Source organism: Coregonus clupeaformis, chromosome 29, assembly GCF_020615455.1.
Source record: "Coregonus clupeaformis isolate EN_2021a chromosome 29, ASM2061545v1, whole genome shotgun sequence".
Classification (NCBI taxonomy): Eukaryota; Metazoa; Chordata; class Actinopteri; order Salmoniformes; family Salmonidae; genus Coregonus; species Coregonus clupeaformis.
This window is the reverse complement of record NC_059220.1, coordinates 653,644-725,732: the sequence shown is the minus strand read 5'-3', so window position 1 is coordinate 725,732 and position 72,089 is coordinate 653,644.

Genomic DNA, 72,089 nt, shown 5'->3' with positions numbered 1-72,089 from the left:
TCTGGCTGAGGCAGTATTTACACAGCATGGCTACTCTGGCTGAGGCAGTATTTACACAGCATGGCTACTCTGGCTGAGGCAGTATTTACACAGCATGGCTACTCTGGCTGAGGCAGTATTTACACAGCATGGCTACTCTGGCTGAGGCAGTATTTACACAGCATGGCTACTCTGGCTGAGGCAGTATTTACACAGCATGGCTACTCTGGCTGAGGCAGTATTTACACAGCATGGCTACTCTGGCTGAGGCATTATTTACACAGCATGGCTACTCTGGCTGAGGCAGTATTTACACAGCATGGCTACTCTGGCTGAGGCAGTATTTACACAGCATGGCTACTCTGGCTGAGGCAGTATTTACACAGCATGGCTACTCTGGCTGAGGCAGTATTTACACAGCATGGCTACTCTACCTGAGGCAGTATTTACACAGCATGGCTACTCTGGCTGAGGCAGTATTTACACAGCATGGCTACTCTGGCTGAGGCAGTATTTACACAGCAAGGCTACTCTGGCTGAGGCAGTATTTACACAGCATAGCTACTCTGGCTGAGGCAGTATTTACACAGCATGGCTACTCTACCTGAGGCAGTATTTACACAGCATGGCTACTCTGGCTGAGGCAGTATTTACACAGCATGGCTACTCTGGCTGAGGCAGTATTTACACAGCATGGCTACTCTACCTGAGGCAGTATTTACACAGCATGGCTACTCTACCTGAGGCAGTATTTACACAGCATGGCTACTCTACCTGAGGCAGTATTTACACAGCATGGCTACTCTGGCTGAGGCAGTATTTACACAGCATGGCTACTCTACCTGAGGCAGTATTTACACAGCATGGCTACTCTGGCTGAGGCAGTATTTACACAGCATGGCTACTCTGGCTGAGGCAGTATTTACACAGCATGGCTACTCTACCTGAGGCAGTATTTACACAGCATGGCTACTCTGGCTGAGGCAGTATTTACACAGCATGGCTACTCTACCTGAGGCAGTATTTACACAGCATGGCTACTCTGGCTGAGGCAGTATTTACACAGCATGGCTACTCTACCTGAGGCAGTATTTACACAGCATGGCTACTCTGGCTGAGGCAGTATTTACACAGCATGGCTACTCTGGCTGAGGCAGTATTTACACAGCATGGCTACTCTACCTGAGGCAGTATTTACACAGCATGGCTACTCTGGCTGAGGCAGTATTTACACAGCATGGCTACTCTACCTGAGGCAGTATTTACACAGCATAGCTACTCTGGCTGAGGCAGTATTTACACAGCATAGCTACTCTGGCTGAGGCAGTATTTACACAGCATGGCTACTCTGGCTGAGGCAGTATTTACACAGCATGGCTACTCTACCTGAGGCAGTATTTACACAGCATGGCTACTCTGGCTGAGGCAGTATTTACACAGCATGGCTACTCTGGCTGAGGCAGTATTTACACAGCATGGCTACTCTGGCTGAGGCAGTATTTACACAGCATGGCTACTCTGGCTGAGGCAGTATTTACACAGCATGGCTACTCTGGCTGAGGCAGTATTTACACAGCATAGCTACTCTGGCTGAGGCAGTATTTACACAGCATGGCTACTCTGGCTGAGGCAGTATTTACACAGCATGGCTACTCTGGCTGAGGCAGTATTTACACAGCATGGCTACTCTGGCTGTATCTGTGTGTTTTTACAGTATGTTGCTGTGTCCAGGCACTGGACTGCAGCAGCTTGTTGACTGGGTGTACTGACCCTGATTAAGTCCTCCGTCGTTTAGCGCTATAGCAGATAAACATGTTGTTATGAAACCTGTTGGTTGCCTCAGTATACAGCGTACAGATAAAACTCCATACAATTGATGCTAGACATTGTTATCTCCATACAGCTGACAGACAATGGATACAATAGGATCTTTAACAGACCATAGGACAGCGAGTGTGTCTAAAATGGCACCCTACTCCCTACATAGTGATCTACATTTGACCAGGGCCCATAAGGAATAGGGTTCCATTTGGGACTCATTACTCTCCCTGATGAAAGCTTGCCACAGGACCAGGCCATAGAAACAAGATGTCACCATGAATTGAAATATTAATGTTCCGCCTCATTACTTCTTTGTAAAGGGGCCCAGCACCAGAGAGAGCTTATTTGTTGTTTTAAATCATTAGAAATACATTCTTGTTAGAAAATCATTTTGTTGTTCTGTAACTGACTCCCAGGCAATCTGAGCCACTCCCCCTCCCTCCCTCTCTCCCTCCCAGGCAATCTGAGCCACTCCCCCTCCCTCCCTCTCTCCCTCCCAGGCAATCTGAGCCACTCCCCTCCCTCCCTCTCTCCCTCCCAGGCAATCTGAGCCACTCCCCTCCCTTCCTCTCTCCCTCCCAGGCAATCTGAGCCACTCCCCCTCCCTCCCTCTCTCCCTCCCAGGCAATCTGAGCCACTCCCCCCTCCCTCCCTCTCTCCCTCCCAGGCAATCTGAGCCACTCCCCCTCCCTCCCTCTCTCCCTCCCAGGCAATCTGAGCCACTCCCCCTCCCTCCCTCTCTCCCTCCCAGGCAATCTGAGCCACTCCCCCTCCCTCCCTCCAAATTGGACTGGTCTCTCTGTGTATGCTGATGTCTAATGCAGATTTAGACTCCCAGTACTTTTTAGGGAAATAACATTTACCTAAAATATCAATAGCTGTTGTCTTTTAATCTATTGAGCCGACTCAGAATGTTGAAATGAAATCAGGAAGCATGTAGTTACTTTGGCAACACCTGAACGGTTCAGTCTTATTTACCAAATCAACTTTCCTCAGCTCTGTTCAATGATTCAGATCTTCTTCAATCATTTTGATTTTGGTTTTGGTTCATTTCCTCCTTTGGCCCTTCAGCACATCAAATATGTCAGCTATCTGAGGACAGACAGGAGCTATCTGAGGACAGACAGGAGCTATCTGAGGACAGACAGGAGCTATCTGAGACAAGACAGGAGCAATCTAAGGACAGACAGGAGCTATCTGAGGACAGACAGGAGCTATCCAGACAGGAGTATCTGAGGACAGACAGGAGCAATTTGAGGACAGACAGGAGCTATCTGAGGACAGACAGGAGCTATCTGAGACAAGACAGGAGCAATCTAAGGACAGACAGGAGCTATCTGAGGACAGACAGGAGCTATCCAGACAGGAGTATCTGAGGACAGACAGGAGCCATCTGAGGACAGACAGGAGCTATCTGAGGACAGACAGGAGCTATCGGAGGACAGACAGGAGCTATCTGAGGACAGACAGGAGCTATCCAGACAGGAGCTATCTGAGGACAGACAGGAGCTATCTGAGGACAGACAGGAGCTATCTGAGGACAGACAGGAGCTATCGGAGGACAGACAGGAGCTATCTGAGGACAGACAGGAGCTATCTGAGGACAGACAGGAGCTATCCAGACAGGAGCTATCTGAGGACAGACAGGAGCTATCCAAGCAGGGGCTACCTGAGGACAGACAGGAGCTATCTGAGGACAGACAGGAGCTATCGGAGGACAGACAGGAGCTATCGGAGGACAGACAGGAGCTATCGGAGGACAGACAGGAGCTATCTGAGGACAGACAGGTTAGTGCCTCAACTCCAGCCAAGGATCAAGTCTGTGAACGCGATTCAACTTTGAATAGAAGTCAGTATCAAAACCTGCAGAAAAAGAAAGATAGATAGATAAAACTACACTTCAATTGAGTACAGGCAGAGACAGAATACAGGCAGAGACAGAATACAACAGAGACAGAATACAACAGAGACAGAATACAACAGAGACAGAATACAACAGAGACAGAATACAGGCAGAGACAGAATACAACAGAGACAGAATACAACAGAGACAGAATACAACAGAGACAGAATACAACAGAGACAGAATACAACAGAGACAGAATACAATATGGAATTGTGTTGAATTGTTTAGGGTAGGCCTTGTCTCAGAGTAATGCTCCTCAGAGCCAGATGCTGATGACAGGTTGCCCTATGCTGGCAGCTTGCTTCGAACCCCCCCACTCCCCCAGATGCTGATGACAGGTTGCCCTATGCTGGCAGCTTGCTTCGAACCCCCCACCCCCCACCCCCACCCCCTAGATGCTGATGACAGGTTGCCCTATGCTGGGCAGCTTGCTTCGAACCCCCCACCCCCAGATGCTGATGACAGGTTGCCCTATGCTGGGCAGCTTGCTTCGAACCCCCCCACCCCCAGATGCTGATGACAGGTTGCCCTATGCTGGGCAGCTTGCTTCGAACCCCCCACCCCCCAGATGCTGATGACAGGTTGCCCTATGCTGGGCAGCTTGCTTCGAACCCCCCCACCCCCCAGATGCTGATGACAGGTTGCCCTATGCTGGGCAGCTTGCTTCGAACCCCCCCACCCCCCCAGATGCTGATGACAGGTTGCCCTATGCTGGGCAGCTTGCTTCGAACTCCCCCCCCCCCCCAGATGCTGATGACAGGTTGCCCTATGCTGGGCAGCTTGCTTCAAACCCCCCCACCCCCCCAGAAGCTGATGACAGGTTGCCCTATGCTGGCAGCTTGCTTCGAACCCCCCCACCCCCAGATGCTGATGACAGGTTGCCCTATGCTGGGCAGCTTGCTTCGAACCCCCCCACCCCCAGATGCTGATGACAGGTTGCCCTATGCTGGGCAGCTTGCTTCGAACCCCCCACTCCTCCAGATGCTGATGACAGGTTGCCCTATGCTGGCAGCTTGCTTCGAACCCCCCACCCCCCACCCCCCAGATGCTGATGACAGGTTGCCCTATGCTGGCAGCTTGCTTCGAACCCCCCACCCCCCACCCCCAGATGCTGATGACAGGTTGCCCTATGCTGCCAGCTTGCTTCGAACCCCCCCCACCCCCCACCCCCCCACCCCCAGATGCTGATGACAGGTTGCCCTATGCTGCCAGCTTGCTTCGAACCCCCCACCCCCAGATGCTGATGACAGGTTGCCCTATGCTGGCAGCTTGCTTCGAACCCCCCCACCCCCAGATGCTGATGACAGGTTGCCCTATGCTGGCAGCTTGCTTCGAACCCCCCCCACCCCCAGATGCTGATGACAGGTTGCCCTATGCTGGGCAGCTTGCTTCGAACCCCCCACCCCCCAGATGCTGATGACAGGTTGCCCTATGCTGGCAGCTTGCTTCGAACCCCCCACCCCCCACCCCCAGATGCTGATGACAGGTTGCCCTATGCTGGCAGCTTGCTTCGAACCCCACCAACCCCCCAGATGCTGATGACAGGTTGCCCTATGCTGGCAGCTTGCTTCGAACCCCCACCCCCCCCAACCCCCAGATGCTGATGACAGGTTGCCCTATGCTGGGCAGCTTGCTTCGAACCCCCCACTCCCCCAGATGCTGATGACAGGTTGCCCTATGCTGGGCAGCTTGCTTCGAACCCCCCACCCCCCCAGATGCTGATGACAGGTTGCCCTATGCTGGCAGCTTGCTTCGAACCCCCCACCCCCCCACCCCCCAGATGCTGATGACAGGTTGCCCTATGCTGGCAGCTTGCTTCGAACCCCCCACCCCCCAGATGCTGATGACAGGTTGCCCTATGCTGGCAGCTTGCTTCGAACCCCCCCACCCCCTAGATGCTGATGACAGGTTGCCCTATGCTGGGCAGCTTGCTTCGAACCCCCCACCCCCCCACCCCCTAGATGCTGATGACAGGTTGCCCTATGCTGGGCAGCTTGCTTCAACCCCCCACCCCCACCCCCAGATGCTGATGACAGGTTGCCCTATGCTGGGCAGCTTGCTTCGAACCCCCACCCCCCCCCCCCCCACCCCCTAGATGCTGATGACAGGTTGCCCTATGCTGGGCAGCTTGCTTCGAACCCCCCCACCCCCCCAGATGCTGATGACAGGTTGCCCTATGCTGGGCAGCTTGCTTCGAACCCCCCCACCCCCCCAGATGCTGATGACAGGTTGCCCTATGCTGGGCAGCTTGCTTCGAACCCCCCACCTCCCCAGATGCTGATGACAGGTTGCCCTATGCTGGGCAGCTTGCTTCGAACCCCCCACCCCCAGATGCTGATGACAGGTTGCCCTATGCTGGGCAGCTTGCTTCGAACCCCCCCCCCCCCCAGATGCTGATGACAGGTTGCCCTATGCTGGGCAGCTTGCTTCGAACTCCCCCACCCCCCCAGATGCTGATGACAGGTTGCTCTATGCTGGGCAGCTTATTTCGAACCCCCCCACCCCCCCAGATGCTGATGACAGGTTGCCCTATGCTGGCAGCTTGCTTCGAACCCCCCCACCCCCCCAGATGCTGATGACAGGTTGCCCTATGCTGGGCAGCTTGCTTCGAACCCCCCCCCCCCAGATGCTGATGACAGGTTGCCCTATGCTGGGCAGCTTGCTTCGAACCCCCCCACTCCTCCAGATGCTGATGACAGGTTGCCCTATGCTGGCAGCTTGCTTCGAACCCCCCCACCCCCCAACCCCCCCAGATGCTGATGACAGGTTGCCCTATGCTGGCAGCTTGCTTCGAACCCCCCACCCCCCCACCCCCCAACCCCCCCAGATGCTGGTGACAGGTTGCCCTATGCTGCCAGCTTGCTTCGAACCTCCCCACCCCCCCAGATGCTGATGACAGGTTGCCCTATGCTGGCAGCTTGCTTCGAACCCTCCCACCCCCCAGATGCTGATGACAGGTTGCCCTATGCTGGGCAGCTTGCTTCGAACCCCCCACCCCCAGATGCTGATGACAGGTTGCCCTATGCTGGCAGCTTGCTTCGAACCCCCCCCCCCCCCCAGATGCTGATGACAGGTTGCCCTATGCTGGGCAGCTTGCTTCGAACCCCCACCCCCAGATGCTGATGACAGGTTGCCCTATGCTGGGCAGCTTGCTTCGAACCCCCCCACCCCTCCAGATGCTGATGACAGGTTGCCCTATGCTGGCAGCTTGCTTCGAACCCCCCCACCCCCCAACCCCCCCAGATGCTGATGACAGGTTGCCCTATGCTGGCAGCTTGCTTCGAACCCCCCCCCCCCCCACCCCCCAGATGCTGATGACAGGTTGCCCTATGCTGGCAGCTTGCTTCGAACCGCCCCACCCCACCACCCCCCCAGATGCTGATGACAGGTTGCCCTATGCTGGCAGCTTGCTTCGAACCCCCCCAACCCCCCAGATGCTGATGACAGGTTGCCCTATGCTGGCAGCTTGCTTCGAACCCCCCCACCCCCCAACCCCCCCAGATGCTGATGACAGGTTGCCCTATGCTGGCAGCTTGCTTCGAACCCCCCCAACCCCCAGATGCTGATGACAGGTTGCCCTATGCTGGCAGCTTGCTTCGAACCCCCCACCCCCCCACCCCCAGATGCTGATGACAGGTTGCCCTATGCTGGGCAGCTTGCTTCGAACCCCCCCACCCCCCAGATGCTGATGACCGGTTGCCCTATGCTGGCAGCTTGCTTTGAACCCCCCCACCCCCAGATGCTGATGACAGGTTGCCCTATGCTGGCAGCTTGCTTCGAACCCCCCACCCCCCAGATGCTGATGACAGGTTGCCCTATGCTGGGCAGCTTGCTTCGAACCCCCCCACCCCCCCACCCCCCCAGATGCTGATGACAGGTTGCCCTATGCTGGCAGCTTGCTTCGAACCCCCCACCCCCCCAGATGCTGATGACAGGTTGCCCTATGCTGGCAGCTTGCTTCGAACCCCCCCCCCCCCCCAGATGCTGATGACAGGTTGCCCTATGCTGGCAGCTTGCTTGAACCCCCCCCACCCCCAGATGCTGATGACAGGTTGCCCTATGCTGGGCAGCTTGCTTCGAACCCCCCCACCCCCCCAGATGCTGATGACAGGTTGCCCTATGCTGGCAGCTTGCTTCGAACCCCCCCATCCCCCCAGATGCTGATGACAGGTTGCCCTATGCTGGGCAGCTTGCTTCGAACCCCCCCACCCCCCCAGATGCTGATGACAGGTTGCCCTATGCTGGGCAGCTTGCTTCGAACCCCCCCACCCCTCCAGATGCTGATGACAGGTTGCCCTATGCTGGCAGCTTGCTTCGAACCCCCCACCCCCCCACCCCCAGATGCTGATGACAGGTTGCCCTATGCTGGCAGCTTGCTTCGAACCCCCCCCACCCCCACCCCCAGATGCTGATGACAGGTTGCCCTATGCTGGCAGCTTGCTTCGAACCCCCCACCCCACCACCCCCCAGATGCTGATGACAGGTTGCCCTATGCTGGCAGCTTGCTTCGAACCCCCCCAACCCCCAGATGCTGATGACAGGTTGCCCTATGCTGGCAGCTTGCTTCGAACCCCCCACCCCCCACCCCCCAGATGCTGATGACAGGTTGCCCTATGCTGGCAGCTTGCTTCGAACCCCCCAACCCCCCAGATGCTGATGACAGGTTGCCCTATGCTGGCAGCTTGCTTCGAACCCCCCCCACCCCCCCCCCCCCCCAGATGCTGATGACAGGTTGCCCTATGCTGGGCAGCTTGCTTCGAACCCCCCACCCCCAGATGCTGATGACCGGTTGCCCTATGCTGGCAGCTTGCTTTGAACCCCCCCACCCCCAGATGCTGATGACAGGTTGCCCTATGCTGGCAGCTTGCTTCGAACCCCCCACCCCCCAGATGCTGATGACAGGTTGCCCTATGCTGGGCAGCTTGCTTCGAACCCCCCCCACCCCCCACCCCCAGATGCTGATGACAGGTTGCCCTATGCTGGCAGCTTGCTTCGAACCCCCCCCCCCCCAGATGCTGATGACAGGTTGCCCTATGCTGGCAGCTTGCTTCGAACCCCCCCACCCCCCAGATGCTGATGACAGGTTGCCCTATGCTGGCAGCTTGCTTCGAACCCCCCACCCCCCAGATGCTGATGACAGGTTGCCCTATGCTGGGCAGCTTGCTTCGAACCCCCCACCCCCAGATGCTGATGACAGGTTGCCCTATGCTGGCAGCTTGCTTCGAACCCCCCATCCCCCAGATGCTGATGACAGGTTGCCCTATGCTGGGCAGCTTGCTTCGAACCCCCCACCCCCCAGATGCTGATGACAGGTTGCCCTATGCTGGGCAGCTTGCTTCGAACCCCCCCACCCCTCCAGATGCTGATGACAGGTTGCCCTATGCTGGCAGCTTGCTTCGAACCCCCCCCCCCCCCCCCCCCCAGATGCTGATGACAGGTTGCCCTATGCTGGCAGCTTGCTTCGAACCCCCCCACCCCCCAACCCCCCCAGATGCTGATGACAGGTTGCCCTATGCTGGCAGCTTGCTTCGAACTCCCCCACCCCCCCACCCCACCACCCCCCCAGATGCTGATGACAGGTTGCCCTATGCTGGCAGCTTGCTTCGAACCCCCCACCCCCCAGATGCTGATGACAGGTTGCCCTATGCTGGGCAGCTTGCTTCGAACCCCCCACCCCCCACCCCCAGATGCTGATGACAGGTTGCCCTATGCTGGCAGCTTGCTTCGAACCCCCCACCCCCAGATGCTGATGACAGGTTGCCCTATGCTGGCAGCTTGCTTCGAACCCCCACCCCCCAGATGCTGATGACAGGTTGCCCTATGCTGGCAGCTTGCTTCGAACCCCCCCACCCCCCCAGATGCTGATGACAGGTTGCCCTATGCTGGGCAGCTTGCTTCGAACCCCCCACCCCCAGATGCTGATGACAGGTTGCCCTATGCTGGCAGCTTGCTTCGAACCCCCCATCCCCCCAGATGCTGATGACAGGTTGCCCTATGCTGGGCAGCTTGCTTCGAACCCCCCACCCCCCAGATGCTGATGACAGGTTGCCCTATGCTGGGCAGCTTGCTTCGAACCCCCCCACCCTCCAGATGCTGATGACAGGTTGCCCCTATGCTGGCAGCTTGCTTCGAACCCCCCACCCCCCACCCCCCAGATGCTGATGACAGGTTGCCCTATGCTGGCAGCTTGCTTCGAACCCCCACCCCCCCACCCCCAGATGCTGATGACAGGTTGCCCTATGCTGGCAGCTTGCTTCGAACCCCCCCCCCCCCCCACCCCCCCCCCCCCAGATGCTGATGACAGGTTGCCCTATGCTGGCAGCTTGCTTCGAACCCCCCCCACCCCCAGATGCTGATGACAGGTTGCCCTATGCTGGCAGCTTGCTTTGAACCCCCCCACCCCCAGATGCTGATGACAGGTTGCCCTATGCTGGGCAGCTTGCTTCGAACCCCCCACCCCCCAGATGCTGATGACAGGTTGCCCTATGCTGGCAGCTTGCTTCGAACCCCCCACCCCCAGATGCTGATGACAGGTTGCCCTATGCTGGCAGCTTGCTTCGAACCCCCCACCCCCAGATGCTGATGACAGGTTGCCCTATGCTGGGCAGCTTGCTTCGAACCCCCCACCCCCCCAGATGCTGATGACAGGTTGCCATATGCTGGGCAGCTTGCTTCGAACCCCCCCCACCCCCAGATGCTGATGACAGGTTGCCCTATGCTGGGCAGCTTGCTTCGAACCCCCCACCCCCCAGATGCTGATGACAGGTTGCCCTATGCTGGGCAGCTTGCTTCGAACTCCCCACCCCCCCCAGATGCTGATGACAGGTTGCCCTATGCTGGGCAGCTTGCTTCGAACCCCCCACCCCCAGATGCTGATGACAGGTTGCCCTATGCTGGCAGCTTGCTTCGAACCCCCCACCCCCCAGATGCTGATGACAGGTTGCCCTATGCTGGGCAGCTTGCTTCGAACCCCCCCACCCCCAGATGCTGATGACAGGTTGCCCTATGCTGGGCAGCTTGCTTCGAACCCCCCACTCCTCCAGATGCTGATGACAGGTTGCCCTATGCTGGCAGCTTGCTTCGAACCCCCCCACCCCCCACCCCCCAGATGCTGATGACAGGTTGCCCTATGCTGGCAGCTTGCTTCGAACCCCCCCACCCCCCAGATGCTGATGACAGGTTGCCCTATGCTGGCAGCTTGCTTCGAACCCCCCACCCCCAGATGCTGATGACAGGTTGCCCTATGCTGGCAGCTTGCTTCGAACCCCCCCACCCCCCCAGATGCTGATGACAGGTTGCCCTATGCTGGGCAGCTTGCTCAACCCCCCACCCCCCCAGATGCTGATGACAGGTTGCCCTATGCTGGCAGCTTGCTTCGAACCCCCCCCCCCCCCCACCCCCCAGATGCTGATGACAGGTTGCCCTATGCTGGCAGCTTGCTTCGAACCCCCACCCCCAGATGCTGATCACAGGTTGCCCTATGCTGGGCAGCTTGCTTCGAACCCCCCCACCCCCCAGATGCTGATGACAGGTTGCCCTATGCTGGGCAGCTTGCTTCGAACCCCCACCCCCCAGATGCTGATGACAGGTTGCCCTATGCTGGGCAGCTTGCTTCGAACCCCCCACCCCCAGATGCTGATGACAGGTTGCCCTATGCTGGGCAGCTTGCTTCGAACTCCCCCACCCCCCCAGATGCTGATGACAGGTTGCCCTATGCTGGGCAGCTTGCTTCGAACCCCCCCACCCCCCCAGATGCTGATGACAGGTTGCCCTATGCTGGCAGCTTGCTTCGAACCCCCCCACCCCCCCAGATGATGATGACAGGTTGCCCTATGCTGGGCAGCTTGCTTCGAACCCCCCACCCCCAGATGCTGATGACAGGTTGCCCTATGCTGGGCAGCTTGTTTCGAACCCCCCACTCCTCCAGATGCTGATGACAGGTTGCCCTATGCTGGCAGATTGCTTCGAACCCCCCCCACCCCCAGATGCTGATGACAGGTTGCCCTATGCTGGCAGCTTGCTTCGAACCCCCCCCACCCCCAGATGCTGATGACAGGTTGCCCTATGCTGGGCAGCTTGCTTCGAACCCCCCACCCCCCCACCCCCAGATGCTGATGACAGGTTGCCCTATGCTGGCAGCTTGCTTCGAACCCCCCACCCCCAGATGCTGATGACAGGTTGCCCTATGCTGGCAGCTTGCTTCAACCCCCCACCCCCCAGATGCTGATGACAGGTTGCCCTATGCTGGCAGCTTGCTTCGAACCCCCCAACCCCCAGATGCTGATGACAGGTTGCCCTATGCTGGCAGCTTGCTTCGAACCCCCCACCCCCCCCCCCCCCCAGATGCTGATGACAGGTTGCCCTATGCTGGCAGCTTGCTTCGAACCCCCAACCCCCCCAGATGCTGATGACAGGTTGCCCTATGCTGGCAGCTTGCTTCGAACCCCCCCCCCCCCACCCCCCAGATGCTGATGACAGGTTGCCCTATGCTGGGCAGCTTGCTTCGAACCCCCCACCCCCCAGATGCTGATGACCGGTTGCCCTATGCTGGCAGCTTGCACTCGAACCCCCCCCACCCCCCCAGATGCTGATGACAGGTTGCCCTATGCTGGCAGCTTGCTTCGAACCCCCCACCCCCCCAGATGCTGATGACAGGTTGCCCTATGCTGGCAGCTTGCTTCAACCCCCCCACCCCCCAGATGCTGATGACAGGTTGCCCTATGCTGGCAGCTTGCTTCGAACCCCCCAACCCCCAGATGCTGATGACAGGTTGCCCTATGCTGGCAGCTTGCTTCGAACCCCCCCCACCCCCCCCCCCCAGATGCTGATGACAGGTTGCCCTATGCTGGGCAGCTTGCTTCGAACTCCCCCAACCCCCCCAGATGCTGATGACCGGTTGCCCTATGCTGGGCAGCTTGCTTCGAACCCCCCACCCCCCCAACCCCCAGATGCTGATGACAGGTTGCCCTATGCTGGGCAGCTTGCTTCGAACCCCCCACCCCCAGATGCTGATGACAGGTTGCCCTATGCTGGGCAGCTTGCTTCGAACCCCCCACCCCCCAGATGCTGATGACAGGTTGCCCTATGCTGGGCAGCTTGCTTCGAACCCCCCACCCCCCAGATGCTGATGACAGGTTGCCCTATGCTGGCAGCTTGCTTCGAACCCCCCCACTCCCCACCCCCCCAGATGCTGATGACAGGTTGCCCTATGCTGGCAGCTTGCTTCGAACCCCCCCACCCCCCCACCCCCCCAGATGCTGATGACAGGTTGCCCTATGCTGGGCAGCTTGCTTCGAACCCCCCCACCCCCCCAGATGCTGATGACCGGTTGCCCTATGCTGGCAGCTTGCTTAACCCCCCACCCCCCAGATGCTGATGACAGGTTGCCCTATGCTGGCAGCTTGCTTCGAACCCCCCCCCCCCCCCAGATGCTGATGACAGGTTGCCCTATGCTGGCAGCTTGCTTCGAACCCCCCAACCCCCCAGATGCTGATGACAGGTTGCCCTATGCTGGCAGCTTGCTTCGAACCCCCCCCACCCCCCCACCCCCAGATGCTGATGACAGGTTGCCCTATGCTGGGCAGCTTGCTTCGAACCCCCCCACCCCCCCAGATGCTGATGACCGGTTGCCCTATGCTGGCAGCTTGCTTCGAACCCCCCCCCCCCCCAGATGCTGATGACAGGTTGCCCTATGCTGGCAGCTTGCTTCGAACCCCCCACCCCCAGATGCTGATGACAGGTTGCCCTATGCTGGCAGCTTGCTTCGAACCCCCCACCCCCAGATGCTGATGACAGGTTGCCCTATGCTGGGCAGCTTGCTTCGAATCCCCCCACCCCCCAGATGCTGATGACCGGTTGCCCTATGCTGGCAGCTTGCTTCGAACCCCCCACCCCCCAGATGCTGATGACAGGTTGCCCTATGCTGGCAGCTTGCTTCGAACCCCCCACCCACCCAGATGCTGATGACAGGTTGCCCTATGCTGGCAGCTTGCTTCGAACCCCCCACCCCCCAGATGCTGATGACAGGTTGCCCTATGCTGGCAGCTTGCTTCGAACCCCCCCCACCCACCCAGATGCTGATGACAGGTTGCCCTATGCTGGGCAGCTTGCTTCGAACCCCCCCCCCCCCCAGATGCTGATGACAGGTTGCCCTATGCTGGCAGCTTGCTTCGAACCCCCCCCACCCCCACCCCCAGATGCTGATGACAGGTTGCCCTATGCTGGCAGCTTGCTTCGAACCCCCCCACCCCCCCAGATGCTGATGACAGGTTGCCCTATGCTGGCAGCTTGCTTCGAACCCCCCACCCCCCCCACCCCCAGATGCTGATGACAGGTTGCCCTATGCTGGCAGCTTGCTTCGAACCCCCAACCCCCCAGATGCTGATGACAGGTTGCCCTATGCTGGCAGCTTGCTTCGAACCCCCCACCCCCCCACCCCCCAGATGCTGATGACAGGTTGCCCTATGCTGGGCAGCTTGCTTCGAACCCCCCACCCCCAGATGCTGATGACCGGTTGCCCCTATGCTGGCAGCTTGCTTCGAACCCCCCACCCCCCAGATGCTGATGACAGGTTGCCCTATACTGGGCAGCTTGCTTCGAACCCCCCCACCCCCAGATGCTGATGACAGGTTGCCCTATGCTGGGCAGCTTGCTTCGAACCCCCCACCCCCAGATGCTGATGACCGGTTGCCCTATGCTGGCAGCTTGCTTCGAACCCCCCCCCCCCCCCAGATGCTGATGACAGGTTGCCCTATACTGGGCAGCTTGCTTCGAACCCCCCCACCCCCCCAGATGCTGATGACAGGTTGCCCTATGCTGGGCAGCTTGCTTCGAACCCCCCCCCCCCCACCCCCAGATGCTGATGACAGGTTACCCTATGCTGGGCAGCTTGCTTCGAACCCCCCCACCCCCCCACCCCCCAGATGCTGATGACCGGTTACCCTATGCTGGCAGCTTGCTTCGAACCCCCCCACCCCCCAGATGCTGATGACAGGTTGCCCTATGCTGGCAGCTTGCTTCGAACCCCCCACCCACCCAGATGCTGATGACAGGTTGCCCTATGCTGGGCAGCTTGCTTCGAACCCCCCACCCCCAGATGCTGATGACAGGTTGCCCTATGCTGGCAGCTTGCTTCGAACCCCCCCACCCCCACCCCCAGATGCTGATGACAGGTTGCCCTATGCTGGCAGCTTGCTTCGAACCCCCCCAACCCCCAGATGCTGATGACAGGTTGCCCTATGCTGGCAGCTTGCTTCGAACCCCCCACCCCCCACCCCCCAGATGCTGATGACAGGTTGCCCTATGCTGGCAGCTTGCTTCGAACCCCCCCCACCCCCCCAGATGCTGATGACAGGTTGCCCTATGCTGGCAGCTTGCTTCGAACCCCCCACCCCCCACCCCCAGATGCTGATGACAGGTTGCCCTATGCTGGGCAGCTTGCTTCGAACCCCCCACCCCCAGATGCTGATGACCGGTTGCCCTATGCTGGCAGCTTGCTTCGAACCCCCCCCACCCCCAGATGCTGATGACAGGTTGCCCTATACTGGGCAGCTTGCTTCGAACCCCCCACCCCCCAGATGCTGATGACAGGTTGCCCTATGCTGGGCAGCTTGCTTCGAACCCCCCACCCCCACCCCCCCAGATGCTGATGACAGGTTACCCCTATGCTGGGCAGCTTGCTTCGAACCCCCCACCCCCCCACCCCCCAGATGCTGATGACCGGTTACCCTATGCTGGGCAGCTTGCTTCGACCCCCCACCCCCCAGCCTTACTGATTTCAACTTTCGTAAACTACATTAAATATATTCACGTCACCAAATAACTGATTAAAACACTCTGTTTTACAATGAAGGTCCACAGTAGTAGCCTCACCAGCTCCCTCTAGGGTAGCACCATGGTATAGCCGGAGGACAGCTAGCTTCCGTCCTCCTCTGGGTACATTGACTTCAATACAAAACCTAGGAGGCTCATGGTTCTCACCCCCCTTCCATAGACTTACACAGTAACTATGTCGACTTCCGTAGGACGTCCTCCAACCTATCAGAGCTCTTGGAGTATGAACTATGAACTATGAACATTACCTTGTTTAGGAACCTCATTGGATCCCACCCAGAGCGGGGTCAAATCGACCGTTTTTTTTCTCACAGAGAGGGAAAAAGTTGTTCACTTTTCCAGACAGCTACAGCTAATAATAGGCTAGCTAGTAGCTACAGCTAATAATAGGCTAGCTAGTAGCTACAGCTAATAATAGGCTAGCTAGTAGCTACAGCTAATAATAGGCTAGCTAGTAGCTACAGCTAATAATAGGCTAGCTAGAAGCTACAGCTAATAATAGGCTAGCTAGTAGCTACAGCTAATAATAGGCTAGCTAGAAGCTACAGCTAATAATAGGCTAGCTAGAAGCTACAGCTAATAATAGGCTAGGGGCTACCTGAGGACAGACAGGAGCTATCTGAGGACAGACAGGAGCTATCGGAGGACAGACAGGAGCTATCGGAGGACAGACAGGAGCTATCTGAGGACAGACAGGTCAAGAGCAAAAGAGGACCACCATGTCGAGCGCGATGCCGAGCTCACCGAGCAGCCTGCTGGCCTGACCACCGAGGTTGAGGAGCCTAGGAGCTAATGTAATGCTACAAATCATCTAAATGGTAAGCTACAACCTTCAGAATGATTAACTCATTGGTTTTCCCTCATGGGAGCCGTTTTGGTTGTTGGGCAGACTTCTGAATTTAATGTCTAGTTTACGCCTTTGCTTTTTACTTCAATGCATCTTTTACATTTATCTGTGATTCCTAATGTCATTGCTTGCTTTTGTGGGTCTAATTGCTATTGGTGGATATACAGCTTTGTGTTATTTGACGGATAAAAGGACCATGACCTACTGTTGTGCTCCGAGGTCATCCTTTCATCAAGCCGACTGGCGGTAGACTTCTGTCCATGGTTACGACGTTTTGATGAGCACATCTCGGGCTACGGTAGACTTCTGTCCATGGTCCTGAATTGATGGTTACGACGTTTTGATGAGCACATCTCGGGCTACCAGTCTCTGTGGAGCTTCTCTTCAACAACACGTGATTTCTTGTGGCAAAATGATAGTTGTTGTGTACATGGTTGCATTTCAGATAGGCCTCCATTTTTTGTACATGTTGTATGTCACAGTAGAATAGGACCAATACCGTGTGTGGCCTTCTAAAAGAAGCAGGCAAACGTTCACTCTGTTATCGTTAATTTGCGTTACACAGGCGTTGTGTGATAGGCTACTGTAAAAGTGATGTCAGTACTAAACAACACAGCCTATTTTTTCTCTCCCTCCCTGCTCTGTTGCTATAGCGTCTGTTGCTATAGCGTCTGTTGCTATAGCGTCTGTTGCTATAGCGTCTGTTGCTATAGTGTGTGTGTGTGTCTGTGTTGCTCTCCGAGTGGGACGTGTACTCTTATTCAACGCAGATTTAAATGAGCCATGTAGAACATTTCACATCAGCTGTGAATATACAATATGCACTTACTTTGATATACTTTGCTTTTCTGAAACTCTCCCACACAGAAAGTATTGCGCACCTGGAGAAATGACGGCTTGGTTACACTCATTGCGCAGTGTCACAAATTCGACAGAAATGTAGCCTATAGCTCTAATTATTGAAGTTTAAGCTATGAAGCCTGTAATAATCATTTAGATACACATGTCATAGAGGAACTGCATTTCAGATACACGCGTCTTAGTGGGGCGCATATCTTTCTTGTGTTATTATATAAAGCGACGGTTGTTGATGTGTACGGCTACATTTGAGATACATTTTTGTACGTTGTACGTAGGTGATCTGCAACGCCTCCACAGAAAGGTTGCACTGTGCAACACTTCAGCAACGTAGGCGATCTGGAACGCCCACCAATACATTTGAAAGTGCAGACTTACACCAAGCAGCTGAGGTCAGCCAGGTCATCGATGAAGTCAAACAGTTGACTGATGTCATATGTGATGGATGGACTATTGGGGTTCATTCTCTTTAGGTGTTCCTCGTACATCTTACAAACACCTGGAAAGAGATTTACAGATTAGTGAAAGTGAAAATATTTTCACCGGTTGACCATCTAACGGCATTAACGTTCTCCACAACGTTGGTTTGCTTAACTACCCTGCTAAATGGCTTATTATTATTATACTCCAGGCACTGTTCAGATCAAATAGTAACAAGACCCTGTTGAGACCGGAGAGAGGAATACCCTGTTGAGCACATCACCCACCTTGAATCTGAGCGGAGGTGGTCAGCATTTTTATTTTCATTTTATGAAGAATGTTTTACCTTGTTTCAAAGTAGCCTAACCTAGCCAAAATACTAACCCATAGAAATATTGAGTGAATTATTTTATAAACACTTAACATTGACGCCAGAATTTCTATCACATTCTATTGGTTTTCAAATCAACGTTATTTTATTGTCCAGCAGCCAAAGGCATAATCCAAAGATATAATCCTAGTCACATTAGTGACCCCATGCTAGTTGTTGCATCTTCTTTAGATCTCACTTTTCTTAATGTTTAATGGATATTCTGATCTCTGTCACATGAAACCGCTCGTGCATGCGGTGCGCTTTTAAGAACAGTGTTTTCCAGCTATTTGCATTTTGGAACATTCATGAATAGCCTAGAGCCAAGTGTGCATTATTGAGCTTATAATATGAATAAATACAACATTATCAACATTTTAAGCTAAACGTTCTGATCTGTTGTATCAGCCTCCTTGCTTTAAAAAATAAATGGATGTGCAGTGGTTGTATGCATTTTGGATCTGTTGTCCCAGAATGTTCCCAGAGTCGGGTTTGAACCATAGGCAAACATCCTTCAGGAGAGCCTTAAAGGGGCAGTGTTGTATATTGAGACAGGCTTGAATACAGAGTGTAGCCTACATTTCTGTCTGATTCTCTATGGTAAAAAAATAAGATAGTAATGCATTTTATTTTGTAAAGTGGTTCCTTGCATCATACAACTTTTTTTTAAATGGTGTTACAGACCAGTGACTTGAGCTTTTGGACAAGTACCAAATCTGTCCTACTTGTGGCAAAAAAAAGAAAAAAAAAGTGAATGTCATCTAATTAATTTCTTCCAAAATGTTGAAAAGCAGCACATATTTCATTTTATATTTTTCCCTTAGTTTATCTTTCGCATAGACTACTTAGGTAATGCAGCTAATTTAGCTGACTCAACAACCTGACTCAAACCGAGAGGAATGGTATTTATGTTAGCTAGCAGGCTAAGGCTATCCAACACTGCTACTCTTCCAAGTCAAGGTAAGCTTTCAGTTATATTAATTTATTGCCAATGGGGCTCGCCGGTGTAAGTGCTAAACTAGATGCTGTACACTACATTGGGTGATTGTACACATGGATTGGTTTGTGGATTTACTAACGTGTTAGTTCTAGTTTGTTGACTATGACGTTAATATGGTGACAACGATGTAGGCTGTGTGTAGCGGTTATGGTATGAAGGTTTGGCTTGGAAAGGTTTTTTCGGCTGGTCACTGACAGCTGATGTGTACTGAAGTCCACAAGCGAAGAGAAAAGGTGAGAGGAGGAGAACCCTTAGATGCAAGAAGGAATTCTACAACGATCAAAGTAGATGATGCTGTCTGTATGTGGCTGCTATGGAAGTGATGATGCTGTCTGTATGTGGCTGCTATGAAAGTGATGATGCTGTCTGTATGTGGCTGCTATGAAAGTGATGATGCTGTCTGTATGTGGCTGATCTTAAAGTGAACCGTGTGTGCAGATGATCAGGGGTGTATTCATTCCGCCAAATCTGTTACAAAATCTTTCTTAAACGGAAGTAAACGGAACAAAACGGGGAGGGACCTACCTGAATTTGTCCAATAAAAACTATTTTGGACTAATGATTACACCCAAGATCATCTGTGCAAGCTGGTATTAAATGTGTCACTGTCTTGGCTAGATTGTAGCAACCTCATGATGGGTATAGGGAAAGTTTGAGTATCATGTCGTACCCTAAACCTATTGATGTACATTGAGCTGTGTAAATGGAATATGAATGTCATCCTGTAATAGAAATGAGGCCAGTCAGTATCAGTGTGAATCTGTGCTGCAGCAGAGACTGAAGGTCATTTACTAACCCTCTCTGTCTCTACCTCCACTAACCCTCTCTGTCTCTACCTCCACTAACCCTCTCTGTCTCTACCTCCACTAACCCTCTCTGTCTCTACCTCCACTAACCCTCTCTGTCTCTACTACCTCCACTAACCCTCTCTGTCTCTACCTCCACTAACCCTCTCTGTCTCTACCTCCACTAACCCTCTCTGTCTCTACCTCCACTAACCCTCTCTGTCTCTACTACCTCCACTAACCCTCTCTGTCTCTACTACCTCCACTAACCCTCTCTGTCTCTACTACCTCCACTAACCCTCTCTGTCTCTACTACCTCCACTAACCCTCTCTGTCTCTACTACCTCCACTAACCCTCTCTGTCTCTACTACCTCCACTAACCCTCTCTGTCTCTACTACCTCCACTAACCCTCTCTGTCTCTACTACCTCCACTAACCCTCTCTGTCTCTACTACCTCCACTAACCCTCTCTGTCTCTACTACCTCCACTAACCCTCTCTGTCTCTACCTCCACTAACCCCTCTCTGTCTCTACCTCCACTAACCCTCTCTGTCTCTACTACCTCCACTAACCCCTCTCTGTCTCTACTACCTCCACTAACCCTCTCTGTCTCTACTACCTCCACTAACCCTCTCTGTCTCTACTACCTCCACTAACCCTCTCTGTCTCTACTACCTCCACTAACCCTCTCTGTCTCTACTACCTCCACTAACCCTCTCTGTCTCTACTACCTCCACTAACCCTCTCTGTCTCTACTACCTCCACTAACCCTCTCTGTCTCTACCTCCACTAACCCTCTCTGTCTCTACCTCCACTAACCCTCTCTGTCTCTACTACCTCCACTAACCCTCTCTGTCTCTACTACCTCCACTAACCCTCTCTGTCTCTACTACCTCCACTAACCCTCTCTGTCTCTACCTCCACTAACCCTCTCTGTCTCTACCTCCACTAACCCTCTCTGTCTCTACTACCTCCACTAACCCTCTCTGTCTCTACTACCTCCACTAACCCTCTCTGTCTCTACTACCTCCACTAACCCTCTCTGTCTCTACTACCTCCACTAACCCTCTCTGTCTCTACTACCTCCACTAACCCTCTCTGTCTCTACTAACCCTCTCTGTCTCTACTACCTCCACTAACCCTCTCTGTCTCTACTACCTCCACTAACCCTCTCTGTCTCTACTACCTCCACTAACCCTCTCTGTCTCTACTACCTCCACTAACCCTCTCTGTCTCTACCTCCACTAACCCTCTCTGTCTCTACCTCCACTAACCCTCTCTGTCTCTACCTCCACTAACCCTCTCTGTCTCTACCTCCACTAACCCTCTCTGTCTCTACCTCCACTAATTGCTTAGTTTGGTCGGGCGACCGGCTCTAGGAAGAGTCTTGGTGGTTCCAAACTTCTTCCATTTAAGAATGATGGAGGCCACTGTGTTCTTGGGGATTTTCAATGCTGATCTTTTTGGTACCCTTCCCCAGATCTGTGCCTCGACACAATCCTGTCTCAGATCGCTACGGACAATTCCTTCGACCTCATGGCTTGGTTTTTGCTCTGACATGCACTGTCAACTGTGGGACCTTATATAGACAGGTGTGTGCCTTTCCAAATCATGTCCAATCAATTGAATTTACCGCAGGTGGACTCCAATCAAGTTGTAGAAACATCTCAAGGATGATAATTGGAAACAGGATGCACCTGAGCTCAATTTCGAGTCTCATAGCAAACGGTATGAATACTTCTGTAAATAAGGTATTTCTGTTTTTTATTTTTAACAAATGTGTCATTATAGGGCATTGTATATAGATTAATGAGGAATTGTCATGCCCTGACCATGAGAGCCCAGTTTTCTCTAGTTGGTTTGGTCTGGGTGTGAATTCTATGTTATGTATTTCTATGTTGGCCGGGTGTGGTTCCCAATCAGAGACAGCTGTCGGTCGTTGTCTCTGATTGGGGATCATACTTAGGCAGCCATTTTGCCTACCTTTTAGTTGTGGGATCTTGTTTCTGGTTTGGCTTGTAGCCCATTAGAACTTCACGTTACGTTGTTGTTGTTGTTGTTGTTGTTGTTGTTGTTGTTGTTGTTGTTTTGTCGTGTGTTTACTTCTTAATTAAACACGTACGCATACCACGCTGCACCTTGGTCCGATCCTTTACTCGACGAACGTGACAGGAATGTTTTTTATTTAATCAATTTTAGAATAAGACTATAACGTAAACAAAATGTGGAAAAAGGGAAGGGGTCTGAATACTTTCCGAATGCACTGTAGCTCTCAGGTTTTAGACTATACATCTGTCTGTCTCACAGGGACAACTCAGATCTATACAGACTGTTTGTGTGTGTAGCTACCGGATTCTATCAGATCCACGCTAGCCGAAATCCACATAGCGCTGTTCTTTGGCGCTGTCGGAGGTAGGACTGCATTAGAATGTTTGTAGTCCACAAGCATCTCCTTGCGTTACCATATCGCGGACTCTGCCATTGGATGCAACAGAAACACACCTGACTTGATATCCAACAATTCCCACACAGCCGTGTTAGAAGTGCAAACACTCGAATGCGTGAGGTTCTATTGTCTACACCTCAATTACACTGACCGGTCAACACAGAACTCTATGGCCACAATCACCGTGCCGTCTAAATGGAGCTATTGTTGCTATTGGAGATCCATGCCGTCTAAATGGAGCTATTGTTGCTATTGGAGATCCATGCCGTCTAAATGGAGCTACTGTTGCTATTGGAGATCCGTGCTGTCTAAATGGAGCTACTGTTGCTATTGGAGATCCATGCTGTCTAAATGGAGCTACTGTTGCTATTGGAGATCCATGCTGTCTAAATGGAGCTACTGTTGCTATTGGAGATCCATGCTGTCTAAATGGAGCTACTGTTGCTATTGGAGATCCATGCTGTCTAAATGGAGCTATTGTTGCTATTGGAGATCCATGCTGTCTAAATGGAGCTACTGTTGCTATTGGAGATCCGTGCTGTCTAAATGGAGCTATTGTTGCTATTGGAGATCCATGCTGTCTAAATGGAGCTACTGTTGCTATTGGAGATCCATGCTGTCTAAATGGAGCTATTGTTGCTATTGGAGATCCATGCTGTCTAAATGGAGCTACTGTTGCTATTGGAGATCCATGCTGTCTAAATGGAGCTACTGTTGCTATTGGAGATCCATGCTGTCTAAATGGAGCTACTGTTGCTATTGGAGATCCATGCTGTCTAAATTGAGCTATTGTTGCTATTGGAGATCCATGCTGTCTAAATGGAGCTATTGTTGCTATTGGAGATCCATGCTGTCTAAATGGAGCTATTGTTGCTATTGGAGATCCATGCTGTCTAAATGGCCCCTTAATGCAGGGAAGGAGAGTCAATAATATCATTAAACAAACCAGAGCCTCATCCCAAAATGCACCCTATTCCCGAATGGGCCCTGGTCTAAAGGAGTGCACTATATAGGGAATAGGGTGCCATTTGGGACAAAAATTAAATGGCACCCAAGGAATTTAACCCTTTAACTGTTTCTTCCTGAAAAATATGTTGAAAAACTCATTTTCTGGCTACCCAAACTCCTTGTTTGGCTACCCAAATGCCTACCTGGCTACCCAAACCCACCCTTACTACACAAACTCCTTGTCTGGCTACCCAAACTCCTTTTCTGGCTACCCAATTTCCACCCTGGCTACCCTAACTCCTAGCCTGGCTACTTAAACTCCTTGCTCCATCTCTACCTCTGGCTACCCAGACTTCTCGCTCCAGTCCTCCTTGCTCCATCTCTACCTCTGGCTACCCAGACTTCTCGCTCCAGTCCTCCTTGCTCCATCTCTACCTCTGGCTACCCAGACTTCTCGCTCCAGTCCTCCTTGCTCTGGCCAAATGCTACGCCACTCACTCAGACATTCATTTCTTCTCCTCAATGATTCTGGATCTGAGTACCTCCACGCTGATTTCTAAAACAGATATGCATTCTAACTGTTCTGATTGGTCCCAGAAACCGATGGGTTGGGCCAGAACTAGAACACACCTGGGTAAAGCTGCAGCTTTAAAAAAATGTGTCATTGGCTTTGATACTCTGATTTGTCAGAGATCATGCAATCGCTGATGACTTTGTTTTGTACAATACCCCTCATTGTGACGTCACCATAAATTACTTCAATGATGGTAGTCTCAGACTGAAGTATGTACCGAACATAGAGCAGCAGAGAAATTCATTTTGAGTCATCATGCAACATCCCTTCATCCATCTTTCCTATTCATGTCCTGTGGTGCAGCCTGGTAGTGTTCCTGTCCTGTGGTGCAGCCTGGTAGTGTTCCTGTCCTGTGGTGCAGCCTGGTAGTGTCCCTGTCCTGTGGTGCAGCCTGGTAGTGTTCATGTCCTGTGGTGCAGCCTGGTAGTGTCCCTGTCCTGTGGTGCAGCCTGGTGGTGTTCCTGTCCTGTGGTGCAGCCTGGTAGTGTTCCTGTCCTGTGGTGCAGCCTGGTAGTGTCCCTGTCCTGTGGTGCAGCCTGGTAGTGTTCATGTCCTGTGGTGCAGCCTGGTAGTGTCCCTGTCCTGTGGTGCAGCCTGGTGGTGTTCCTGTCCTGTGGTGCAGCCTGGTAGTGTTCCTGTCCTGTGGTGCAGCCTGGTAGTGTTCCTGTCCTGTGGTGCAGCCTGGTAGTGTTCCTGTCCTGTGGTGCAGCCTGGTAGTGTTCCTGTCCTGTGGTGCAGCCTGGTGGTGTTCATGTCCTGTGGTGCAGCCTGGTGGTGTTCCTGTCCTGTGGTGCAGCCTGGTAGTGTTCCTGTCCTGTGGTGCAGCCTGGTGGTGTTCCTGTCCTGTGGTGCAGCCTGGTGGTGTTCCTGTCCTGTGGTGCAGCCTGGTAGTGTTCCTGTCCTGTGGTGCAGCCTGGTAGTGTCCCTGTCCTGTGGTGCAGCCTGGTAGTGTTCCTGTCCTGTGGTGCAGCCTGGTAGTGTCCTTCATTATAAAGTCCCCTCTGGCTACTCACACACACACACACACACACACACACACTCACACACACACACACACACACACACACACACACACACACACACACATACACACACACACACACAGACAGTGTAAGAAAGTTGATTCAAGTTTGTGTGTGAAATTGCAAACTCACAATAAATCAATCAAATGTATTTATAAAGCCCTTTTTACATCAGCAGATGTCACAAAGTGCTGTACATAAACCCAGCCTAAAACCCCAAACAGCAAGCAATACAGATGTAGAAGCACGGTGGCTAGGAAAAACTCCCTAGAAGGCAGAAACCTAGGAAGAAACCTAGAGAGGAACCAGGCTCTGAGGGGTGGCCAGTCCCCTTCTGGCTGTGCCGGGTGGAGATTATAACAGTACATGGCCGTTGAAGCCAGATTTTTCTCCAAGATGTTCAAACGTTCATAGATGACCAGCAGGGTCAAATAATAGTCACAGTGGTTGTAGAGGTTGCAACAGGTCAGTACATCAGGAGTAAATGTAATTTGGCTTTTCATAGCTGGGCATTTAGAGGTTGAAATAGCAGGTGCGGGAGAGAGAGTGAGAGAGAGAGTTGAAAACAGCAGGTCTGGGACAAAGTAGCACGTCCGGTGAACAGGTCAGGGTTCCATAGCAGAAGAGTTGAAACTGGAGCAGCAGCACGACCAGGTGGACTGGGGACAGCCAGGAGTCATCAGGCCAGGTAGTCCTGAGGCATGGTCCTAGGGCTCAGGTCCTCCGGGAGGGGAGGGAGAGAGGGAGAGAGGGAGAGGACTGGGGACAGCCAGGAGTCATCAGGCCAGGTAGTCCTGAGGCATGGTCCTAGGGCTCAGGTCCTCCGGGAGGGAAGGGAGAGAGGGAGAGAGAGAGAGAATTAGAGGGAGCATACTTAAATTCACACAGGACACCAGATAAGACAGGAGATTTATAATGGCGCCGGAGAAGATGGCTGCCGTTTTACAGCCCTCTAACCAATTGTACTATTATGTGTGTTTTTCCGCGTTATTTGTAATTTATTTTGTACATAATGTTTCTGCCATCGTCTCTTATAACCAAAAAGAGCTTCTGGATATCAGGACAGTGATTACTCACCTCGTATTGGACAAATATTTTTTCTTCAACGAGGCGGCCGCGAAGGATATCCTACAGACACCTGACAAGGCCCAAATCCCTGTCATTCGCATGAGAAAGAGACGGAAATATCATGGATGTAGGTCGGGTGCATTGTAAGGATCCGACTGCGAGCGAGTAAACTGCCTTTTCCATCAATCCTATTAGCCAATCTTCAATCATTTGAGAATAAATTGGATGACCTAAGATTACGGTTATCCTACCAACGGGACATTAAAAACTGTAATATCTTATGTTTCACCGAGTCGTGGCTGAACGACGACATGGACAACATACAGCTAGCGGGCTATACGCTACATCGGCAGGATAGAACGGCTGACTCCGGCGGTCTGTGTATATTTGTAAACAACAGCTGGTGCACAAAATCAAATACTAAGGAAGTCTCAAGGTTTTGCTCGCCTGAGGTAGAGTATCTTATGATAAGCGGTAAACCACACTATTTACCAAGAGAGTTTTCATCTATATTTTTCATAGCTGTCTATTTACCACCACAAACCAATGCTGGCACTAAGATTGCACTCAATGAGCTGTATAAGGCCATAAGTCAACAGGAAAACGCTCATCCAGAGGCAGCGCTCCTAGTGGCCGGGGACTTTAATGAAGGGAAACTTAAATCCGTTCTACCTAATTTCTACCAGCATGTTAAATGTGCAACCAGAGGAAAAAAAACTCTAGACCACCTTTACTCCACACACAGAGACGCATACAAAGCTCTCCCTCGCCCTCCATTTGGCAAATCTGACCATAACTCTATCCTCCTGATTCCTGCTTATAAGCAAAAACTAAAGCAGGAAGCACCAGTGACTCGGTTAATAAAAAAGTGGTCCGATGACGCAGTTGCTAAGCTACAAGACTGTTTTGCTACCACAGACTGGAACATGTTCCAGGATTCTTCAGACAGCATTGAGGAGTACACCACATCAGTCACTGGCTTCATCAATAAGTGCATTGATGACGTCGTCCCCACAGTGACCGTACGTACATACCCCAACCAGAAGCCATGGATTACAGGAAACATCCGCACTGAGCTAAAGGGTAGAGCTGCCGCTTTCAAGGAGCGGGACTCTAACCCGGATGCTTATAAGAAATCCCGCTATGCCCTCCGACGAACCATCAAACATGCAAAGAGTCAATACAGGACTAAGATTGAATCGTACTACACCGGCTCTGACGCTCGTCGGATGTGACAGGGCTTGAAAACTATTACAGACTACAAAGGGAAGCACAGCCACGAGCTGCCCAGTGACACAAGACTTCCAGACGAGCTAAACCACTTCTATGCTCGCTTCGAGGCAAGCAACACTGAAGCATGCATGAGAGCACCAGCTGTTCCGGATGACTATGTGATCACGCTCTCCGTAGCCGATGTGAGTAAGACTTTTAAGCAGGTCAACATTCACAAGGCCGCAGGGCCAGACGGATTACCAGGATGTGTACTCCGAGCATGTGCTGACCAACTGGCAAGTGTCTTCACTGACATTTTCAACATGTCCCTGACTGAGTCTGTAATACCAACATGTTTCAAGCAGACCACCATAGTCCCCGTGCCCATGGACTCTAAGATAACCTGCCTAAATGACTACCGACCCGTAGCACTGACGTCTGTAGCCAATAATAACTTGGTTATATACACAGGGTATCAGTACCTAGTCGATGTGCAGGGATACAAGGTAATTGAAGTAGATATGTACAGTTGAAGTCGGAAGTTTACATAAACTTAGGTTGGAGTCATTAAAACTTGTTTTTCAACCACTCCACTTTTTTTTTAACAAACTATAGTTTTGGCAAGTCGGTTAGGACATCTACTTTGTGCATGACACAAGTAATTTGTCCAACAATTGTTAACAGACAGATTATTTCACTTATAATTCACTGTATCACAATTCCAGTGGGTCAGAAGTTTAAATACACTAAGTTGACTGTGCCTTTAAACAGCTTGGAAAATTCCAGAAAATGATGTCATGGCTTTAGAAGCTTCTGATAGGCTAATTGACATCATTTTAGTCAATTGGAGGTGTACCTGTGGATGTATTGCAAGGCTTACCTTACAAACTCAGTGCCTCTTTACTTGACATCATGGGAAAATCAAAATAAATCAATCTGCTCCAAAACCGCCATAAAAAAGCCAGACTACGGTTTGCAACTGCACATGGGGACAAAGATCATACTTTTTGGAGAAATGTCCTCTGGTCTGATTAAACAAAAATAGAACTGTTTGGCCATAATGACCATTGTTATGTTTGGAAAAATCCTAGTAAAAATTTGGGTGGGCTTTCATGCCGAAGAACACCATCCCAACCGTGAAGAACGGGGGTGGCAGCATCATGCTGTGGGGGTGCTTTGCTGCAGGAGGGACTGGTGCACTTCACAAAATAGATAGCATCATGAGGAAGGAAAATGATGTGTATATATTGAAGCAACATCTCAAGACATCAGTCAGGAAGTTAAAGCTTGGTCCAAAATGGGTCTTCCAAATGGACAATGACCCCAAGCATACTTCCAAAGTTGTGGCAAAATGGCTTAAGGACAACAAAGTCATGGTATTGGCGTGGCACAAAGCCCTGACCTCAATCCTATAGAACATTTGTGGGCAGAACTGAAAAAGCGTGTGCGAGCAAGGAGGCCTTCAAACCTGACTCAGTTACACCAGCTCTGTCAGGAGGAATGGGCCAAAATTCACCCAACTTATTGTAGGAAGCTTGTGGAAGGCTACCCGAAACGTTTGACCCAAGTTAAACAATTTAAAGGCAACGGTACCAAATACTAATTGAGTGTATCTAAACTTCTGACCCACTGGGAATGTGATGAAATAAATAAAAGCTGAAATAAATCATTCTCTCTACTATTATTCTGACATTTCACATTCTTAAAATAAAGTGGTGATCCTAACTGACCTAAGACAGGGAATTTTTACTAGGATTAAATGTCAGGAATTGTGAAAAACAGAGTTTAAATGTATTTGGCTAAGGTGTATGTAAACTTCCGACTTCAACTGTAGGTAGGGATAAAGTGATTAGTCTGATTCATCATTTAGCAGACGCTCTTATCCAGAGAGACTTACAGTAGTGAGTCATTTAGCAGACGCTCTAATCCAGAGAGACTTACAGTAGTGAGTCATTTAGCAGACGCTCTTATCCAGAGAGACTTACAGTAGTGAGTCATTTAGCAGACGCTCTTATCCAGAGAGACTTACAGTAGTGAGTCATTTAGCAGACGCTCTTATCCAGAGAGACTTACAGTAGTGAGTCATTTAGCAGACGCTCTTATCCAGAGAGACTTACAGTAGTGAGTCATTTAGCAGACGCTCTAATCCAGAGAGACTTACAGTAGTGAGTCATTTAGCAGACGCTCTAATCCAGAGAGACTGACAGTAGTGAGTCATTTAGCAGACGCTCTTATCCAGAGAGACTTACAGTAGTAAGTCATTTAGCAGACGCTCTTATCCAGAGAGACTTACAGTAGTGAGTCATTTAGCAGACACTCTTATCCAGAGAGACTTACAGTAGTGAGTCATTTAGCAGACGCTCTAATCCAGAGAGACTTACAGTAGTGAGTCATTTAGCAGACGCTCTAATCCAGAGAGTTACAGTAGTGAGTCATTTAGCAGACGCTCTTATCCAGAGAGACTTACAGTAGTGAGTCATTTAGCAGACGCTCTTATCCAGAGAGACTTCCACTTAGTGCCTCCATCTTAAGATAGCTAGGTGGGACAACCACACATCACAGTCAGAGCAAATACTCCTCAATAAAGGAGCTATCAGCAAAGGCAGACCTAGAAGGGGAGGGGGAGGGGGGGGGGCAAGTGCAATTGTTTGTTCAAGAAAGGCTTGGGGAGGGGGGGTTCGGAGGGGGTACGAGGTAGGATTATTTAAGACACTCTTTGAAGAGGTGTCAGATGTTTTTCGGAAGATGGGTTTCATATGCAGTGTTTGGATTCTTGTCACCAGTGGGGGGATTTTAGAGGTGCTCCTAATGCTATCTGAGTGACTGAAACATTCTAACTAAATCAATGGCGGCCCCATGCCATGACATTTTTGGAATTTTAGATTCTCCTTGACTGTCTACTTTTTAATTTGGTGATTGTTAGTTCTCAAAGATGATCTTATTTATAAATATATAGCTCCATTATATCTTCGACATACTTTATATCTGGTTTGAGTCATTTAAGTTGACGCTGAAAACGTTTTACCATCACACATTTTTTGTTGTTGTACAAAAACATTTCATATTATCATATTTTTGGGAGTGGCTTCAACTCTGCTGCTAAATAAATAATAAATATAGGGGAAACACTGTGTTCCTTTTCATCAGGACAAGTCCCTGAGTAAATGGACTGTTCAAATCAACTCAATGGGAACTACACAGCTGTTCAAATGCTCCTTTACCTCTACATTGGCAATTTGCTGTCTGTTTGTGTTGAAGCATACTGTGTGTGAGTGTATACAAATTAAGATCACACACACACACACACACCGGAGACCCCTTTCATCTTATTGGATAATTAGGACGGTAGAATGTTCCGGTAGGTTCTTAAATCCCTAACAATGGTTACCCTCCTAATCAATGTAAACTAATAAAATAATACCAAGTATTATCAACATGGGTAAAGATACCTCACCCTCTGTTTCTCCTCCTCCACATCAATGTCAGGTGGAACATTAACCACCTGTAAAGCTAGACTTCCCTATACAGACCCTATCAGAGAACCCTTTCCACTTCCCTATACAGACCCAATCAGAGAACCCTTTCCACTTCCCTATACAGACCCTATCAGAGAGAGGAGAGAGATAGGAGAGGAGAGAGAGAGAGAGAGAGACAGAGAGAGAGACATGCTCACATGAGCTCCTGATATTTTTCAGTTTTTTTTTGTTTTTAGAATGAGATAAACACTTGAATCTAAAAATAATTCAAGGCAAGAAGTGATGAACAACAACTCTATTCAATCAGAATAGAAAAAAAAATAACTTTGCGCCTCAAATTAAGACGTTTTGACTCTCGCTAGCTACTGTAGCTACACAACAGAAAGGGAGTTAATACAACTACATCAAACGACCAAACTGAGTCAATCAAAAAGAAGCACGGACTCCAACTTTAAACATATCTTCTGTTTTTGTGTGTGAAGATTTTTCAGGTTTTTTGAGCTAAACAGGAGCTAGCTAGCAACAGCAGCAGACAAACACAACTGGTTGCCATGGCAGCGGTGCAGCAGAGCAGAGCAGCAGCAGCAGTAGTAGCAGAGTCCACAGGCACCATGTCCCCACTCCCCCTCAGCGCTGAGTCCATTCTCTACCCTCCAGAGGCCACAGGCACCATGTCTCCACTCCCCCTCAGCGCTGAGTCCATTCTCTACCCTCCAGAGTCCACAGGCACCATGTCCCCACTCCCCCTCAGCGCTGAGTCCATTCTCTACCCTCCAGAGGCCAAAAATGACACAACGAGGAAAGCTTTTAAACAGAATCTACTAAAGGGGAGGCCAGAAACCCTTTTCACAGACCTTTACAAAAACGGTGATGTGAGTAATCTCATCTTTCTCACTGACCAGCCAAATGCATGGCGCTCAGCAGTCTGCTCTCACTACCCATCCGTAAAGAAAGAGGGAATCTGTAATGGGTGGAAGCTGAAAGTCAAAGAGACAGACGACCCTGACAGCACCATGATAACATTCAACCACTACAAGACTGGGACTGTCATGGTGCAAGGTAACCTTCGGCTGTTTGAAACAGACTTTCAGACCATTAAGGAGAGAGCGGAGAGAGAGAAGGACACCACCAGTGACTTGCCCTCCCACAAGACAAACTCCACCAGCACCACCCTCACCCCCACTATCCCCACCCAAAAAGGCACATCCAGCACCTCTCTTCCCACCATAGTGGAGGACACGCCCCAGGAGGAGAGCGACCCCCTCAGTGCAGAGCAGGCTCAGGCCCTCCTCACCACCATAGCTGCCATGAGGGATCAGTTCACCAAACTGGAGGGGGAGGTGGTCCTGCTCAGGGAGAGCGTGGGCAAACAGCAACCAGACATCCACACCTTAGAGGAGCTCCTAACCAAGGTGCGGACAGAGCAGGACAGCAGCCTTGCAACACAGCTGAAAGAAGTTCAGCAAGAGAGAGACGGACTCAAGAGAGAGCTGGCTGATCTAACAAAGGAGGTGAGAGAGCTCCAAAAAGCCAGGCAGAGCAGTAATAAGGAGCTGACCACACTATGAGAGGAGCTGCAGGAGAGAAAGAGAACAGAGGACAGGCTGCAGGAGCAGCTAGATCACCACTCTATGACCTGCCCTCACACAGCAGAGGAGCCCACCTCAACCAGCCAGGCCTCCCCAGCCCTGCCGGCTGCATACCTCCCCCCCAGCCCCCAGAACAGCCTCCCACTGACAGCGGCACCGGCACAGACCAGCCACACCCCAGCTCCAACACCCACCAGCCCCAACTCTACCCCCTCCAGTCCAGAAGAAACACTGGCTGAGATTATCCTGTTGATGGACTCAAATGGGAAGTTTGTTCAGGAGAATAAACTTTTCCCTAGACACAAAACGAGAAAGGTGTGGTGCCCAACAACGCAGAGTGCCATGGCGCTGCTTGATAAGGCCCAGCTCGGGTCGCCAAGCCACATAATCATACACACCGGAAGCAACGACCTGCGTGCTCAGCAGGAGAGGGTGGCGACTTCACTACGGGAGTGATTGAGAAGGCCTCCGCAATCTTCCCCAACTCAAGGATCGTGGTGTCAACCCTTCTACAGAGGAAGGACTTCCACCCTGCCACAATCCAAAGAATAAACGCCAGCCTCTCCCGGGACTGTGCTCTGCGACCCAATGTACACCTGGCCCACCATCCCACCCTCGATCTGGACTGTCTCTATGACCATGTTCACCTGTACAGGGAGACAGTCCCCATCCTTGCTAAGACTCTCAAGGACGTCGCTTTAAACCGCATCCCGACCTTTCCACCCAGAAACAGCGGAGCAATCTCCACCCCCCCGAGATCACAGAGACAACACCCCGGACCAGCACCCTGGACCCCCCAGCCACAGCCACAGCACCACCAACCTCAATGCCCACCACATCCAGCGCAGCACAGACCAGCCCAGCTTCAGACCCACCTGAACGAGGCCCCCCACCGCAGACCCACACCTGGAGGAGCCACAGCCCGGCAGGCAGAGCTATGCACAAGCTGTGAGAGGAGCAACTGGCCCAGCTCCCACCAACGAAATGAGTGACATCAAACAAATGCTGAATCTACTATGCTCACACGTGATAGGCCGAGGGTCATGGTAAGATGAGCACAAGAACTCCACCATCCTCACACTACATCCACCCAAGTGGCATGACACAAATGCTATCTTAAATGATAAATAAATCACATTTGCATAATACGAGTTTACGTTAATAGAAAAATCCTATTTTAATAGTTATTGTTGGATTGTGAGTGTTTATCTCATTTTGAATGTAAAGAAAAAACTGTTATGAAATATTTTTATGTTGCGTGTTGGAATTTACAAGGGTTGAAGTTTGGGCTAAAGAGCAGAAACTTCCTTAAATAAATGGATTATGTTGATATTGTAGTACTACAGGAAACATGGTGCAGAGGTGATGTTTTCACTGGCTGTCCACTAGGTTATAGGGAGATAATCGTACCATCCACCAAATTAAAAGGAATCACACAGGGCAGAGACTCAGGGGGAATGCTAATATGGTATAAATCTGAACTAACTAATTCAATCGAATTGATCAAAACAGGAGAATTCTTTATCTGGCTAAAAATCAACAAGGAGGCTATCTTAACAGATAAAAACGTCTTCCTATGTGCTACATACATTCCCCCCTCAGCGTCACCCTACTTCAATGAAGAGAGTTTCTCCATTCTAGAGGGGGAGATTAGTCACTTTCAGGCCCAAGGCAATGTGCTGGTCTGTGGAGATCTGAATGCTAGAACAGCAGAAGAACTAGACACTATTAACAGTCATGGGGACAAACACCTACCGGGAAGCAACAACCTTTCCCTCCCCACATACCCCCCCAGAAACAACTATGACAAAGTGAAAAACTAAAATGGAGTACAGCTCCTGAAGCTCTGTTGTACACTGGGTCTGTACATAGTCAATGGTAGGCTAAGAGGGGACTCTTTTGGTAGGTACACCTACAGCTCATCCATTGGCAGCAGTACTGTAGACTACTTCATCACCGACCTCAACCCAGAGTCTCTCAGAGCCTTCACAGTCAGCCCACTAACACCTCTCTCTGACCACAGTAAAATCACAGTGTATCTGAGAAGAGCAGAACCCAACCATGAAGCATCACGGCCCAATAAATTACATGGTACTAAACAGACCTATAGATGGAGTGCAAACAGTACAGAAATCTACCAAAAAGCAATTAGTAGCCAAAAAATACAATCTCTCCTGGACAACTTTTTAGCCTTAACATTCTCCTACAGCAATGAAGGTGTACATTTGGCCGGTTGGAACATAAACTTTATATTTGACAAATTAGCCTCCTTGGCTAATCTAAAGAAACATAAGAGCAAACCAAAAATAATAGATAATGAAAAATGGTTTGATAATGATTGCAAAAATCCAAGAAAGTCATTGAGAAATATATCTAATCAAAAACACAGAGACCCTGACAAAAGAAATGTACGCCTTCAATATGGGGAAACACTGAAGCAATACAAACACACCCTAAGAACAAAAAAGGAACAGCACATTAGAAATCAGCTGGATGTGATTGAGGAATCCATAGAATCAAACCACTTCTGGGAGAATTTGAATAAATTAAACAAAACTCATAATGAGGAATTGGCTATCCAAAATGGGGATATGTGGAGAAATCACTTTGCAAACCTCTACAGCAATATAACAAAGAGCCCAGAACAACAAGATATACAAGAACAATTACAAATCCTTGAATCAGCAGTCAAAGACTATCAGAATCCTGTGGATACCCCAATTACAGAACAATAATAATTGGAAAAACTTTGCACTCTCCATCCCAAAAAGGCCTGTGGTGCTGATGGTATTTTAAATGAAATGATCAAATATACAGACCACAAATTCAAATTGTGGCAGGTAGCTTAGTGGGTAAGAGCGTTGTGCCAGTAACCGAAAGGTCGCTGGTTCTAATCCCCGAGCCGACTAGGTGAAAAATCTGTCGATGTGCCCTTAAGCAAGGCACTTAACCCTAATTGCTCCTGTAAGTCGCTCTGGATAAGAGCGTCTGCTAAATGACTAAAATGTAAATGTCTAACTGCAGGTATTTTCCCCGATATTTGGAACCAAGGATTGCTCACACCAATCTAAAAAAATTGAGACAAATTTGACCCAAATAATTAGAGGAATTTGCATTAACAGCAACTTGCGGAAAATTCTCTGCAGTATCATAAACAGCAGACTACATCATTTCCTTGATGAACACAACGTCCGAAGCAAAAGCCAGATTGGATTTTTATTATTATCATACAACAGACCACATTTACACCCTCCAGACTCTAATTGACAAACAAGTGTAATACCTTGCTAAAACCAAGTATAGAGTTTATTTGTTATAATTCATTGGTATTAGATTTAAAAGGTGATCGAATAGCTCCTGATTTGTAATGTCATTAATGCATTTCTTTTGAAGCAATGTTTATAAAAAATGTACAAGTGAATAGGTTGGTTTACTTTTAAGTTTAAGTTTCCCACGTATCTCGTAAAAATTTTGACCAATGAGGTAACTTGTTAAGTTGTGGCCAATGGGAGAGTGGACTGGTTGCTGGGAAAGAAAAGAGAGGGAAAAGGTTGAAAGAAGGGAGAGGAGAGACGTTAGTGGGGTTGGTGAAGGAAAAACGACCAAAGGAAACGATAAAGAGAGAACAAAACCATACCTACAGAGTTTTTTTTGAAGGGAAATCCTGATTTTATTTCTATAAGAGAGTGTTTATTATTTCGTTAAGAAAGACCTAGTGGAGACTGAAGCTGCCGTCGCATTGTGGAGACATTCGACATCCTAGAGGTTAGCCTAGCATCGTGCAAGACTTGGAGAGAATTGCTTGTGAAGATCAACGAGTTCGGGTTTCCAATGGATGTCTGTTGCTGCTACCGAGTACTGGCTGCATTGATAGCTGTGTTCGCTGTGGATCTTGTGAGGACACCTGCACGGAACTACTATATTTTGCTGAGGCATTATCTACAAGTAGTGAGTAACTACAAATGTGGGGTGGACTTCGGGACTTAATGTATGTCGTCATTTTTTTATGAGCTCCAACGCGCGCCCAGGGTTTAAGCAAGCTTGCAAATATTTTGGACATGGGTTGTGGAAAAATCATTGGGGTTTATTATTTTTATTTCTTTTGATGTGATACATTGAACATTTGATTAATATAGATCTTGAACCTTATGTCTGTTGTATTGGTGGAGTCATTTACTGTTTCAGTTTCATTTAATGCATGGGAAAGCATATCCTTATAACAATAACCACGTCTATAATCATTCTATCTGAAGTTAATACCCTATTTGTCATTCACCCTAGCAAGTTTACAATAGGGATTCTTATTGGAGATGTCCTTCTCACCTAATATCCCATGCTGTTCAGATATTCTAAATAAGGTAATATTGTGAGAGTCAAATTCGAGCCTGGTGAGAGGGTTACACAAGTAAACCAAAACAAAGGCAAAATCTACTCGTATTTTGTAGACTTCAAGAAAGCATTTGATTCAATTTGGCATGAAGGTCTTTTTTACAAACTAATAGAAAGTGGTATTGGAGGGAAAACATATGATGTTATTAAATCAATGTACACTAAAAATAAATGTGTGGTTAAAATCGGCAACAAACAAACAGACTTCTTCTCTCAGGGACGTGGAGTGAAACAGGGCTGCCCAATAAGTCCAACACTATTTAACATCTACATTAATGAATTGGCAAAAACATTAGAAGAATCGGCAGCACCTGGTCTCACCCTACACAACACTGAAATCAAGTGTCTGCTGTACGCAGATGACCTGGTGCTACTGTCTCCCACTAAGGAGGGGTTACAGCAGCATCTAGATCATCTGCACAGGTTCTGTCAGACCTGGGCTCTGACCGTTAATGTAAAAAAAAAGAATATAATGATATTCCAAAAAAGGTCCGGAAATCAGGATGACAAATATAAATTCTATATGGACACAGTTCTATTAGAACACACCAAAAATTACACGTCTCTAGGACTAAATATCAGCAACACAGGTAGCTTTCACATGGCTGTGAATGAGCTGAGAGACAAAGCAAGAAGAGCATTCAATGCCATTAAAAGGAATATTAAAATCGAAATTCCAATTAGAATCTGGCTCAAAATTTTCCAATCAGTTATAGAACCAATTGCTCTATATGGCAGCGAAGTATGGGGCCCGCTCTCTAATAATGAATTTACCAAATGGGGCAAACGTCCAATCGAAATACTTCATGCAGAGTTTTGCAAGACTGTATTGCAAGTGCAAAGAAAAACTCAAAATAACGCATGTAGTGCAGAATTGGGCCAATACCCCCTCCTTATTCGAATAGAAAAAAGAGCCATCAAATTGTACAACCATCTAAAAACAAGTGATCCCAAAACATTCCACAACACATTCCATCTACTATGTCAAGAGATGAAACAAGAGAAGAGTCCCCTCAGCCAGCTGGTTCTGAGGCTCAGTTCACTAACCAAAACCAACCTCATAGAGCCTCAGGACAGCACTCAGAAAATCTGGCCCAACCAAATCATCACAAAGTAAAAATAAAAATATATCACCTATTGGAAAGACACCACAAAAAATCAAAGTAAACTTCAATGCTATTTGGCTCTAAACAGACAGTACATGGTGGCAGACTATCTGACCACTGTGACTGATAGAAAACTGAGAAAAACACTGACTAGGTACAGACTCAGTGAGCACAGTCTGGCTATAGAGACCGGTCGTCACAGGCAAACCTGGCTGCCCAGAGAGGACAGGCTGTGCTCACTCTGCCCCCGGGGAGAGGTAGAGACAGAGCTGCATTTCCTATTACACTGTGACAAATACTCAGACCTAAGAGAATCTTTCTTTCCCAAAATGATCATTCAGTACAAAGAATTTGAAACTATAAAAGAGGAAGAAAAAATCAAATATTTATTGGGTGAAAAGCCAAAATGTGCAATTTTGGCAGCCAAATATGTGTCCTCGTGCCACAACCTGAGGGACAGCCAGTGAAAAGTGTAATGTAATGTCAATAATATTTCCTTTAATGTATTGTTATTCTCATTAATATTGTTGTTGTAGTTGCTGTTAATGGTAGTCCCATTTCCACTACTACTATTATTATTGCTGATGGTCCCACCATTTTTGTTATATCTATACTTTGACAATGTAAGTAATTTAACTTGCCATGTCAATAAAGTCTATTGAATTGAATTGAATTGAATTGAGAGAAAGAGAGAGAGAGAGAGGTAGAGAGAGAGAGAGGTAGAGAGAGAGAGAGGTAGAGAGAGAGAGAGAGAAATAGATGGGAGAGAGAGGAGAGAGAGAGAGAGGGAGAGAGGGAGGAGAGAGAGAGAGACAGAGAGAGGAGAGAGAGGAGAGGGGGAGAGAGAAAGGAGAGAGAGAGAGAGAGAGAGAGAGAGAATAGATAGATGAAAGAGGAGAGCAAGAGAGAGAGAGAGAGAGAGAGAGAGAGAGATGAAAGAGGAGAGCGAGAGAGGAGAGAGAGAGAGAGGGAGAGAGAGAGACAGAGAGAGGAGAGAGAGGAGAGAGGGGAGAGAGAAAGGAGAGAGAGAGAGAGATGAAAGAGGAGAGAGAGAGAGAGATGAAAGAGGAGAGCAAGAGAGAGAGAGAGAGAGAGATGAAAGAGGAGAGCGAGAGAGAGAGAGAGAGAGAGAGAGAGAGAGAGAGAGACAGAGAGAGAGAGAGAAAGAGAAAGAGAAAGAGAGAGAGAGAGAGAGAGAGAGAGAGAGAGAGAGAGAGAGAGAGAGAGAGAGAGAGAGAGAGAGAGAGACTCTTTATTTTGCCACTTCCCTCACTGTATAGTGATAATTTTCCACGACATTTGCAACTGCACATGGGGACCACGCAGCCGTCATACCGCTCAGGATGAACGTACTTTGGTGCGAAAAGTGCAAATCAATCCCAGAACAATAGCAAATGACCTTGTGAAGATGCTGGAGGAAACAGGTACAAAAGTATCTATATCCACAGTAAAATGAGTCCTATATTGACATAACCTGAAAGGCCGCTCAGCAAGGAAGAAGCCACTGCTCCAAAACCGCCATAAAAAAGCCAGATTACGGTTTGCAACTGCACAAGGGGACAAAGATCGTACTTTTTGGAGAAATGTCCTCTGGTCTGACGAAACAAAAATAGAACTGTTTGGCCATAATGACCATCGTTATGTTTGGAGGAAAAAGGGGAACGCTTGCAAGCCGAAGAACGGGAGTGGCAGCATCATGCTGTGGGGGTGCTTTGCTGCAGGAGCGACTGGTGCACTTCACAAAATAGATGGCATCATGAGGAAGGAAAAGTATGTGGATATATTGAAGCAACATCTCAAGACATCAGTCAGGAAGTTAAAGCTTGGTCCCAAATTGGTCTTCCAAATGGAAAATGAACCCAAGCATACTACCAAAGTTGTGGCAAAATGGCTTAAGGACAACAAAGTCAAGGTATTGGAGTGGCCATCACAAAGCCCTGACCTCAATCCTATAGAACATTTGTGGGCAGAACTGAAAAAGCGTGTGCGAGCAAGGAGGCCTTCAAACCTGACTCAGTTACACCAGCTCTGTCAGGAGGAATGGGCCAAAATTCACCCAACTTATTGTGGGAAGCATGTGGAAGGCTACCCGAAACGTTTGACCCAGGTTCAACAATTTAAAGGCAATGCTACCAAATAATAATTGAGTGTATGTAAACTTCTGACCCACTGGGAATGTGATGAAAGAAATAAAAGCTGAAATCAATCATTCTCTCGGCTATTATTCTGACATTTGACATTCTTAAAATAAAGTGATGATCCTAACTGACCTAAGACAGGGAATTTTTACTAGGATTAAATGTCAGAAATTGTGAAAAACTGAGTTGAAATGTATTTGACTAAGGTGTATGTAAACTTCAACTGTATAGTGAGGGGGAAAAGTATTTGATCCCCTGCTGACAAAGACATGATCAGTCTATAACTTTAATGGTAGGTTTATTTGAACGGTGAGAGACAGAATAACAACAAAAAAATACAGAAAAACGCATGTCAAAAATGTTAGAAATTGATTTGCATTTTAATGAGGGAAATAAGTATTTGACCCCTCTGCAAAACATGACTTAGTACTTGGTGGCAAAACCCTTGTTGGCAATCACAGAGGTCAGACGTTTCTTGACGTATGTAAAATCAATCTCTTAATCTTAATCTTTATCCCTCTATTTACTTCTCTTCTCTCTCTCTCTCCCCCTCTCTCTCTCTGTCTCTCTCTCTCTCTCTCTCTCTCTCTCTCTCTCTCTCTCTCTCTCTCTCTCTCTCTCTCTCTCTCTCTCTCTCTCTCTCTCTCTCTATAACTAGTGTGTGTGTGTGAGAATAGAAATCTCCTGTGGAATGAATCATAATAATATATACAGTGGGGAAAAAAAGTATTTAGTCAGCCACCAATTGTGCAAGTTCTCCCACTTAAAAAGATGAGAGAGGCCTGTAATTTTCATCATAGGTACACGTCAACTATGACAGACAAAATGAGAAAAAAGAATCCAGAAAATCACATTGTAGGATTTTTAATGAATTTATTTGCAAATTATGGTGGAAAATAAGTATTTGGTCACCTACAAACAAGCAAGATTTCTGGCTCTCACAGACCTGTAACTTCTTCTTTAAGAGGATCCTCTGTCCTCCACTCATTACCTGTATTAATGGCACCTGTTTGAACTTGTTATCAGTATAAAAGACACCTGTCCACAACCTCAAACAGTCACACTCCAAACTCCACTATGGCCAAGACCAAAGAGCTGTCAAAGGACACCAGAAACAAAATTGTAGACCTGCACCAGGCTGGGAAAACTGAATCTGCAATAGGTAAGCAGCTTGGTTTGAAGAAATCAACAGTGGGAGCAATTATTATGAAATGGAAGACATACAAGACCACTGATAATCTCCCTCGATCTGGGGCTCCACGCAAGATCTCACCCCGTGGGGTCAAAATGATCACAAGAACAGTGAGCAAAAATCCCAGAACCACACGGGGGGACCTAGTGAATGACCTGCAGAGAGCTGGGACCAAAGTAACAAAGCCTACCATCAGTAACACACTACGCCGCCAGGGACTCAAATCCTGCAGTGCGCCCTGCTTAAGCCAGTACATGTCCAGGCCCGTCTGAAGTTTGCTAGAGTGCATTTGGATGATCCAGAAGAGGATTGGGAGAATGTCATATGGTCAGATGAAACCAAAATAGAACTTTTTGGTAAAAACTCAACTCGTCGTGTTTGGAGGACAAAGAATGCTGAGTTGCATCCAAAGAACACCATACCTACTGTGAAGCATAGGGGTGGAAACATCATGCTTTGGGGCTGTTTTTCTGCAAAGGGACCAGGACGACTGATCCGTGTAAAGGAAAGAATGAATGGGGCCATGTATTGTGAGATTTTGAGTGAAAACCTCCGTCCATCAGCAAGGGCATTGAAGATGAAACGTGGCTGGGTCTTTCAGCATGACAATGATCCCAAACACACCGCCCGGGCAACGAAAGAGTGGCTTCGTAAGAAGCATTTCAAGGTCCTGGAGTGGCCTAGCCAGTCTCCAGATCTCAACCCCATAGAAAGTCTTTGGAGGGAGTTGAAAGTCTGTGTTGCCCAGCGACAGCCCCAAAACATCACTGCTCTAGAGGAGATCTGCATGGAGGAATGGGCCAAAATACCAGCAACCGTGTGTGAAAACCTTGTGAAGACTTACAGAAAAAGTTTGACCTGTGCCATTGCCAACAAAGGGTATATAACAAAGTATTGAGAAACTTTTGTTATTGACCAAATACTTATTTTCCACCATAATTTGCAAATAAATTCATTAAAAATCCTACAATGTGATTTTCAGGATTTTTTTTTCTCATTTTGTCTGTCATAGTTGACGTGTACCTATGATGAAAATTACAGGCCTCTCTCATCTTTTTAAGTGGGAGAACTTGCACAATTGGTGGCTGACTAAATACTTTTTTTCCCCACTGTATGTTATTAACTTTTGAGAAACAAAGGAAATCCATCAATACTGTGTATGTAAACATGTGTCCCAAATGACACCCTATTCCCTATATAGTGCACTACTTTAGACCAGAGAATGACACCCTATTCCCTATATAGTGCACTACTTTAGACCAGAGAATGGCACCCTATTCCCTACATAGTGCACTACTTTAGACCAGAGAATGACACCCTATTCCCTATATAGTGCACTACTTTAGACCAGAGAATGGCACCCTATTCCCTATATAGTGCACTACTTTAGACCAGAGAATGGCACCCTATTCCCTATATAGTGCACTACTTTAGACCAGAGAATGACGCCCAGAGCCCTATTGGTCCATTTGGGACTCAGCTATTTTGTCTGATGCTCTGTTTTCATCTTTATTCAGATAATGAGAAACCACACAATACTCTTCTAATAAACCCTTCTATAGACTGGAATATGTCCCGGGATTCTTCGAATAGCATTGAGGAGTACACCACATCAGTCACTGGCTTCATCAATAAGTGCATCGATGACGTCGTCCCCACAGTGACCGTACGTACATACCCCAACCAGAAGCCATGGATTACAGGCAACATCCGCACTGAGCTAAAGGGTAGAGCTGCCGCTTTCAAGGAGCGGGACTCTAACCCGGACGCTTATAAGAAATCCCGCTATGCCCTCCGACGAACCATCAAACAAGCAAAGAGTCAATACAGGACTAAGATTGAATCGTACTACACCGGTTCTGACACTCGTTGGATGTGGCAGGGCTTGAAAACTATTACAGACTACAAAGGGAAGCACAGCCACGAGCCTACCAGATGAGCTAAATCACTTCTATGCTCGCTTCGAGGCAAGCAACACTGAAGCATGCATGAGAGCATCAGCTGTTCCGGATGACTGTGTGATCACGCTCTCCGTAGCTGATGTGAGTAAGACTTTTAAGCAGGTCAACATTCACAAGTCCACAGGGCCAGACGGATTACCAGGACGTGTACTCCGAGCATGTGCTGACCAACTGGCAAGTGTCCCTGACTGAGTCTGTAATACCAACATGTTTCAAGCAGACCACCATAGTCCCTGTGCCCAAGGACACTAAGATAACCTGCCTAAATGACTACCGATCCATAGCACTCACGTCTGTAGCCATGATTTAATGTTTAAAATTGGATTTGATTTTAAGTGTAAAAATGTAAGTGCTTTGAAAGGCTGGTCATGGCTCACATCAACAACATTATCCCAGAAACCCTAGACTCACTCCAAATTTGCATACCGCCCCGACAGATCCACAGATGATGCAATCTCTATTGCACTCCACACTGCCCTTTCCCACCTAGACAAAAGGAACACCTACGTGTGAATGCTATTCATTGACAACAGCTCAGCGTTCAACTCCGTAGTGCCCTCAAAGCTCATCACTAAGCTAAGGACCCTGGGACTAAACACCTCCCTCTGCAACTGGATCCTGGACTTCCTGACGGGCCGCCCCCAGGATGGTAAGGGTAGGTAACAACACATCTGCCATGCTGATCCTCAACACGGGGGCCCCTCAGGGGTGCGTGCTCAGTCCCCTCCTGTACTCCCTGTTCACCCATGACTGCATGGCCAGGCATGACTCCAACACCATCATTAAGTTTGCCGACGACACAACAGTGTCACCGACAACGATGAGACAGCCTATAGGGAGGAGGTCAGAGACCTGGCCGTGTGGTGCCAGGACAACAACCTCTCCCTCAACATGATCAAGACAAAGGTTATGATTGTGGACTACAGAAAAAAAAAGAGGCCTGAGCACGCCCCCATTCTCATCGACGGGGCTGTAGTGGAACAGGATGTAAGCTTAAAGTTCCTTGGTGTCCACATCACCAACGAACTATCATGGTCCAAACACACCAAGACAGTCGTGAAGAGAGCACGACAAAGCCTATTCCCCTTCAGGAGAGTGAAAAGATTTGGCATGGGTCCTCAGATCCTCAAAAAGTTCTACAGCTGCACCATCGAGAGCATCCTGACTGGTTGCATCACCGCCTGGTATGGCAACTGCTTGGCCTCCGACCGCAAGGCACAACAGAGGGTAGTGCGTACGGCCCAGTACATCACTGGGGCCAAGCTTCCTGCCATCCAGGACCTCTATACCAGGCGGTGTCAGAGGAAGGCCCTAAAAATTGTCAAAGACTCCAGCCACCCTAGTCATAGCCTGTTCTCTCTGCTACCGCACGGCAAGCGGTACCGGAGTGCCAATTCTAAGTCCAAAAGGCTTCTTAACAGCTTCTACCCCCAAGCCATAAGACTCCTGAACAGCAATTCATGGCTACCCAGACTATTTGCACTGCCCCCCCCCCCACCCCACCCCATCCCCCTCTTTTACGATGCTGCTACTCTGTTTATTATCTATGCATAGTCACTTTAACTCTACCCACATGTACATATTACCTCAACTACCTCAACTAGCCGGTGCCCCCGCACATTGACTCTGCACCGGTACCCCCTGTATATAGCCTCCCTACTGTTATTTCCCATTGACTCTGTACCGGTACCCCCTGTATATAGCCTCTTTACTGTTATTTCACATTGACTCTGTACCGGTACCCCCTGTACATAGCCTCCCTACTGTTATTTCCCATTGACTCTGTACCGGTACCCCCTGTATATAGCCTCCCTACTGTTATTTCCCATTGACTCTGTACCGGTACCCCCTGTATATAGCCTCCCTACTGTTATTTCCCATTGACTCTGTACCGGTACCCCCTGTATATAGCCTCCCTACTGTTATTTCACATTGACTCTGTACCGGTACCCCTGTATATAGCCTCTCTACTGTTATTTCCCATTGACTCTGTACCGGTACCCCCTGTATATAGCCTCCCTACTGTTATTTCACATTGACTCTGTACCGGTACCCCCTGTATATAGCCTCCCTACTGTTATTTCACATTGACTCTGTACCGGTACCCCCTGTATATAGCCTCCCTACTGTTATTTCCCATTGACTCTGTACCGGTACCCCCTGTATATAGCCTCCCTACTGTTATTACACATTGACTCTGTACCGTACCCCCTGTATATAGCCTCCCTACTGTTATTTCCCATTGACTCTGTACCGCACCCCCTGTATATAGCCTCCTACTGTTATTTCCCATTGACTCTGTACCGGTACCCCCTGTATATAGCCTCCCTACTGTTATTTCCCATTGACTCTGTACCGGTACCCCCTGTATATAGCCTCCCTACTGTTATTTCCCATTGACTCTGTACCGGTACCCCCCTGTATATAGCCTCCCTACTGTTATTTCCCATTGACTCTGTACCGGTACCCCCCTGTATATAGCCTCCCTACTGTTATTTCCCATTGACTCTGTACCGGTACCCCCTGTATATAGCCTCCCTACTGTTATTTCCCATTGACTCTGTACCGGTACCCCCCTGTATATAGCCTCCCTACTGTTATTTCACATTGACTCTGTACCGGTACCCCCTGTATATAGCCTCCCTACTGTTATTTCCCATTGACTCTGTACCGTACCCCCTGTATATAGCCTCCCTACTGTTATTTCCCATTGACTCTGTACCGGTACCCCCTGTATATAGCCTCCCTACTGTTATTACACATTGACTCTGTACCGGTACCCCCTGTATATAGCCTCCCTACTGTTATTTCCCATTGACTCTGTACCGGTACCCCCTGTATATAGCCTCCCTACTGTTATTTCACATTGACTCTGTACCGGTACCCCCTGTATATAGCCTCCCTACTGTTATTTCCCATTGACTCTGTACCGGTACCCCCTGTATATAGCCTCCCTACTGTTATTTCCCATTGACTCTGCACCGGTACCCCCTGTATATAGCCTCCCTACTGTTATTTCCCATTGACTCTGTACCGGTACCCCCTGTATATAGCCTCCCTACTGTTATTTCCCATTGACTCTGCACCGGTACCCCCTGTATATAGCCTCCCTACTGTTATTTCCCATTGACTCTGTACCGGTACCCCCTGTATATAGCCTCTCTACTGTTATTTCCCATTGACTCTGTACCGGTACCCCCCTGTATATATAGCCTCCCTACTGTTATTTCCCATTGACTCTGTACCGGTACCCCCTGTATATAGCCTCCCTACTGTTATTTTATTTTACTGCTCTTTAGTTATTAGCTTTAATTTTTTATTTATCTATTTTTTATTTATTTTTTTAAAAACTGCATTGTTGGTTAAGGGCTTGTAAGTAAGTACACCTGTTGTATTCGGCGCATGTGGCAAATAAAATTTGATTTGATTTATAATATGATCCAGCCTGCTTTATGAAACATATCTCTTTAATCCACAGCTTTATAATGCCAGATGAAGCCTGCTCCTCTCTCCCCTCCTCCTCTCATCATGGGTCATCTCACAGACCATGGAGATGGAGCTAAATGGGACGACATCTAAGCTCTAGATCTATTTATATCATCAGAACGATGCCACTAATGTCCACGATCAGTCATTAGTAACCGCTGGAACAAATGGACGAAAGGCCGCTGCAGAGGGGGAGAGGGGGGGAGAGAGAGGGGGAGGGAGAGAGGGAGAGGGGGAGAGGGGGAGAGGGTGAGAGGGAGGGGGGAGAGGGTGAGAGGGAGGGAGGTGAGAGGGTGAGAGGGAGAGAGAAGGAGAGAGGGTGAGAGGGAGAGAGGGAGAGAGGGAGGGAGGGTGAGAGGGAGAGAGAAGGAGAGAGGGTGAGAGGGAGAGAGGGAGAGAGGGAGGGAGAGAGGGAGGGAGAGAGGGGGAGAGGGAGAGAGAAGGAGAGAGGGTGAGAGGGAGAGAGAGAGGGAGAGAGAAGGAGAGAGGGTGAGAGGGTGAGAAGGTGAGAGGGAGAGAGGGGGAGGGGGAGAGGGAGAGACAGAGACAGTCAGACAGAGAGGGGAAGAGGGAGAGAGGGACAGAGGGGGAGAGGGAGAGAGGGACAGAGGGAGAGGGAGAGAGGGACAGAGGGACAGAGGGGGAGAGGGAGAGAGGGACAGAGGGGGAGAGGGACAAAGGGGAGAGGGGAAGAGTGAGAGAGGGACAGAGGGGGAGAGGGACAGAGAGGGAGAGGGGAAGAGAGAGAGGGAGAGCGGTAGCGAGTGGGCGAGAGGGAGGGGGAGAGCGGGAGAGCGGGTGAGAGGGAATGCAGGAGCAGCAGGACCAAACATTACTGTAGGTATAGGAGATAACAGAGGAATGACACTACTGACTGTCTCTGTCTGACCGTCTCTGTCTAACTGTCTCTGTCTGATTGTCTCTGTCTAACTGTCTCTGTCTGACTGTCTCTGTCTAACTGTCTCTGTCTAACTGTCTCTGTCTGACTGTCTCTGTCTAACTGTCTCTGTCTAACTGTCTCTGTCTAACTGTCTCTGTCTGACTGTCTCTGTCTCTGTCTGACTGTCTCTGTCTGACTGTCTCTGTCTAACTGTCTCTGTCTGACTGTCTCTGTCTCTGTCTGACTGTCTCTGTCTGACTGTCTCTGTCTGACTGTCTCTGTCTAACTGTCTCTGTCTAACTGTCTCTGTCTGACTGTCTCTGTCTAACTGTCTCTGTCTGATTGTCTCTGTCTGACTGTCTCTGTCTGACTGTCTCTGTCTCTGTCTGACTGTCTCTGTCTGACTGTCTCTGTCTGACTGTCTCTGTCTGACTGTCTCTGTCTGACTGTCTCTGTCTCTGTCTGACTGTCTCTGTCTGACTGTCTCTGTCTGACTGTCTCTGTCTGACTGTCTCTGTCTAACTGTCTCTGTCTGACTGTCTCTGTCTAACTGTCTCTGTCTGACTGTCTCTGTCTGACTGTCTCTGTCTAATTGTCTCTGTCTGACTGTCTCTGTCTAACTGTCTCTGTCTGACTGTCTCTGTCTGACTGTCTCTGTCTGACTGTCTCTGTCTGACTGTCTCTGTCTAACTGTCTCTGTCTGACTGTCTCTGTCTCTGTCTGACTGTCTCTGTCTGACTGTCTCTGTCTAACTGTCTCTGTCTGACTGTCTCTGTCTCTGTCTGACTGTCTCTGTCTGACTGTCTCTGTCTGACTGTCTCTGTCTAACTGTCTCTGTCTGACTGTCTCTGTCTGACTGTCTCTGTCTCTGTCTGACTGTCTCTGTCTGACTGTCTCTGTCTGACTGTCTCTGTCTAACTGTCTCTGTCTGACTGTCTCTGTCTAACTGTCTCTGTCTGACTGTCTCTGTCTAACTGTCTCTGTCTGATTGTCTCTGTCTGACTGTCTCTGTCTGACTGTCTCTGTCTCTGTCTGACTGTCTCTGTCTGACTGTCTCTGTCTGACTGTCTCTGTCTAACTGTCTCTGTCTAACTGTCTCTGTCTGACTGTCTCTGTCTGACTGTCTCTGTCTCTGTCTAACTGTCTCTGTCTAACTGTCTCTGTCTGACTGTCTCTGTCTGACTGTCTCTGTCTGACTGTCTCTGTCTAACTGTCTCTGTCTAACTGTCTCTGTCTGACTGTCTCTGTCTGACTGTCTCTGTCTCTGTCTGGCTGTCTCTGTCTGACTGTCTGTGTCTAACTGTCTCTGTCTGACTGTCTCTGTCTGACTGTCTCTGTCTGACTGTCTCTGTCTGACTGTCTCTGTCTGACTGTCTCTGTTTCTGTCTGACTGTGCCTTTCTTTCTCTCTAAACATTTTACATTTTAGTCATTTAGCAGATGCTCTTATCCAGCGCCACTTACAGTAGTGAGTGCATTACATGTTCGTACTGGTCCACTGTGTGAATCGATCCCACAACCCTTAGCTCTAAAAGCTAAGACCCACAGGACCAAGTGGTACTGCAAAGGGGTTTCATTTAAATCAGTTTCTACTTTTAGTCCTGTTGTATTTTAATGGCCTCTTCCATTTTTTAAATATATTTTTTTATTTTAGTTTCTTTCTTTTTTTTGTCTTGTTTTTTATATATATTATTTAGGGGGATCAGCTTTAATATTGCAGATTGATTGTAACTTCCATCAATGTAATTGTCTGCATCACTTCCAATCCCCCATATGTTTTTTTGCAAATATATATATATATACATACATACATACATATAAATACATATACATATGTAGCGTGGTTAATTCTGCGTTGTGTACTTTTAATTAGGACACTGCCACAACTGGAGGTCTGCTGGTTGGATTATTTTTATTCGACCTGCACACGAAGAGACAACACACAATATGTTAGCCCTTGGTGCAGCCTCGGCTCTCGGGCACCTTGCTAGTTGAAGGTCAGGCTAAAGAGAACACTAAGAGGGTACGTAAGTACAGATAACCCACGATGGACCAAACCAAAATATACAAAACTTTTACAATCAGGTGTATTTACAATATAGATATATATTTAAAAAATTACACCAAAAAATAACATTAGCTATGCAGCTGTAATTAAATAAAGAAAACACATTGAATTATTATTATTATTATTAACTTATTAACATCCCCTCTTGACCTGGCCTACATGAACTGGTTATTGTGTGCAACTAGTGAACAGCAACGCTTAGGCCTCTACTTCAAGCTTATACAGTTGAAGTTGGAAGTTTACATTCACTTAGGTTGGAGTCATTAAAACTAGTTTTTCAACCACTCCACAAATTTCTTGTTAACAAACTATAGTTTTGGCAAGTCGGTTAGGACATCTACTTTGTGCATGACACAAGTAATTCTTCCAACAATTGTTTACAGACAGATTATTTCACTTATAATTCACTGTATCACAATTCCAGTGGGTCAGAAGTTTACATACACTAAGTTGACTGTGCCTTTAAACAGCTTGGAAAATTCCAGAAAATGATGTCATGGCTTTAGAAGCTTCTGATCGGCTAATTGACATCATTTGAGACAATTGGAGGTGTACCTGTGGATGTATTTCAAAGCCTACCTTCAATCTCAGTGCCTCTTTGCTTGACATCATGGGGAAATCTAAAGAAATCAGCCAAGACCTCAGAAAAAAAATGGTAGACCTCCACAAGTCTGGTTCATCCTTGGGAGCAATTTCCAAACGCCTGAAGGTACCACGTTCATCTGTACAAACAATAGTACGCAAGTATAAACACCATGGGACCACGCAGCCGTCATACCGCTCAGGAAGGAGACGCGTTCTGTCTCCTAGAGATGAACGATTTTGGTGCGAAAAGTGCAAATCAATCCCAGAACAACAGCAAAGGACCTTGTGAAGATGCTGGAGGAAACAGGTACAAAAGTATCTATATCCACAGTAAAACGAGTCCTATATCGACATAACCTGAAAGGCCGCTCAGCAAGGAAGAAGCCACTGCTCCAAAACCGCCATAAAAAAGCCAGACTACGGTTTGCAACTGCACATGGGGACAAAGATCATACTTTTTGGAGAAATGTCCTCTGGTCTGATGAAACACAAATATAACTGTTTGGCCATAATGACCATCGTTATGTTTGGAGGAAAAAAGGGGATGCTTGCAAGCCGAAGAACACCATTACATTTACATTTTACATTTTAGTCATTTAGCAGACGCTCTTATCCAGAGCGACTTACAGTTAGTGCATACATTATTTTATTTTTTTCATACTGGCCCCCCATGGGAATCAAACCCACAACCCTGGCGTTGCAAATGCCATGCTCAACCAACTGAGCTACATCCCTGCCGGCCATTCCCTCCCCTACCCTGGACAACTTGTGCGCCGCCCCATGGGTCTCCCGGTCACGGCCTGCTATGACAGAGCCTGGATTCGAACCAGGATCTCTAGTGGCACAGCTAGCACTGCGATGCAATGCCTTAGACCACTGCGCCACTCGGGAGGCACAGGGGTGGCAGCATCATGTGACATGGCTATAGAACTGTCGTGTTTGCTTTAATTTCTACAGATTAATTGTATTGGTGACAATGAGGTCCGGAACATCCTCGCAAACCAACCATAACCAGCTAGTTGGCTAAATACAGGCTAATTCATCTGTAACACTAACATCAGTTATGCTAATCTAGGACTAGTAGGTAAGTACTTAACCCAAACTAATATAAACTATTTTGTTTGCGAATGTAGCTAGCTAACAACATTACTGATAAATCCAAGTCTCAAATCGTATGTTAATTGCCCGTAGTTCTGCCAAACCTCCCATTTATTTATAGATTTTGCTACACATTCCTTGTTCCCTCTGTGATCCTTCATAATCTAACATAACTCATTGCAGGAAATGACAGGCCCAGCATTTGGTAATCTTGAGTTGCGCCAGAACTCCATGCACCAGAAGAAGCTTTGTGGTAAGAGCATGGGATGTGGGTTCGATTCCCATGGGGGGCCAGTATGAAAAGGTATGCACTCACTAACTGCAAGTCGCTCTGGATAAGAGCGTCTGCTAAATGACTAAAATGTAAAATGTAAAGGCAAATGCTACCAAATACTATTTGAGTGTATGTAAACTTCTGACCCACTGGGAATGTGATGAAAGAAATAAAAGCTGAAATAAATCATTCTCTCTACTATTATTCTGACATAAAGTGGTGATCCTATCTGACCTAAGACAGGGAATTTTTACTTCGATTAAATGTCAGGAATTGTGAAAAACTGAGTTTAAATGTATTTGGCTAAGGTGTATGTAAACTTCTGACTTCAACTGTACATTGTGATGAGGTGGTGTTGAAGGAGTGAGGGTAAATCACAGAATAACAGGCTTTATTCCGCAAAATACAGGTTTACACAGAACTGTATCAAACACACTCCAGGGCACAAAACAGGCGCACTGGAAAATACAAGGCACATGGGAAATACTCCCATCGATACAAAATACACGAGCTTCACTAACCTCCACAATAAACAATCACCCACACAGACAAGGAAGCAGAGGAAACACTTATACCATGACTAATGAGGGAATAAGGACCAGGTGTGTGTGATTGAAGACAAGACAAATGGAGTGATGATAAATGGATCGGCAGCAGCTAGTAAGCCGGTGACGCCGAACGCCGAAACCTGCCCGAACAAGGAGGGGGGGCAGCCTCGGCGGAAGGAGGGGAGGCAGCCTCGGAGGAAGGAGGGGAGGCAGCCTCGGAGGAAGGAGGGGAGGCAGCCTCGGAGGAAGGAGGGGAGGCAGCCTCGGCGGAAGGAGGGGAGGCAGCCTCGGCGGAAGGAGGGGAGGCAGCCTCGGAGGAAGGAGGGGAGGCAGCCTCGGAGGAAGGAGGGGAGGCAGCCTCAGAGGAAGGAGGGGAGGCAGCCTCGGAGGAAGGAGGGGGCAGCCTCGGCGGAAGGAGGGAGGCAGCCTCGGAGGAAGGAGGGGAGGCAGCCTCGGCGGAAGGAGGGGAGGCAGCCTCGGCGGAAGGAGGGGAGGCAGCCTCGGCGGAAGGAGGGGAGGCAGCCTCGGCGGAAGGAGGGGAGGCAGCCTCGGCGGAAGGAGGGGAGGCAGCCTCGGCGGAAGTCGTGACATACATACTAAATACAGTACCAGTCAAAAGTTTGGACACACCTACTCATTCAAGGGTTTTTCTTTATTTTTACTATTTTCTACATTGTAGAATAATAGTGAAGACATCAAAACTATGAAATAACACATATGGAATCATGTAGTAACCACAAAAGTGTTAAACAAATCAAAATATATTTTATATTTGAGATACTTCAAATAGCCACCCTTTGCCTTGATGACAGCTTTGCACACTCTTGGCATTCTCTCAACCAGCTTCATGAATGAGTAGGTGTGTCCAAACTTTTGACTGGTACTGTACTTTTATGGACACAGTCAATTTGACAATAATTCTATTTTGTTTGTTTTTACTCCTGAACTTCCTCTACCCTCAACCTCTCCGATCATTTTCATGATGTCCATCCGGTTTGCTTCTAAATGCCATATCTTTCAAACTGTGCTCTTTCACAAAATTTCTTAACCTATAAACTATATACTTATGATGGCATATATGGCCTCTTAATGATGTACACCAGAGGTCATATAACATACAAAGTCTATTAAAAAGTTAGAATTAGCAAAGAGTTCTTAGTTTCGATCTGACGGAGGTATTGTGTCTGCAGAGACCTGGTCGCCCATCTCCCTCCCTCCCTATCTATCCCTATCTATCTCCCCATCTCCCTCCCTCCCTATCTATCTCTCCCCCTCTCCCCTCCCCATCTCCCCTCCCCATCTCCCCATCTCCCTCCCTCCCCCATCTCCCTCCCCATCTCCCCTCCCCATCTCCTCCCTCCCCCATCTCCCCATCTCCCCCCCATCTCCCCATCTCCCCATCTCCCCATCTCCCTCCCCATCTCCCCTCCCCATCTCCCCATCCCCTCCCTCCCTATCTATCCCGATCCATCTCCCCATCTCCCTCCCTCCCTATCTATCCCGATCCATCTCCCCATCTCCCCTCCCCTCCCTATCTATCTCCTCCCCATCTCCCCTCCCCATCTCCCCCATCTCCCTCCCCATCTCCCCATCTCCCCATCTCCCCATCCCCCTCCCCATCTCCCCCCCCATCTCCCCATCTCCTCCCCATCTCCCTCCCCCATCTCCCCATCTCCCCTCCCCATCTCCCCATCTCCCTCCCCATCTCCCCCCCCATCTCCCCATCTCCTCCCCATCTCCCCATCTCCCCATCTCCCTCCCCCATCTCCCCATCTCCCCATCTCCTCCCCCATCTCCCCATCTCCGTCCCCATCTCCCTCCCCATCTCCCCATCTCCCCATCTCCCCATCTCCCCATCTCCTCCCCATCTCCCATCTCCCTCCCCATCTCCCCATCTCCGTCCCCATCTCCTCCCCATCTCCCTCCCCATCTCCCCATCTCCCTCCCTCCCTATCTATCCCGATCCATCTCCCCATCTCCCCTCCTCCCTATCTATCCCGATCCATCTCCCCATCTCCCTCCCTCCCTATCTATCTCCCCTCCTCCCCATCTCCCCATCTCCTCCCCATCTCCCCATCTCCCCATCCCCTCCCCATCTCCCCTCCCCATCTCCCCATCTCCCCTCCCCATCTCCCCTCCCCATCTCCCCATCTCCTCCCCATCTCCCTCCCCATCTCCCCATCTCCTCCCCCCATCTCCCCATCTCCCCATCTCCTCCCCATCTCCCCATCTCCGTCCCCATCTCCTCTCCATCTCCCCCCCATCTCCCCATCTCCCCATCTCCCCATCTCCGTCCCCATCTCCTCCCCATCTCCCTCCCCATCTCCCCATCTCCCCTCCCCCATCTCCTCCCCCATCTCCCTCCCCATCTCCCCATCTCCCTCCCCATCTCCCTCCCCCATCTCCCCATCTCCCCATCTCCCCATCTCCCTCCCCATCTCCCCTCCCCATCTCCCCATCTCCCCATCTCCTCCCCCATCTCCCCTCCCCATCTCCCCCATCTCCCTCCCCATCTCCCTCCTCCCTATCTATCCCGATCCATCTCCCCATCTCCCCTCCCTCCCTATCTATCCCGATCCATCTCCCCATCTCCCCTCCCTCCCTATCTATCTCCCCTCCCCATCTCCCCTCCCCATCTCCCCATCTCCTCCCCATCTCCCCATCTCCCCATCTCCCCCCCCATCTCCCCATCTCCCCTCCCCATCTCTCCTCCCCATCTCCCCATCTCCTCCCCCATCTCCCCATCTCCCTCCCCCATCTCCCTCCCCCATCTCCCCTCCCCATCTCATCTCCCCATCTCCCCATCTCCCCATCTCCGTCCCCATCTCCCTCCCCATCTCCCTCCCCCATCTCCTCCCCCATCTTCCCATCTCCGTCCCCATCTCCCTCCCCATCTCCCATCTCCCTCCCCATCTCCCCTCCCCATCTCCCCCCCCCATCTCCCCATCTCCCTCCCCATCTCCCCATCTCCCCATCTCCCTCCCCATCTCCCCTCCCCATCTCCCCATCTCCTCCCCCATCTCCCTCCTCCCTATCTATCCCGATCCATCTCCCCATCTCCCCTCCCCATCTCCCTCCCCCATCTCCCCATCTCCCTCCACATCTCCCCCTCCCCATCTCCCCCATCTCCCCATCTCCTCCCCATCTCCCCATCTCCCCATCTCCCTCCCCCATCTCCCTCCCCATCTCCCCATCTCCCTCCCCATCTCCCGTCCCCATCTCCCTCCCCATCTCCCCATCTCCCCCTCCCCATCTCCCCATCTCCTCCCCCATCTCCCCATCTCCCCATCTCCCCTCCCCATCTCCCCATCTCCCCATCTCCTCCCCCATCTCCCCATCTCCCCCCCCATCTCCCCATCTCCCCATCTCCCCCCCCATCTCCCCATCTCCTCTCCCCATCTCTCCCCCCATCTCCCCATCTCCCTCCCCATCTCCCCATCTCCCCATCTCCCTCCCCATCTCCTCCCCATCTCCGCATCTCCCCTCCCCATCTCCCCATCTCCCCATCTCCTCCCCATCTCCCCCCATCTACCCATCTCCTCCCCCATCTCTCCCTCCCCATCTCCCCATCTCCCCATCTCCCTCCCCCATCTCCCCCATCTCCCTCCCCATCTCCCCATCGCCCCTCCCCATCTCCCCATCTCCTCTCCCCATCTCCCCATCTCCTCCCCCATCTCCCCATCTCTCCCTCCCCATCTCCCCATCTCCCCATCTCCCTCCCCATCTCCCCTCCCCATCTCCCCATCTCCCTCCCCATCTCTCCTCCCCATCTCCCTCCCCATCTCCCCATCTCTCCCTCCCCATCTCCCCTCCCCATCTCCCCCATCTCTCCTCCCAATCTCCCCTCCCCATCTCCCCCATCTCCCCCCCCATCTCCCCATCTCTCCCTCCACATCTCTCCCTCCACATCTCCCCTCCCTCTCCCCTCCCCATCTTCCTCTCCTCTCCCCATCTCCCCTCCCCATCATCTAGTGTATTTCAATATTAACACATTCCAGAGAGGTGCAGTGTATTTCAATAGCAACACATTCCAGACAGGTTTAAGGTATTTCAATAGGAACACATTCCAGAGAAGTGTAGTGTATTTCAATAATAACACATTCCGGAGAGGTGTATTTAAATAGGAACACATTCCAGAGAAGTGTAGTGTATTTTAAGACGAACACATTGCAGAGAGGTGTATTGTACTTCATTAGGAACACATTCCAGAAAGGTGTATTTCAAAAAGAACACATTCCAGAGAGGGGTAGTGTATTTCAATAGGAACAAATTCCAGAGAAGTGTAGTGTATTTCATTAGGAACACATTCCAGAGAAGTGTAGTGTATTTCATTAGGAACACATTCCATAGAAATGTGGTGTATTTCAATAAGAACACATTCCAGAGAGGTGTAGTGTATTTCAATAGGAACACATTCCAGAGAGGTGTAGTGTATTTCAATAGAGAGACATTCCTTAGAAGTGTAGTGTATTTCAATAGGAACATATCCATGGAAGTGTAGTGTATTTCAATAGGAACACATTCCAGAGATGTGTATTTCAATAGGAACACATTCCAGAGGGGTGTGGTGTATTTCAATAGAGACACATTCCAGAGAAGTGTAGTTTATTTCAATAGCAACACATTCCAGTGAGGTGTATTTCAATAAGAACACATTCCAAAGAGTGTAGCGTATTTCAAAAGGAAAACATTCCATAGAAGTGTAGTGTATTTCGATAGGAACACATTCCAGAGAGGTTCATTGTATTTCAATAGGAACACATTCCAGAGAGGTGTACTGTATTTCAATAGCAACACATTCCAGAGAGATGTACTTCAATAGGAACACATTCCAGATAGGTGTGGTGTATTTCAATAGAGACACATTCCAGAGAAGTGTAGTGTATTTCAATAGCAACACATTCCAGAGAGGTGTATGTCAATAGGAACAGATTCCAGAGAAGTGTAGTGTATTTCAATAGGAACACATTCCAGAGAGGTGAATTTCAATTGGAACACATTCCAGAAAGGTGTAGTTTATTTCAATAGGAACACATTCCAGAGAGGTGTAGTGTATTTCAATAGCAACACATTCCAGAGAGGTGTAGTGTATTTCAATAGCAACACATTCCAGAGAGGTGTAGTGTATTTCAATAGGAACACATTCCAGAGAGGTGAATTTCGATTGGAACACATTCCAGAAAGGTGTAGTTTATTTCAATAGGGACACATTCCAGAGAGGTGTAGTGTATTTCAATAGCAACACATTCCAGAGAGGTGTGGTGTCTTTCAATAGGAACACATTCCAGAGAGGTGAATTTCAATTGGAACACATTCCAGAGAAATGTATTATAATTCAAAAGGAACAAATTCCAGAGAAGTGTACTGTATTTCAATAGGAACACATTATAGAGAGGTGTTGTGTACTTCAATAGGAACACATTCCAAAGAGGTGAATTTCAGTAGAAACACATTCCAGAGAAGTGTAGTGTGTTTCAATAGGAACACATTCCTGAGAGGTGAATTTCGATTGGAACACATTCCAGAGAGGTGTAGTGTATTTTAATAGGAACACATTCCAGAGAGGTATAGTTTTTTTCAGTAGGAACACATTAATGAGAAATTTAGTGTGTTTCAATAGGAACACATTCCTGAGAGGTGAATTTCGATTGGAACACATTCCAGAGAGGTGTAGTGTATTTCAATAGGAACACATTCCAGAGAAGTGTGCTGTATTTCAATAGGAACACAAACCAGAGAAGTGTAGTATATTTCAATATGAACACATTCCAGAGAAGTGTAGTGTATTTCCATAGGAACACATTCCAGAGAGGTGTATTTCAATAGGAACATATTCCAGAGAAGTGTAGTGTATTTCAATAGGAACACATTCCAGAGAAGTGTAGTGTATTTCCATAGGAACACATTCCAGAGAGGTGTATTTCAATAGGAACATATTCCAGAGAAGTGTAGTGTATTTCAATAGGAACACATTCCAGAGAAGTGTAGTGTATTTCCATAGGAACACGTTCCAGAGAGGTGTATTTCCATAGGAGCACATTCCAGAGAGGTGTATTTCAATAGGAACATATTCCAGAGAAGTGTAGTGTATTTCAATAGGAACACATTCCAGAGAAGTGTAGTGTATTTCCATAGGAACACGTTCCAGAGAGGTGTATTTCAATAGGAACACATTCCAGAGAAGTGTAGTGTATTTCAATAGGAACACATTAATGAGAAATTTAGTGTATTTCAATAGGAACACATTCCAGAGAAGTGTATTTCAATAGAGAGGTGTAGCTTCTGAAGCTCTACTGTAACATACACTAAGACACCACTGAATGTTAATGTTGCAATTTCACCATCAAACTGTGATAAAGAGATAGAGATGGGGAGGGGAGAGAGAGAGAGAGAGAGAGAGAGAGAGAGAGAGAGAGAGAGAGAGAGAGAGAGAGAGAGAGAGAGAGAGAGAGAGAGAGAGAGAGAGAGAGAGAGAGAGCAGGAGAAAGAAAGAGAGAGCGCAGCTCAAAGCGATTCTTTACCTCCACTAGATAAACAGATAGAGGCCTGCATGATGGAACGATTGTGATTGACTGAATTCCCATAATTGCTTTCGGTTGTGTTTGTTTGAACAGTCTGTGCTCTGTTTCAGCCTCATTATCTCCCTCATCTAGAGTACTGCTTAACGTCTCAGACTAATATCAAACATCTCTCCTCTCTTCTATCGCTCCCCCTCTCCTCTCTTCTCTCCTCTCTTAGGCCCTTTCCTCATCTCTCCTCTCTTCTCTTCTATCTTAGGCCCTTCACTCATCTCTCCTCTCTTCTCTCCTATCTTAGGCCCTTCACTCATCTCTCCTCTCTTCTCTCCTATCTTAGGCCCTTTCCTCATCTCTCCTCTCTTCTCTCCTATCTTAGGCCCTTTCCTCATCTCTCCTCTCTTCTCTTCTATCTTAGGCCCTTTACTCATCTCTCCTCTCTTCTATCACTCCCCCTCTCCTCTCTGGATTAGCCCCACATTCATCACAAAACCATTTGATGTTGCCAATTATTTTAATGATTACTTCATTGGCAAAGTGGGCAGACTTAGGCAGGAAATGCCAACAATGAACAGTGAGCCATCGTATTCATGCATAAAAAAACTAATAATGAAAGAAAAGCATTGCAAGTTTGAATTTTGTAAAGTTAGTGTGGGAGAGGTGGAAAAATTATTGTTATCGATCAATAATGACAAACCTCCTGGCATTGACAACTTAGATGGAAAGCTACTGAGGATGGTAGCTGACTCTATAGCCACTCCTATCTGTCATATCTTTAATCTGAGCCTAGAGGAAAGTCTTTGTCCTCAGGCCTGGAGGGAAGCCAAAGTAATTCTGCTACCCAAGAGTGGTAAAGCGGCCTTTACTGGTTCTAACTGAAGACCTATAAGCTTGCTGCCAGCTCTTAGCAAACTGTTGGAAAAAATGGTGTTTGACCAAATACAATGCTATTTCTCTGTAAACAAATTAACAACAGACTTTCAACATGCTTATAGGGAAGGGCACTCAACATGAACTGCACTGACACAAATGACTGATGATTGGTTGAAATAAATTGATAATAATTAGATTGTGGGAGCTGTACTGTTCGATTTCAGTGCAGCCTTTAATATTATTGACCATAACCTGTTGTTGAAAACACATATGTTATGGCTTTTCAACCTCTGCCATATCGTGGATTCAGAGCTATCTATCTAATAGAACTCAACGAGTTTTCTTTAATGGAAGCTTCTCTAATGTAAAGTGTGGTGTACCACAGGGCAGTTCTCTAGGCCCTCTACTTTTTTCTCTGTTTACCAATGACCTGCCACTGGCATTAAACAAAGCATGTGTGTCCGTGTATGCTGATGATTAAACCATATACGCATCAGCAACCACAGGTAATGAAGTCGCCGAAACCCTTAACAAAAGAGTTGCAGTCTGTTTTGGAATGGGTGGCCAGTAATAAACTGGTCCTGAACATCTCTAAAACTAAGAGCATTGTATTTGGTACAAATCATTCCCTAAATTCTAGACCTCAGCTGAATCTGGTAATGAATAGTGTGGCTGTTGAACAAGTTGAGGAGACTAAATTACTTGGTGTTACCTTAGATTGTAAACTATCATGTTCAAAACATATAGATTCAATGGTTGTAAAGAGAGGTCTGCTTTTTTACATTTACATTTACGTCATTTAGCAGACGCTCTTATCCAGAGCGACTTACAAATTGGTGCATTCACCTTATAGCCAGTGGGATAACCACTTTAAAATATGTTTTTTTTTTCTTTCTTTGGGGTGGGGTAAGGGGGGGTAGAAGGATGACTTTATCCTATCCCAGGTATTCCTTAAAGAGGTGGGGTTTCAAGTGTCTCCGGAAGGTGTTGAGTGACTCCGCTGTCCTGGCGTCGTGAGGGAGCTTGTTCCACCATTGGGGTGCCAGAGCAGTGAACAGTTTTGACTGGGCTGAGCGGGAACTGTGCTTCCGCAGAGGTAGGGGGGCCAGCAGGCCAGAGGTGGATGAACGCAATGCCCTCGTTTGGGTGTAGGGACTGATCAGAGCCTGAAGGTACGGAGGTGCCGTTCCCCTCACAGCTCCGTAGGCAAGCACCATGGTCTTGTAGCAGATGCGAGCTTCAACTGGAAGCCAGTGGAGTGTGCGGAGGAGCGGGGTGACGTGAGAGAACTTGGGAAGGTTGAACACCAGACGGGCTGCGGCATTCTGGATGAGTTGTAGGGGTTTAATGGCACAGGCAGGGAGCCCAGCCAACAGCGAGTTGCAGTAATCCAGATGGGAGATGACAAGTGCCTGGATTAGGACCTGTGCCGCTTCCTGTGTAAGGCAGGGTCGTACTCTCCGAATGTTGTAGAGCATGAACCTACAGGATCGGATCACCGCCTTGATGTTAGCGGAGAACGACAGGGTGTTGTCCAGGGTCACGCCAAGGCTCTTCGCACTCTGGGAGGAGGACACAACGGAGTTGTCAACCGTGATGGCAAGATCATGGAACGGGCAGTCCTTCCCCGGGAGGAAGAGCAGCTCCGTCTTGCCGAGGTTCAGCTTGAGGTGGTGATCCGTCATCCACACTGATATGTCTGCCAGACATGCAGAGATGCGATTCGCCACCTGGTTATCAGAAGGGGGAAAGGAGAAGATTAGTTGTGTGTCGTATGCGTAGCAATGATAGGAGAGGCCATGTGAGGATATGACAGAGCCAAGTGACTTGGTGTATAGCGAGAATAGGAGAGGGCCTAGAACTGAGCCCTGGGGGACATCAGTGGTGAGAGCACGTGGTGCGGAGACAGATTCTCGCCACGCCACTTGGTAGGAGCGACCGGTCAGTTGGACGCAATCCAAGAGTGAGCCGCGCCGGAGATGCCCAACTTGGAGAGGGTGGAGAGGAGGATCTGATGGTTCACAGTATCAAAGGCAGCAGACAGGTCTAGAAGGACAAGAGCAGAGGAGAGATAGTTAGCTTTAGCAGTGCGGAGAGCCTCCGTGACACAGAGAAGAGCAGTCTCAGTTGAATGACCAGTCTTGAAACCTGACTGGTTTGGATCAAGAAGGTCATTCTGAGAGAGATAGCAAGAGAGTTGGCTAAAGACGGCACGCTCAAGAGTTTTGGAGAGAAAAGAAAGAAGGGATACTGATCTGTAGTTGTTGACATCGGAGGGATCGAGTGTAAGTTTTTTGAGAAGGGGTGCAACTCTCGCTCTCTTGAAGACCGAAGGGACATAGCCAGCGGTCAAGGATGAGTTGATGAGCGAGGTGAGGTAAGGGAGAAGGTCACCGGAGATGGTCTGGAGAAGAGAGGAGGGGATAGGGTCAAGCGGGCAGGTTGTTGGGCGGCCGGCCGTCACAAGTCGCAAGATTTCATCTGGAGAGAGAGGGGAGAAAGAAGTCAAAGCATAGGGTAGGGCAGTGTGAGCAGGACAAGCAGTGTCATTTGACTTAACAATGAGGATCGGATGTCGTCAACCTTCTTTTCAAAATGGTTGACGAAGTCATCCACAGAGAGGGAGGAGGGGGGGAGGGGGAGGAGGATTCAGCAGGGAGGAGAAGGTGGCAAAGAGCTTCCTAGGGTTAGAGGCAGATGCTTGGATTTTAGAGTGGATTTTGACACCACACTCCAAAAAGCAAGTTCTGCAGGCTCTAGTTTTGTCTAATCTTGATTATTGTCCAGTCGTGTGGTCCAGTGCTGCAAGGAAAGACCTAGTTAAGCTGCAGCTGGCCCAGAACAGAGCGGCACGTCTTGCTCGTCATTGTAATCAGAGGGCTGATATAAATACTATGCAAGCCAGTCTCTCTTGGCTAAGAGTTGAGGAGAGGCTGATTGCGTCACTTCTTCTTTTTATAAGAAACATTAATGTGTTGGAAATCCCAAATTGTTTGCATAGTCAACTTACACACAGCTCTGACACACACATTTACCCCACCAGACATTCCACCAGGGGTCTTTTCACAGTCCCCAAATCCAGAACAAATTCAAGAAAGCGTACAGTATTATATAGAGCCATTATTGCATGGAACTCCGTTCCATCTCATATTGCTCAAATAAAAACCAAACCTGGTTTCAAAAAACAGATAAAGCAACACCCCACGGCAAAAAGCCTCTCCCCTATTTGACCTAGATAGTTTTTGTGTATGTATTGATATGTAGGCTACGTGTGACTTTGAAGTGATGTAGTTCTGTCCTTGAGCTTTTCTTGTCTATTAATGTTCTGTATTATGTCATGTTTCATGTTGTGTGTGGACCGCAGGAAGAGTAGCTGCGGCTTTTGCAACAGCTAATAAAATACCAAATATACTATTCAGATTTGCATGTTGCCGTGGTGCGATGCCAGGGTGTGTTGCCATGCCGTAACCGGGGGGGTTCCTTCAAGTGAAGGATGTAACAAACCTCTGTTTACTGTAGGTTGTCCTTATCAGCTACCCTCTCTCAACCTCTCTGTTTACTGTAGGTTGTCCTTATCAGCTACCCTCTCAACCACTCTGTTTACTGTAGGTTGTCCTTATCAGCTACCCCCTCTCAACCTCTCTGTTTACTGTAGGTTGTCCTTATCAGCTACCCTCTCTCAACCTCTCTGTTTACTGTAGATTGTCCTTATCAGCTACCCCCTCTCAACCTCTCTGTTTACTGTAGGTTCCTTATCAGCTACCCTCTCAACCTCTCTGTTTACTGTAGGTTCCTTATCAGCTACCCTCTCTCAACCTCTCTGTTTACTGTAGATTGTCCTTATCAGCTACCCTCTCAACCTCTCTGTTTACTGTAGGTTGTACTTATCAGCTACCCTCTCAACCTCTCTGTTTACTGTAGGTTGTCCTTATCAGCTACCCTCTCAACCTCTCTGTTTACTGTAGGTTGTCCTTATCAGCTACCCTCTCAACCTCTCTGTTTACTGTAGGTTGTCCTTATCAGCTACCCTCTCAACCTCTCTGTTTACTGTATGTTGTCCTTATCAGCTACACTCTCTCTACCTCTCTATTTACTGTAGGTTATCCTTATCAGCTACCCTCTCTCAACCTCTCTGTTTACTGTAGGTTGTCCTTATCAGCTACCCCCTCTCAACCTCTCTGTTTACTGTAGGTTGTCCTTATCAGCTACCCTCTCAACCTCTCTGTTTACTGTAGGTTCCTTATCAGCTACCCTCTCTCAACCTCTCTGTTTACTGTAGATTGTCCTTATCAGCTACCCCCCTCTCAACCTCTCTGTTTACTGTAGGTTCCTTATCAGCTACCCTCTCAACCTCTCTGTTTACTGTAGGTTCCTTATCAGCTACCCTCTCTCAACCTCTCTGTTTACTGTAGATTGTCCTTATCAGCTACCCTCTCAACCTCTCTGTTTACTGTAGGTTGTCCTTATCAGCTACCCTCTCAACCTCTCTGTTTACTGTAGGTTGTCCTTATCAGCTACCCTCTCAACCTCTCTGTTTACTGTAGATTGTCCTTATCAGCTACCCCCTCTCAACCTCTCTGTTTACTGTATGTTGTCCTTATCAGCTACACTCTCTCTACCTCTCTGTTTACTGTAGGTTGTCCTTATCAGCTACCCTCTCAACCTCTCTGTTTACTGTAGATTGTCCTTATCAGCTACCCCCTCTCAACCTCTCTGTTTACTGTATGTTGTCCTTATCAGCTACACTCTCTCTACCTCTCTGTTTACTGTAGGTTCCTTATCAGCTACCCTCTCAACCTCTCTGTTTACTGTAGGTTCCTTATCAGCTACCCTCTCTCAACCTCTCTGTTTACTGTAGGTTGTCCTTATCAGCTACCCTCTCTCAACCTCTCTGTTTACTGTAGGTTGTCCTTATCAGTATCAATCCAAAGTTAAATCTAGAATCGGCTTCCTATTTCGCAACAAAGCCTCCTTCACTCATGCTGCCAAACATGCCCTCGTAAAACTGACTATCCTACCGATCCTTGACTTCGGCGATGTCATTTACAAAATAGCCTCCAACACTCTACTCAGCAAATTGGATGTAGTCTATCACAGTGCCATCCGTTTTGTCTCCAAAGCCCCATACACTACCCACCACTGTGACCTGTACGCTCTTGTTGGCTGGTCCTCACTACATGTCCGTCGTCAAACCCACTGGCTCCAGGCCATCTATAAATCACTGCTAGGCAAATCCCCGCCTTATCTTAGCTCATTGGTCACCATAGCAGCACCCACCCGTAGTCTGCGCTCCAGCAGGTATATCTCACTGGTCATTCCCAAAGCCAACACCTCCTTTGGCCGCCATTCCTTCCAGTTCTCTGCTGCCAATGACTGGAACGAATTGCAAAAATCTCTGAAGCTGGAGACTCTTATCTCCCTCAATAACTTTAAGCATCAGTTGTCAGAGCACCTTACCGATCACTGCACCTGTACACAGCCCATCTGAAATTAGCCCACCCAACTACCTCATCCCTATATTGTTATTTATTTTGCTCTTTTGCACCCCAGTATCTCTATTTGCACATAATCTCTTGCACATCTAGCATTCCAGTGTTAATACTATTGTAATTATTCTGCACTATAGCCTATTTATTGCCTTACCTCCATAACTTGCTACATTTGCACACACTGTATATATATTTTCTGTTGTATTTCTGACTTTGTTTTTTTTACCCCATATGTAACTCTGTGTTGTTTTTATTGCACTACTTTGCTTTATCTTGGCCAGGTCGCAGTTGTAAATGAGAACCTGTTCTCAACTGGCTTACCTGGTTAAATAAAGGTGAAATAAAATAAAATAAAAATCAGCTACCCTCTCTCAACCTCTCTGTTTACTGTAGGTTGTCCTTATCAGCTACCCTCTCAACCTCTCTGTTTACTGTAGTTTGTCCTTATCAGCTACCCTCTCAACCTCTCTGTTTACTGTATGTTGTCCTTATCAGCTACACTCTCTCTACCTCTCTGTTTACTGCAGGTTGTCCTTATCAGCTATCCTCTCAACCTCTCTGTTTACTGTAGGTTGTCCTTATCAGCTACCCTCTCAACCTCTCTGTTTACTGTAGGTTGTCCTTATCAGCTACCCTCTCAACCTCTCTGTTTACTGTAGGTTGTCCTTATCAGCTACCCTCTCAACCTCTCTGTTTACTGTAGGTTCCTTATCAGCTACCCTCTCTCAACCTCTCTGTTTACTGTAGGTTGTCCTTATCAGCTACCCTCTCAACCTCTCTGTTTACTGTAGGTTGTCCTTATCAGCTACCCTCTCTCAACCTCTCTGTTTACTGTAGGTTGTCCTTATCAGCTACCCTCTCTCAACCTCTCTGTTTACTGTAGTTTGTCCTTATCAGCTACCCTCTCAACCTCTCTGTTTACTGTAGGTTCCTTATCAGCTACCCTCTCTCAACCTCTCTGTTTACTGTAGATTGTCCTTATCAGCTACCCTCTCAACCTCTCTGTTTACTGTAGGTTGTACTTATCAGCTACCCTCTCAACCTCTCTGTTTACTGTAGGTTGTCCTTATCAGCTACCCTCTCAACCTCTCTGTTTACTGTAGGTTGTCCTTATCAGCTACCCTCTCAACCTCTCTGTTTACTGTATGTTGTCCTTATCAGCTACACTCTCTCTACCTCTCTATTTACTGTAGGTTATCCTTATCAGCTACCCTCTCTCAACCTCTCTGTTTACTGTAGGTTGTCCTTATCAGCTACCCCCTCTCAACCTCTCTGTTTACTGTAGGTTGTCCTTATCAGCTACCCTCTCAACCTCTCTGTTTACTGTAGGTTCCTTATCAGCTACCCTCTCTCAACCTCTCTGTTTACTGTAGATTGTCCTTATCAGCTACCCCCTCTCAACCTCTCTGTTTACTGTAGGTTCCTTATCAGCTACCCTCTCAACCTCTCTGTTTACTGTAGGTTCCTTATCAGCTACCCTCTCTCAACCTCTCTGTTTACTGTAGATTGTCCTTATCAGCTACCCTCTCAACCTCTCTGTTTACTGTAGGTTGTCCTTATCAGCTACCCTCTCAACCTCTCTGTTTACTGTAGGTTGTCCTTATCAGCTACCCTCTCAACCTCTCTGTTTACTGTAGATTGTCCTTATCAGCTACCCCCTCTCAACCTCTCTGTTTACTGTATGTTGTCCTTATCAGCTACACTCTCTCTACCTCTCTGTTTACTGTAGGTTGTCCTTATCAGCTACCCTCTCAACCTCTCTGTTTACTGTAGATTGTCCTTATCAGCTACCCCCTCTCAACCTCTCTGTTTACTGTATGTTGTCCTTATCAGCTACACTCTCTCTACCTCTCTGTTTACTGTAGGTTGTCCTTATCAGCTACACTCTCTCTACCTCTCTGTTTACTGTAGGTTCCTTATCAGCTACCCTCTCAACCTCTCTGTTTACTGTAGGTTCCTTATCAGCTACCCTCTCTCAACCTCTCTGTTTACTGTAGGTTGTCCTTATCAGCTACCCTCTCTCAACCTCTCTGTTTACTGTAGGTTGTCCTTATCAGTATCAATCCAAAGTTAAATCTAGAATCGGCTTCCTATTTCGCAACAAAGCCTCCTTCACTCATGCTGCCAAACATGCCCTCGTAAAACTGACTATCCTACCGATCCTTGACTTCGGCGATGTCATTTACAAAATAGCCTCCAACACTCTACTCAGCAAATTGGATGTAGTCTATCACAGTGCCATCCGTTTTGTCTCCAAAGCCCCATACACTACCCACCACTGTGACCTGTACGCTCTTGTTGGCTGGTCCTCACTACATGTCCGTCGTCAAACCCACTGGCTCCAGGCCATCTATAAATCACTGCTAGGCAAATCCCCGCCTTATCTTAGCTCATTGGTCACCATAGCAGCACCCACCCGTAGTCTGCGCTCCAGCAGGTATATCTCACTGGTCATTCCCAAAGCCAACACCTCCTTTGGCCGCCATTCCTTCCAGTTCTCTGCTGCCAATGACTGGAACGAATTGCAAAAATCTCTGAAGCTGGAGACTTATCTCCCTCAATAACTTTAAGCATCAGTTGTCAGAGCACCTTACCGATCACTGCACCTGTACACAGCCCATCTGAAATTAGCCCACCCAACTACCTCATCCCTATATTGTTATTTATTTTGCTCTTTTGCACCCCAGTATCTCTATTTGCACATAATCTCTTGCACATCTAGCATTCCAGTGTTAATACTATTGTAATTATTCTGCACTATAGCCTATTTATTGCCTTACCTCCATAACTTGCTACATTTGCACACACTGTATATATATTTTCTGTTGTATTTCTGACTTTGTTTTTTTACCCCATATGTAACTCTGTGTTGTTTTTATTGCACTACTTTGCTTTATCTTGGCCAGGTCGCAGTTGTAAATGAGAACCTGTTCTCAACTGGCTTACCTGGTTAAATAAAGGTGAAATAAAATAAAATAAAAATCAGCTACCCTCTCTCAACCTCTCTGTTTACTGTAGGTTGTCCTTATCAGCTACCCTCTCAACCTCTCTGTTTACTGTAGTTTGTCCTTATCAGCTACCCTCTCAACCTCTCTGTTTACTGTATGTTGTCCTTATCAGCTACACTCTCTCTACCTCTCTGTTTACTGCAGGTTGTCCTTATCAGCTATCCTCTCAACCTCTCTGTTTACTGTAGGTTGTCCTTATCAGCTACCCTCTCAACCTCTCTGTTTACTGTAGGTTGTCCTTATCAGCTACCCTCTCAACCTCTCTGTTTACTGTAGGTTGTCCTTATCAGCTACCCTCTCAACCTCTCTGTTTACTGTAGGTTCCTTATCAGCTACCCTCTCTCAACCTCTCTGTTTACTGTAGGTTGTCCTTATCAGCTACCCTCTCAACCTCTCTGTTTACTGTAGGTTGTCCTTATCAGCTACCCTCTCTCAACCTCTCTGTTTACTGTAGGTTGTCCTTATCAGCTACCCTCTCTCAACCTCTCTGTTTACTGTAGTTTGTCCTTATCAGCTACCCTCTCAACCTCTCTGTTTACTGTATGTTGTCCTTATCAGCTACACTCTCTCTACCTCTCTGTTTACTGTGGTTGTCCTTATCAGCTACCCTCTCAACCTCTCTGTTTACTGTAGGTTGTCCTTATCAGCTACCCTCTCAACCTCTCTGTTTACTGTAGGTTCCTTATCAGCTACCCTCTCAACCTCTCTGTTTACTGTAGGTTGTCCTTATCAGCTACCCTCTCTCAACCCTCTCTGTTTACTGTAGGTTGTCCTTATCAGCTACCCTCTCAACCTCTCTGTTTACTGTAGGTTGTCCTTATCAGCTACCCTCTCAACCTCTCTGTTTACTGTAGGTTGTCCTTATCAGCTACCCTCTCAACCTCTCTGTTTACTGTAGGTTCCTTATCAGCTACCCTCTCAACCTCTCTGTTTACTGTAGGTTGTCCTTATCAGCTACCCTCTCAACCTCTCTGTTTACTGTAGGTTGTCCTTATCAGCTACCCCCTCTCAACCTCTCTGTTTACTGTAGGTTGTCCTTATCAGCTACCCCCTCTCAACCTCTCTGTTTACTGTAGGTTCCTTATCAGCTACCCTCTCAACCTCTCTGTTTACTGTAGGTTGTCCTTATCAGCTACCCCCTCTCAACCTCTCTGTTTACTGTAGGTTGTCCTTATCAGCTACCCTCTCAACCTCTCTGTTTACTGTAGGTTCCTTATCAGCTACCCTCTCTCAACCTCTCTGTTTACTGTAGATTGTCCTTATCAGCTACCCCCTCTCAACCTCTCTGTTTACTGTAGGTTCCTTATCAGCTACCCTCTCAACCTCTCTGTTTACTGTAGGTTCCTTATCAGCTACCCTCTCTCAACCTCTCTGTTTACTGTAGATTGTCCTTATCAGCTACCCTCTCAACCTCTCTGTTTACTGTAGGTTGTCCTTATCAGCTACCCTCTCAACCTCTCTGTTTACTGTAGGTTGTCCTTATCAGCTACCCTCTCAACCTCTCTGTTTACTGTAGGTTCCTTATCAGCTACCCTCTCAACCTCTCTGTTTACTGTAGGTTGTCCTTATCAGCTACCCTCTCAACCTCTCTGTTTACTGTAGGTTGTCCTTATCAGCTACCCCCTCTCAACATCTCTGTTTACTGTAGGTTGTCCTTATCAGCTACCCCCTCTCAACCTCTCTGTTTACTGTAGGTTCCTTATCAGCTACCCTCTCAACCTCTCTGTTTACTGTAGGTTGTCCTTATCAGCTACCCCCTCTCAACCTCTCTGTTTACTGTAGGTTGTCCTTATCAGCTACCCTCTCAACCTCTCTGTTTACTGTAGGTTCCTTATCAGCTACCCTCTCTCAACCTCTCTGTTTACTGTAGATTGTCCTTATCAGCTACCCTCTCAACCTCTCTGTTTACTGTAGGTTGTCCTTATCAGCTACCCTCTCAACCTCTCTGTTTACTGTAGGTTCCTTATCAGCTACCCTCTCTCAACCTCTCTGTTTACTGTAGATTGTCCTTATCAGCTACCCCCTCTCAACCTCTCTGTTTACTGTAGGTTCCTTATCAGCTACCCTCTCTCAACCTCTCTGTTTACTGTAGATTGTCCTTATCAGCTACCCTCTCAACCTCTCTGTTTACTGTAGGTTGTCCTTATCAGCTACCCTCTCAACCTCTCTGTTTACTGTAGGTTCCTTATCAGCTACCCTCTCTCAACCTCTCTGTTTACTGTAGATTGTCCTTATCAGCTACCCTCTCAACCTCTCTGTTTACTGTAGGTTCCTTATCAGCTACCCTCTCAACCTCTCTGTTTACTGTAGGTTGTCCTTATCAGCTACCCCCTCTCAACCTCTCTGTTTACTGTAGGTTCCTTATCAGCTACCCTCTCAACCTCTCTGTTTACTGTAGGTTGTCCTTATCAGCTACCCTCTCTCAACCTCTCTGTTTACTGTAGGTTGTCCTTATCAGCTACCCTCTCTCAACCTCTCTGTTTACTGTAGGTTGTCCTTATCAGCTACCCTCTCTCAACCTCTCTGTTTACTGTAGTTTGTCCTTATCAGCTACCCTCTCAACCTCTCTGATTACTGTATGTTGTCCTTATCAGCTACACTCTCTCAACCTCTCTGTTTACTGCAGGTTGTCCTTATCAGCTATCCTCTCAACCTCTCTGTTTACTGTGGTTGTCCTTATCAGCTACCCTCTCAACCTCTCTGTTTACTGTAGGTTGTCCTTATCAGCTACCCTCTCAACCTCTCTGTTTACTGTAGGTTGTCCTTATCAGCTACCCTCTCAACCTCTCTGTTTACTGTAGGTTGTCCTTATCAGCTACCCTCTCAACCTCTCTGTTTACTGTAGGTTGTCCTTATCAGCTACCCTCTCAACCTCTCTGTTTACTGTAGGTTCCTTATCAGCTACCCTCTCAACCTCTCTGTTTACTGTAGGTTCCTTATCAGCTACCCTCTCTCAACCTCTCTGTTTACTGTAGGTTGTCCTTATCAGCTACCCTCTCAACCTCTCTGTTTACTGTAGGTTGTCCTTATCAGCTACCCTCTCTCAACCTCTCTGTTTACTGTAGGTTGTCCTTATCAGCTACCCTCTCTCAACCTCTCTGTTTACTGTAGTTTGTCCTTATCAGCTACCCTCTCAACCTCTCTGTTTACTGTATGTTGTCCTTATCAGCTACACTCTCTCTACCTCTCTGTTTACTGTGGTTGTCCTTATCAGCTACCCTCTCAACCTCTCTGTTTACTGTAGGTTGTCCTTATCAGCTACCATCTCAACCTCTCTGTTTACTGTAGGTTGTCCTTATCAGCTACCCTCTCTCAACCTCTCTGTTTACTGTAGGTTGTCCTTATCAGCTACCATCTCAACCTCTCTGTTTACTGTAGGTTGTCCTTATCAGCTACCCTCTCTCAACCTCTCTGTTTACTGTAGGTTGTCCTTATCAGCTACCCTCTCTCAACCTCTCTGTTTACTGTAGGTTGTCCTTATCAGCTACCCTCTCTACCTCTCTGTTTACTGTGGTTGTCCTTATCAGCTACCCTCTCAACCTCTCTGTTTACTGTAGGTTGTCCTTATCAGCTACCCTCTCAACCTCTCTGTTTACTGTAGGTTGTCCTTATCAGCTACCCTCTCAACCTCTCTGTTTACTGTAGGTTGTCCTTATCAGCTACCCTCTCAACCTCTCTGTTTACTGTAGGTTGTCCTTATCAGCTACCCTCTCAACCTCTCTGTTTACTGTAGGTTGTCCTTATCAGCTACCCTCTCAACCTCTCTGTTTACTGTAGGTTGTCCTTATCAGCTACCCTCTCAACCTCTCTGTTTACTGTAGGTTGTCCTTATCAGCTACCCTCTCAACCTCTCTGTTTACTGTAGGTTGTCCTTATCAGCTACCCTCTCAACCTCTCTGTTTACTGTAGGTTCCTTATCAGCTACCCTCTCAACCTCTCTGTTTACTGTAGGTTGTCCTTATCAGCTACCCTCTCTCAACCTCTCTGTTTACTGTAGGTTGTCCTTATCAGCTACCCTCTCAACCTCTCTGTTTACTGTAGGTTGTCCTTATCAGCTACCCTCTCAACCTCTCTGTTTACTGTAGGTTGTCCTTATCAGCTACCCTCTCAACCTCTCTGTTTACTGTAGGTTGTCCTTATCAGCTACCCCCTCTCAACCTCTCTGTTTACTGTAGGTTGTCCTTATCAGCTACCCCCTCTCAACCTCTCTGTTTACTGTAGGTTCCTTATCAGCTACCCTCTCAACCTCTCTGTTTACTGTAGGTTGTCCTTATCAGCTACCCTCTCAACCTCTCTGTTTACAATAGGTTGTCCTTATCAGCTACC